General features: G+C 41.2%; 2 protein-coding genes across 2 annotated transcripts; both read right to left on the bottom strand.

The window, feature by feature from the left end:
* Positions 1 to 15,873: 15,873 nt before the first annotated feature.
* LOC119652805 (GILT-like protein 3) lies at positions 15,874 to 41,789 on the bottom strand. The gene is made up of 5 exons (XM_038057129.1): positions 41,305 to 41,789; positions 41,085 to 41,231; positions 24,685 to 24,852; positions 23,878 to 24,018; positions 15,874 to 16,237 (listed from the first exon to the last, which is right to left on the bottom strand). The coding sequence occupies exons 1-5, from the start codon at positions 41,392 to 41,394 to the stop codon at positions 16,133 to 16,135; spliced, it is 651 nt and encodes a 216-aa protein (XP_037913057.1). The 5' UTR covers positions 41,395 to 41,789; the 3' UTR covers positions 15,874 to 16,132.
* A 5,959-nt stretch (positions 41,790 to 47,748) lies between these two features.
* On the bottom strand, positions 47,749 to 60,616 carry LOC119652784. Its single transcript, XM_038057099.1, has 4 exons — positions 60,456 to 60,616; positions 51,534 to 51,659; positions 51,327 to 51,466; positions 47,749 to 47,773 (listed from the first exon to the last, which is right to left on the bottom strand). The coding sequence occupies exons 1-3, from the start codon at positions 60,543 to 60,545 to the stop codon at positions 51,368 to 51,370; spliced, it is 315 nt and encodes a 104-aa protein (XP_037913027.1). The 5' UTR covers positions 60,546 to 60,616; the 3' UTR covers positions 47,749 to 47,773; positions 51,327 to 51,367.
* Positions 60,617 to 63,299: the final 2,683 nt, after the last annotated feature.

A 63,299-nucleotide genomic window follows, 5' to 3' on the forward strand; every position in this document is an offset into this window, starting at 1 on the left:
TGTAGGGACATCATTTACGAAAAAACTGAAACCGCATTCTTAAACTCCGGACATCTATTTGTTGGTCCCACGTATTTTTCTCCAAAGCGGCTACACCGATGCAAATGAAATTTGGTGGACACATGGAAACACTGAAATCCTACGCATACAGTGAGGAACATAAACTTACGTCAAGTTTAAAGGCGGGTTCGTCGTACATGCAAAGGGGGATGTAAATTTTTTTCATCGAATATAGTCACATGGGGTATGAAAAGATACGTTTCGATTATTGCTCTCTGAAATTGGTATTAGTTGTGAAGTAAATTACAAAACACGCGAGTAGGGACTGTGTACACTTAAAGTGAGACAGGACTCATTTTTGGAAATTACTCAACCCAAAAATTTAAAGAAAAACAGCGTGATTATATGAAAGCTGAGCCTCAAAACATTTGCTCAGATAAACTTACTAATAGTGTGTTGCCAACTTTTTGAAATTGCCTGGAAAACCTTCTTAAGTTCATTTTAGGACCACAGCAGCATAGGGGATAGTATCGGGCATAATACTATAAAGTTTTATGGAAACTCGGGTACTAATATCAAAGTTATAGAAGTTGAAACATATCAATTGCACGCGAATTTGTGAAATGTTAAGATTTCATCCAGGAAGAATCTACTACCCCATCCACTACCCAGTCCTTTTTAAGGTTTTGTGTGAAACCAAATCTTATTAAAATCCGTTCAATCTCTGTCTGTCCGTCTGTCGCACGAGGTTTACTCCGAAACGGCCGGAACAATCATCACGAAATCTGATGGGAATATGTGGACTATGAACTGCTACACATGCAACAAGTTGCACCATTTTCTCTTGGGTTTAAGGTAGGATATATGCGAAAGTGGGGTCTAAATTTTTTTTTTCACAGAATATGATCATGTGGGATATCAAATGAAAGATCTCGATTAGTACTTTTCGAAAATGATCCTTTTCTTATATTGGGTGAGGGTAGTGAGGACTTAAAAGGTGTGCGCAAAAAATGAAACACGTCTCATTCTCAGAGCCTATTCAACCGGAAAATCCGAAAAAAATCGCAGTGATGCATCTATACAAAATGTAGGCCCCCACCCCGTTCCGATATATGCGCAAATAAAGTTGATAGTAGCATTTTACCGCATTTTAGAAATTTAACCACAAACCCCCCTTAAGTTGATTCTATAAGTACGTCGTCAGTACAAATGCTTATATTAGACATAATTTTGAAATGCTTGAAGGCAGGACATAATAAAGAATAGTTAGAATTTTTAGCTGTATACAAGTGGAAAAAAATGCTCAGAAAAGCTTTTATACCCGAAGCGCCGAGCTTCTGGTATTCCGACTTGTTTTTATCTGTTACAGGTGAACCTCTTCCCATTTTCTAATAATGTTGAACTCCCAGTGTGAAGCATATGAAGTTGGCTATTAACAATGGAGTGCTCTCGAGATCAAATTATTTGCGTAAATAGCTCTTTAAAAAATATAGTTCAATTGAAGAACTTATCAAAGAAAGAAATGAAAACATTCAAAAATTCGTTCTTGGACTAAGCCATTTAGCAGACACAAATTACGCAGTATGGAAAACAACAAGAAGAATTAAAAAGTCAATACAAGCGGAAACTCCAATCCAAAGTCAGCAAGGCGCCTGGATCATATCTAACCAGCAAAAAGCTGAGGCCTTTGCTAAATATTTTGAAAAAGTATTCAAAACGGAAGGTGGTGATAGCACCCCACCTGATATCCCTAACCACCATACAACTAACCCATTAACACCCCTAAAATTCAATTTTTCAGATTTGCTCAAAAAACTTAAAGTAACTAACCCTAAGAAAACCCCAGGCCATGATTGCATATCAGGGAAAATGCTAAAGGAACTTCCGCTCTCAGGAAAATCTGCAATACTATTTATCTTCAATGCAATTCTTCGTCTTAACTACTATCCTGACACCTGGAAACACGCCAGGATTACAGTCATCCCTAAGCCAGGAAAAGACATGAAAAAAATTGAATCATACCGACCAATAAGTCTGCTCCCAACCCTATCTAAACTAATCGAAAAGCTTCTATCTGACAAAATTCTAAAGGTAATAGAAAAGAAAGATATCATACCCTCTCACCAATTCGGATTTAGACAAAAACACGGAACGATCGAGCAAATCCACAAAATCGTTAACAATATTAAACAAGCCCTAGAAAGAAAAGAATATTGTGTAGGTATATTCCTAGATATTGCACAAGCCTTTGATCAAGTCTGGCATAAAGGCCTCAAGATAAAAATAACTGCCCTCCTCCCTAAAGAATTTCACGCTATACTATTTAGCTACCTAGATAGCACAAACTTCAAAGTAAAATATAAGGATGCGCTCAGCTCAACCCACTACATAGAAGCAGGTGTACCCCAAGGTAGTGTACTTGGACCACTTCTCTATCTATTTTACACTTCAGATCTCCCTACAAATAACAAAATGCTGACCACCACCTTTGCTGATGACACCGCCATCCTATATAGCCATCCTAATCCATTAACAGCCGTCAGAGAAATCCAAGGACACATCAACACGATAATGAACTGGGCCAAAACCTGGAAAATCAGTGTAAATGTTAACAAAACACAGCAGATAACCTTCACGCTGAGAAAAAGAACATGCAGACCTGTCACCATAAACGGAAATAAAGTCAATCTTTCTAACGTAGTTAAATATCTTGGGCTGTACTTAGACAGACGGCTCACCTGGAAATCTCACATTGAACATAAACGCAACCAAATCAAAATTCAATTCCGCAAGCTATATTGGCTAATGGTGTATAAATCTATATTAAAACCAATCTGGACCTATGGCTTGCAACTTTGGGGCACAGCCAAAAAGTCGAACATCAACATAATCGAGCGCGTACAAACAAAAATTATTAGGTCAATTTTAGGTGCACCCAGGTACGTTAAGAACGAAATAATTCTTCGCGACACCAATACTTTAAAGGTTGCAAAAGAAGCGAAAAAGTATAGCAAAAAATATATCAAAAGATTAGCCAACCATCCAAACACTACAGCTAAAGACATTCTTCTTTCCAACAATTACGCAAGACTAAAAAGAACTGACCCACTGCAACTAGCCAACTTGCAATAACATCTACCTTACAACATCATATAAATAATAACAAATCCACTACAAATTGCAAATAAAAAACCCGCCACACTCATCAATTTTCTTATAGTACTCTTTTCCGTTTAACCAAACCAGTAATATGGGAAATACTCAAGATAAGCACGTTGATAATACCGGGGAGGTGACGAACACAATCATAGTAGACACGGTCGACGTACAATCAGAAAGAATTGAAACTATTCTCATCATCCTCACTGCAACAGTAGGGTGCTCCTTTGCGTACCAACTGTATAATGACTACAGACGCAGCATCAAAAAAAAAAAGATACACCGAAAAAGTCTGACTATAGACATAAACTACATAGCAATCCTTTCCTGAACCCTTCAACCTTAAGAAATTCCCTACGAATTGGTCCCAAATCTAAATCTGAGATTAGAATAAAAAGGCTAATTATATTAGTTATTAAAAAGATTAATTGTATTAGTTATAAGCGCTTAGCTATAAATTTATAATAAGACTTGAACAAAATAACTCTTTTCAAACACTGGCTTGATAGAGTGAGAATATTCTATTTTAGTATTAAGATTCGCCACACTACAGGCTAGAGACCAAAAGGTCTAATTCTTGTTGTAAAAATGTTTCTCTGTAAAAAAAAAAAAAAAAAAAAAAAAAAAAAAATTGAATTTGTGACAATGCACCCACGGGGCTGTCATGCGCTCATGGTTCCTCACATAGGGAAAAATAGAACCTTTTATACCTGAAGCATCTAACGGCCGGTTCCCGATTTGTTTTTGTGAAAGTCTTCCTATTGCCCTTGAAAATCCATTGATCTAAGTGAATTCTACCCTTAGTAACTTGTCACCCTTCATAAAGCCCGGCTTAACCGTTTTCAATTAACCACTCCATTAATGACATGATAAAGTAAAATGAAATTTCCTATATTTCACATTGCCGACAATATTATTTCCGACATTCAACTCATTTCCAAACTATCCTGAGCATTTAGCGGCTTTTAGCTCATGGGAATTATGTTAATCACATAATGGATTCAAACTATTTCAATTTCCTCATGCTGTACAGTAATTAATTCAAATCGATTTGTAATCCGGAACGAGGGTATCGCTCCAAGTGTCAGGACATGGGCTGATGCTGATGATGGGACCGCAATGTGGCGGCAACATGCCATTGTATAACTCTAGACTGTCTATAAATATTTTTCATTAATTTCCATTTGGTCCTGGTAAGCTTCACAGTACAGTGATGGAAAGCTCTATTGTTTTAGGGATGGAGTCCTTCGCGCTACGATTCTAGCTCGGCTGCATCTGGAGCTAAAGGCTTTACGGTACATACATATAATCGACAGTTCATTATTGTTTCTAGAGTTTAATCGCTTAATGGAATACACAAGCTGCAATTTATTGAAGTTGATTTAAGCTTTTAGTGGATTATAAATTTCAGTACAAAGCAAGGTTCTCATATGTTGGAAAATGCATTCAAATGAGTGTTATTTTTGCCTGCAATGAACGCAAATTATATCAACTTATTTATGTTACGCATGCGGTTAACGTATTTGGATATATATTCAATCATGAAGGCTTTGCCCAATGTAATAGAATGCAAATTGCTTGCAACCATAATTATGTAATACAATCTGAGGTAAATGATATCACGTGTGTACATATATAGATTCCTCCTGTGAGCCGGTTTGATCGTATACAGCATTTTAGCGAAGTCTATGCGTCATCACTGTTGGTTCCTTGCTGAAATTTTGCATGAGGTACTCTTGAAATTTATGTTTTTACTTAACACCCAGAATCCTTAGCAAGGTGCTGCTACTGCCCCCATCTTCCAGCCAAGTTATGTACAAAAATTACTTGCCGATGCTTTTTCAAATTATATGGAAAATAAAACTTCTTTTAAAATTGGTTTACTACCTCTCTCTTTTTAAATCCTCTCCCCCCCATTCCGCTGTGTGGGATTTCTATCCACTAAACCTACTTGCACTCCCTCCTTCCCCGTAGAACCATCCTGAGATATTATTATATTATACATCATGAGGCACAGCTAGCTCCCCCCAAGCTGAGTCTTTTTTGTTCTATAGGCAGCATGGGTATGTATTAGGTGGGGGAGGGGCACAACCTCTGAACACTCGGACCGTAGTGACCCATTATATTCGATACCCCAATCTGACGGAAGATCCCGGATTCGTTTATGTATCGTAGAGTTTCCGCCAGCGGATGTGATGCTACCGTCTGCAGCTAGAGCACATCAGCATAAAAAGATCTGTTGTCTGATGCATCCATAGGTGGGGAACTCACATGAGAAATACTTCGTGGATTCCTCATTACAGAATGGACACGCTTCATCTTGGATAATTCCTATTCTGAACATGTGCCCAGCTAGTGAACTATGGCCACTCAGAATGCCCACAATATTTCCGTAAGTCATCCAGCTTTTCGAAAAGATAAACTTTGCAGTATGTTTCTCTGGTTCCGACCGGAACAGTTTGGTGTATCCAGCAGCATTAAGGCTCTGTTACCTGTCTTGTTTCCATCCTCATTATTTAGCAATAGCCAACGCTACTGACACCCTAATTGTTATTTCCAGTGGAGGCATGGTAGAAATTGAATCCACTTTTTCTAAGGCATTCGAAATTATATTTCCCTCTACACCACAGTCACCAGTTACCCAGAGTAGTTCCACGATATGGAGTTTAGAAATAGGACTTAATCGGTGTCCGCATTCTTCAGCTGTTGTTAAAGTGATCAAAGGACAACTCACTGCACTGAGGCCGCGGTTTAACAATTGCTGTAGATTACCATTCGCCTGTCGTTTAAGCATTCATCAATCACCCAGGATTCTGCCCTTAGGATCACATAAACTTCATCTTGGAAAATCGTTGCACATATATTGTCTAAGAGAAAAAGTTCACTTCTCGCTTTTATTCGAAAGACTACTGCTCCAGAACCCTGTTCCGTTTCTAAGCCATGGGTGTAGAATGTTCTTCCCAGTTTTCTTTACGTTTGAGCATAACTGTATATTCTACTAAACAGATATATCTGGATCCGACAATAGAAAGGCATTACAAAAACTGAATTCAGTTCTCCCAACAAATCTTCCAATGTTATATTGCCCTCATCTCCGTTCTTTCCCTACAGACCTCCAAGGGTAATATCCAGTTTGCAGTGAAAACTATTTTACCTCACCAACATATGTATATCCATATTAACATATAAGATCTTTTTTTTTTTTTTTATGGATGGAGGTGGAAATCTTAGAAAGACGCTGCTGCGCCAGGTTGCAGCAGTGTGTGGAATTCACACCCACTAAAACCACCCCCACTCTTCCGCCCCTCCCCGCGGGATTACCGTAAAGTATTACTTCGCGGGGGAGGCTCTGGTTCGCTATACCAGCTCGTCCATGTCACGTCTCCGTCGCGCCGCCTACCGAGCTCGATCCAACTCCAGGAGTTTTGTCTGCACCACGGCTACTGCCTCATTTACCGCCATCCAGTTTTCCTCCGACTTCAACATCTCTTCCACCAGGTTGGAGGGCGCGATGCCCCTAAGATGCTGTTCAACCTCCTTTTCTGCTGCAGAAATCTGGGACAATGGAACATAACGTGCTCCGGGTCCTCGAGTGTAGCACCGCATTCAGGACAGTTGGGAGACTCGTCCAACTCGAAGCGATGCAAGTACTTCCTATAGCCACCGTGTCCCGTAAGGAACTGTGTCAGGTGGTAATTCGATTCTCCGTACTTTCGGTTGACCCATTTCTCGATGCACGGGATCAATGTATGGGTCCACCTGCCCTTGTCGGAGTTATCCCATCGTTGTTGCCACTTGCCACACAACTCTCTCCTGATGGCTTTTCGGAAATCCGCATTCACCTCGGCTGGATTTGCCTTCCGTTTTTCGTAGAGTCAGTGTGCCTCGCTCGCTAGAAGATCAATAGGGATCATTCCTGCGATAACACACACTGCCTCCGTCGACGCCGTCCTAAATGCGCTGCACACCCTTAGTGCAATTGGCCGGTATGCCGAACATATCTTCCTCCGGTTGACAGCGTGGTTCAACGCTCCCGCCCAGACAGGGGCCGCGTATAGCAGGATCGACCTCACCACTCCCGCGATGAGTAGCCTGCAACTATACTTCGGCCCTCCCACGTTAGGCATCATCCTGGCAAGGGATGAGCTGGCATTTGCTGCCTTCTCTCGCGCATAATCCAAGTGTCCCTTGAAACTCAGCTTGGCATCGATCATCACCCCCAGGTATTTGACAACCGATTTTGAGACGACCTCACGATTACCAACCTGGATGGTAACCGTATTGTACTTCCTACGGTTGGTAATGAGGACCGCCTCCGTCTTTTCGTCCGCCAGGTCCAGCTTGGCCATTCGTAACCATAACTTGATGGTATGAATGGCTTCATTTGCATAAAGCTCCACGTCCTCGGGATGCTTTGCAATTGCAACTACCGCCAAGTCGTCCGCAAAACCAATCAGCGTTGTCTCCTCCGGCACGCGAAGGCCAAGCACTCCGTCGTACATTATGTTCCACAGCAGCGGTCCCAATACAGAACCTTGAGGCACACCTGCTGTCACAATGTACTCCTTCGGCCCGTCGTCCGTCTCGTACCAGAGAAGTCTGTCCGAAAAGTAACTCTCGATGAGCCGAGCCAAGTAGCTAGGAACACCCAGTTTGGCCAAAGCGCCCTTAATCCAGCCCCAGTTGGCTGAGTTAAAAGCATTTTTGACATCCAGCGTCACCAGAGCACAGCATTTGCCCATGGCCATTGCATTTCGAGCCAATTCCACGACCTTTGCTACTGCATCGACCGTAGAACGGGCTCGCCGAAACCCATATTGCCGCTCTGAAAGGCCACCCGCAAGCTCGATGAACGGGAGCAGCCTTTTGTATATCACCCTCTCCAACATCTTCCCCATGGTGTCTGAGAGACAAATAGGGCGATATGAAGAGGGCACGCCGGGTGGTTTTCGGGGCTATAAGATCTAAGTTCCCATGTCAGGACAACGGTCTATATACATAGACCATGAGGGCTCGGTTATTTTTAGCGCTTGATGTTCCGAAGCAGCTTCTTATCTAGATTAACTTCCACATATTTTACTTTTTCAGAAAGATCATCTCTTGAAAGCAAAGATCATTCAGTTTACTTCTTTTTGTAAATAATACCTACTCAAATAAAGCGAGTTTATTGAAAGTCACTCAATGGCGCGTTGTGTATTTTTACACACTATCAAGAACTCGACCAGCAGCTAGCGCAGGCACGTCATCCCAACAAACTTGGAGTTGTATTGGCAGGTTTTGCACGGAAACGGGTATACCACCCCTTCGTGAAGATTTCTATTCCCTCCACTTCAGCACACATCAATACTTGCGTTAGCATAAGATTAAAAAAATATCCACACCCTTCTCTCTGGGGCATTACAAAGCTTTTGGAAGACGCACAAACAAATGCCTCTTCAATATTCACGACTTTCATCTTTGAAACCAAGAAGCGAATCGCAGACTCACAAGACTTCCCCCGGTAGTAAGCATGTTGGTTTTCATTCAGTGGGTACGACTTTAACGCCTTTTTCCGAATGAGATGCTTAATCAGTCTCTCCAGATACTCCAGCGAAAATGATGATAAGCTAACCTGTTGGAAGTTCTTCGAATTTAAATACTCATTTTCCTTAGGTTTCGGTATGAAAATTACCTTAACTTTTTGTCAAGGGGTAGGCACCTAGTTCAGAACCAGACTTGCTAGAAAAATATTTTCTAGAAGTTGTTCTGGGTGCTCTATAGCTTCTTTTAACATTGAGGGATAAATGCCATCCATGCCTTTTGCCGTGAAGTACGAAAAGGACAGTAAAGCAGCTGTCGCCTTTTAGTTGCTCAATAATACTCTGGCAGTGTTCCAACTTTCCTAGCAAACTTTTATATTGAAAGGTTTGCAAAAATCGCTAATTCTCTCTCTTTCAATTTTGTCATCTGTTCGCCAAAGGAGTCATCAGCCATTTAGGGAGCTGCACTTTGTTGTCAAGAAGTTCATTGGTCTTCCTCCACTTCGTTTCGGAGGATTTCGTATTTGTATTATAGTCTGTTCGCCTGCAATAGTCAGACTAAATTTTGTATAACGGTGATTTCACAGCGAAACCTCATCTAGCACCCGAAAGCCTCTAATTAACAACTTTGTACTCGTAGTTGAAATTTTTAAGTCAATTACTTTACTTCTTCTTGGACCCACGAAAGTAGGGACGCACCTGAAGTGATAAAATTAAACACCTTCCCTCCTCTAGGATTGCATTTGCTACTACCCTAAAAAATGTGCTGAGCGTTCGCATCACACCCTATTAGGAATCCAAAGCCATTTGATTCTCCATACACAACAACATCCCTTAGCTCTTGCATCGGTGGAGGACGTTTATCCTGTGGCCATTAAGCTAGTAATATAAGTTGACCGCAACTAGGTCCTGGGAACAAGATTGTCTCAGTACGGCTGCCTCTAATAATTTTGACATCGGGGCACAGGCTCTTGGCCTTGAAGATCTCCCCTAAAATCAGACTTTAGCTCCCCTCACTGGTGCAATACCGTAGATTTTATTAAAACGGCTCTTGTACCAGAAATACATATATAAGGGCAATCCTGCAATTTTGCCAACCTTCCTGCCAGTAGATAGGAGGCTTTAGGTTAATTTGGTTACCCCTTCCTATCCCCTATTCTCTTCTTTGAGCATGTTTGTAGATATAATCTGAGAACCGTCAATAACTTAAGAGTCAGCTGCCTCCAGTGTGGATCTCACTAGGATTGTCAGCTTGTCTCGCCTTCCGCCAAAACTTTCAATTCGTTGCATCCAAATTCTCTGGATATTGGTTGGTGTAACAGTGCACATGTCTTCATTCCCAAGAAGCTTCGCTTTCCTTCGCAGTACTTTTTGTTGTGGTCAGAAACAATGTTCTTAACAAAATGCTTCTATTATCAAAATCACTCACTCAGATTCAGATTCAGAGCCTTCCCAGGCCTACGGTGTCGGCGCTGCGTCCAAGTCATCAGCTTCCCTCTTCCCGCTTTTTCTGATAGAGGCGGAAAGAAGTTTCTGACATGGAAGACTTAGCCTGTAGCCCATTTCTTTGGTAGCTGAAGTTGAAGAAGAATTATGCAAAAGTGTCACCGACATTCCGGCCGTAGTCAGGCTTCCAGTTCCTCTCATTAAGGGACTCGCTGTACTTTCGTCTTGGCTGGAATTTGGGTGGATCGCCGAAAGTACCCGCGGCCACTTTCGGCGATCCCCCCAAATTCCAGCCAGGGCGAGAGTACAGCGACTCCGTTAACGAGACAGAAGTTAATTAGTGGATTTATTCGGGATTGTGTTCTTAACGGTAGGAAGACCACGTGATTATTAGTTAATTAAAATATTTTGTCTTGCGAGTGCACCTTTTTGTCCGATTAAGGCAGTAATAAATGTTAAGATGCTGTTTATTAAGAAGTAGATGGATAATAAATGCTTTCAAAAGTGCAGATGCTTCTCGACAATTAATAGCAATTCTTGAGTTGAAGGAAACTGATATGCTTTTGACCCTGTTAGTGCTGCAAGGAAAATAAACAATGGACGTCACCTTCTGTTAACACTAAGGGCTGTAAGATCCATATATTCAATTCGCTTTGAATTGCGGGAGGAAAACGGCTGTCTCAGGTTATCGTAAGTTAACAAGTGCATTTGTTACTATCCCTGGACAAGAAGGGTTTTGAGAACTTTATTATTGAGTATAGTGTAATGTGCATATTCTATTTATATGTTTATATTCTGTTTTTATTATAACCCTACAGGCATCCTTATATGATTGGACACTCGATCTTGAGGATTATGATCCTATTGCTTTCCAACGGCAGCACTCAGCCCCTGGAAGTCGCGTCGAGAGTTATTTTGTTTTCGGATGAGTTTCTTAAGATGGTTCCCAAGATGCTCTATAGGATTGAAATCCGAGATGCGAGCTGCCCTCTCCAAGGTTCGGATACGGACTTCATCAGGGTAGCCACTGGCAACATTGCCGACCTATGGTCCGAAATTGCCGTGCCCAAAAAAAATATGCCCTATAAACGATGTAAAAGGGACTACATTCTCGCAATTCTACACTCATCTAAGAAGAAAACCGAGGCCTATTTGGCCTCAGTTCAGAAAGAATATTTTTGAGCAAAACGGAGTCGAACCGCTCTATGTACTGCAGTTAGGAAAGAACAAAGAGCTGCCATATTAGAGTGCCGAATGAGTTCAGCCAATCTTCTACGGACTGTATGCGCGTTGACATACACACCTTGGACAACACGAAGCCGGTGATTCGTCATTACGGATCTCTGGAAGTAGTTCCTTAGAGCTGCAATCCATTATCAGGCCGACCTGCCAGTTACGTTTCAATAGTCAGCAGCCGGGAATCGATTGAAAAACGATTCGTCCATCCCGTCGGCCACAAAGGAGATACCGCCTATTTAGACAGTGAGCAAGAATTTCATGTGTTTTTATAAATGCTCAAACACAAAAATATCTCTGACTTGTGTCTCAACGCCTTTCACAGCCAGAGTTGAATACACACAAACAACACGTTCGGCCTGTCAGTATGTCCAGCAGGCGTTTGGAATAACTGTTCAGGTATGACTGACAGGCCTGCCTGACTATAGGTGTGGGGCTTAAGAATCAACATTGCAATAAATCGGTGGTCAGCTTAGTTTGTTGCTTTCGACGAACGACGACGATCCCGGCCTCTGGATCGCCCACTGAATCATGAATCGCCGGTTAAGGCACTCCGGGACTCCTAGCTAGGAAGGAATTTCTACACATACAGGAGATATTGCACTCTTCTAAACAACTGAAAAGTTAAAACGGTATAAACTCACATAATAGATAGAATTCGAAAAAAAAATCATTTCAGAAACCCTCACACTTATTGACACAAAATTTGGCAGAAAGGTTGGATGTGGGAGCCAGATTACTTCATGTTGAACTTAAGGGGGTTTCCTATACACGTTAAAGAGGGATGCACAAAGTAGTCATGTGGGGTGTCATATGAAAGGTTTCGATAAGTACTTTTCGCGACTGACCTGATTTTTGACATTGATTCTAAAAGTGAGTAGTGTGCGGCGTTTAAAGGTGTCAATTATTTCAAGGACTCGTCCCTGCCAAATCGAAAAATCTGAAAGAATTATAGTAGTCTACGCAGATGGTACCCAAGTCTCAAATACACTAAGTTACGGTATCTGCTCAAATAAAGTTAATGATATTATATTATCATATTTTGAAAATTTACTGCGAACCCCCTTAAGTCCATCCTAGGTTCTTCCAATTTTACAGTAAGATAGACTTTAAGAGGAAGTATCATACCGGATAGTTTGTAGAAAATCCTATTATTATTCACAAAGTACTTTTCCCGCATCCTTCGCGTCAAATTAGATATAAGGCCTACAAATAAATTCTGTCGGTTTTTTCTTTAAATTTGAAGCTTTATTGTGAAAAATTGGTTATACATTCATTGTTCAAAGTATTGCCCATCGCTAGCCACAACTTTCTTCCATCTTTCAGACAATTCATAGATACCATCGCGCCAAAAATTGGCCTGCTTGGCCGCTATCCACTCATCAAGCCATTTTTTGAGTTCGTCGTAATTGGAGAAGTGCTGGTCAGCCAAGACATGCTGCATCGACCGGAACAAATGGTAATCAGAAGGAGCAATGTCTGGAGAGTACAGCGGGTGGGGTAGGACTTCCCATTTCAACGTTTCTAGATATGTTTTAAAGGGCTGTACAACATGTGGACGAGCATTGTCATGTTGCAAAATAACTTTATCATGCCTTTGCTGGTATTGCAGCCGTTTTTTCTTGAGTTCGCTGCTCAAACGCATCATTTGACGTCGGTAGAGCTTGCCCATGACCGTTTCGTTCGGTTTTAGCAGCTCATAGTATACCACACCCAGCTGGTCCCACCATATACACAGCATGATCTTCTCACCATGAATATTCGCTTTGGCCGTCGATGATGAGGCATGGCCGGGGTATCCCCACGTTGCCCGACGCTAGGGATTATCGTAATGGATCCACTTTTCATCGCCAGTAACTATTCGATGCAGAAAACCCTTCCTTTCTTGTCGTTGGAGCAGATGTTCGGACGTGAAAAAATGGCGTTCGACGTCTCTTGGCTTCAGTTCATACGGAACCCAATTTCCGACCTTTAGGATCATTCCCGTTGCTTTTAAACGGTTAGAAATGGCTTGCTAAGTGACTCCAAGTGTTTTTCCAAGTTCTTCTTCAATTTGCGATGGATCTTGGTCCAGCAATGCCTCTAATTTTTCATCTTCAAAAATTGTTGGCCGTCCGGCGCGCTCTTCGTCTTCCAAGTCAAAATTGCCCCTTTTAAACCGTTCAAACCACCTCTGACACGTTCGCTCAGATAGAGCATGGTCACCATAAACTTTCACCAAAATACGATGACTTTCGGTTGCTTTTTTCTTCATATTGAAATAATGAAGTAGAACTCCCCGCAAAAACACATTATTTGGTACAAAATTGGCCATTTTCGTTGATGAAAAAAGTATTGTTGTTTACACTTCAATTAAATAATTTATACTGACGTTTGTGCCTATTGACAGTAGCTTTCCGATGAATGTTTGGAAATGTGGATCAATGGAATAAAAAACAAGCTACGCCATCTATTGTGAAAACCGACAGAACTTATTTGTATGCCTTATATTATAGTTAGATAGATAGAGGTCAGTATCACATCGAATTAGATATTCTGTATAGTCAGCGTACATGCGCTACGAGCAATGTATAAATGGAACCATCGTGTACCCAAATGTATTTCAATGAAAAAGCAGCAAAACCTCTCAGACTTGAAGCGCTGAGTTTCCGGTTTCTGACTTGTGTTTAGGCATTATTAGTTTTTTTTTTTTTGTTTGAGCTTTTCCTATTCTTGTTTCTGGTCCCTCCACGCATGAATACATTATAATGAAATGAAGAGAAACTAAATTTTTGATTTGAGAACTGTTTCTTCCTCTCTAAAACCCACAAAAACTCACAATAAAGAGGGATCCTCCAATTTTCTGGGCTGAGGATGTCAATGCCGATAGGGAACACCGGAGGTTGCGCATCATTGTACATTTGAGGCAGGACAAGAGTCGGTTAAGAGTACGATTCATCATGGGTCTTCCTTCTAGATCACGGCGCTCGACTTTCATGTCTTAAGTAGTCGACCGGTTATTCTTTTGTTTTTCTTCTTTTAACTTTGCAGATTTAGCTCACGTATTGATCTTTCTTTGGGTTCGCGCGATAACCCGTTGTTTATTTGATTTCTCAGCAGGGTTCATCGGTTTAAGGGCACGTGACGGATTGTTAAATGACACGTAAGGGACTGGACTGTTTCATCTCTTAGGGAGTACCAGTTTGACACAAAAGGGCAACTTACTGTAGCTTTGCTAATAATGGTGCGATTTACACCACAATTTCCAGTTGGATGCTCTATAGGATGGGGGGTTCGCAGCAAATTTTAAAAATACGTTAATATACTATTAATTACTTTATTTGAGCAGATATCGATTTGGAGTATATTTCGGAGGCTAGATGTCAGGTAGAGGCATCTTCAAGGTTTTGTCAGATTTTTCTGATTGGTTGTTTCTGAGAATTACCCATTTATTTAAGTGAACCTTTTATGACCTCATTACTCCCCCGCTTCGTAATCGGCTTCAAAACTAAAACTTCATTTGAAAAGTAGTTATCGTGACCTTCCTAAACCCACAGCTTAAGGATAGCTTAAAGATACAGTAAATTTGTACGAAATTGATAATTTTTAACAATTATAACTTTGAAATTTTGCAGTATTGTGCGCGATCATCTATTTTGCTGTGAAATTTGGTTCACTAGGACGAATACAAGGGGGTTTCCGGGGTTAACTTCAAATAGTCGGTAATATACTATTAGTAAGTTTATTTAAACAGATATGGCAAAGGGACACATTATTTGGAATAGATTTCATATATCGTACATGTCCCTGCATTTTCTGAGATTTTTTGGTTGGGTAGTTTCTGGAAAAAAGTCCTGTCTCACTTTATGTTTGCACATTTGTACCTCTCACTGACTCATTTGACTGAGTAGCTGATGGAGACCTTTCATTTAGTATCCCACCCCAATACACTAGGTAAAAACAATTTTACATTGCCTTTTAGCATGTATGCATGGGTGGTTCCCCTTTAAACTCCACTGAAATCTATGCCACTCTATGCGCGGGATTTTATGGTTCCCATATGTCCATGAAATCTCAAATTATCTCATTTTCAATCCTAACATATAGATCGGTGCTAACCGGGTGTTCTCGATTGAATTTCTCGTTTCATTTTGCTAACGCTAGGAATATTAGACTTACTGAGCTGCTGAGCCAATTGACTATAAACTGAACCTATTTACGAGTAAGATTGGCAACTAGTTTGCGTATTTCCTTGGTCAGCGGTCAATCCACAGCCTTCTGTAATGGTTGACTTGTTTTGAACGGTAGGAGGATCAGAAGGAATCTGAATCAGTTAAGCAGTTATTTTCTTTCAAATCACTAGGAAAATCTACATATTGAAATGTCAATAATTTTCCCAGCAGTAGGAGGAGGCATTATGGTATAAAGAGTAACGAAAATGACGTTATCATTTAATGGAACAAGAGGTTGAATCCTAATTTCATATTCGCAAACTTAATTTTCAATAATTTTTTCAATAATAAAACAAATTGTCTCTATAATTAATGCTTTTTGAATTTGATGATTTGAGTTTTAAAACAGAAAAATTTAGTTTTGGTACGGAAAGGCATCTTTTACTGAAAAACGCCTACAATATTTTACATATTGCACGACTGTCACCTTCTAAAACAATGAAGGCCAACTTGAAATACTTTGAAAATTTAAATAGCGAAAAAGTTAATGTTCCACACTATAGCGATGTATCCATATATAGCAAACTTGGCTCCAGCATTTTTTAATTTATTGTCCTTTCGTCAGTGACAGTTTTCCAATTTCTTTCCATGTTTTATCTCGTAAGCGTTACAAAATTTGGCATCGAATCTATATAGCAAGTGGTTTTGCTCGGAGTAGTCGAATTTCTAAAAATAAAAGAAAATTAAAAGGTTACATTTTATCACACTCAATATTAATAAATTTAAAGTAAAACGATTTAAGGCAAATTGAAGATTGTGAAGTCGATAAAAAATTGTGGGTGTTTCAATTTACTGAAATAATCTTTCGGGTGTATGGTTTTATAATTCAATTCACTACTAACGTTTCGGGCAAACAGAGACACAACAGAAGAGCTTTTTTAAACAAATTCATTAATTAATCCACTGTGTAAATTGTAAATAGAACAAAGCTAGATATTTACGAGCAGATAAATTCCTAAATATACCCTACGATCCAAAAGTACCGCGAATTTCTAAATGTATCTCGGTTTGTTTTTTTTTCTCGGAGTTGGTCCCACCTTAATTGACATATATGCCAATATTTTAATCGAACAGACTTTAGAGTTGAACAGTCCTTTTCATCGATATGAACTCTCTGAAAAAATCAGGCTGTTATCTCTGCATCGTTAGTATCTGCCTGGCATCTGCTTACATCAGTCAACTTTTGTGTCTTCAGTCAACCTTGTGTCCCATTTTAATATGAATAGTTTAGTTGACTACAGAGTTTGTTTGAAATTTTATGCTGCTTGGATAGTCTGCTCTGTGGAAAAGTCGGGCGTATACGTGGTATAAAGACTTTAAAAGTGACCGTACTTTGTTAGACGATTTTTTTCGTTTCGGACGCCTATCCACGTCAAACGTGGACAAAAATATAAAAAAAAATTAAAGAAATGGTGCTAGAAAATCACCTTGCCAGTCTAAGAGAGATTGCTTTGCATATGGAACGTACAGCACATCGTGGTGAAAATTTTGCGTATAAGATGTGCTTCGTACAAGCAAACCTGAATTTCATGCAAAAACTACATCGACAGTTGGTTGCTGAGGACATGCTTCCTAAAGCGAATAATGGCCAGACTTTCATGAAACAAATAATTACTTATGATGAGAGGTGGTTTACAAGTTTGGCATGGGGACAAGTCAACAATTGTCCGAGTAGCGTTTTGAAGACGAGCCCAAGAAAATATAATACGACGAGAGAACTGAAGGCCATCCCCTTAGCGGCCTACCAGCGGTGCATGCACAAGTGGGTGAATCGCTGCGCTGCTTCAAATGGATGTTATTTTGAAGAAGATAAAATAAGTTAGTTCAGAAAATAATAAATTGCCGGTACTATTGATTATAGAGGATGGTGGGTTCTTCTGTATTTCCCCTTTCCCACAATAAAATCCAATGGCTAAAAACGAGGGATTTGACTCATCTGAATTGCTGCAGACGTTTGGATAAGTGTACAGAAGTAAGGTGATTAATCGATGGAGCTCCCAGCTAAAGGCCCGTATTAGAAAGTATTTTTTTTTTTGATAATTTACTCATTCATGATAGGTAAATTAATGTAATAAACACAAAATTCTCCTTGTAGGTGTCAAAATATCTATCTACCTAAATTCTCTGTGGCGTGCAGTGTTGTCAGAATACGGAGGCCCAAATATTGGACAGTAAAGCCCTAAGGTCATAGTAACATTCTAGGCGAAGTACGTCAGGAACTCTGCGCTTCCCCTTGGATTACGCCACAAGTAAGCTAAACTTCACGAGAAACGTCGCTGTATACTGTGCAACCAAGGGGGATTAGAAGACCGGCGACGTGTTGCAAGGCTACGACATGGAGTCGGTGCGGGGGTTTTCTACGCACAGTGCATTGAAGTCGAACGGTTTCCCAGGATTCGCCAGTGTATTCCAGTGTACTGGCGATATTAGAAGCCTGTCGATGGCTGGGGCATGTTATAAGCCCCAAACGTAACATAGCCATTCTGACCGACAGCCAAGCGGTAATTAATTCCTTGTACTCAGTGGCGACATCCCCTAAGCTGGCGGGGGAGTACAAAACCGCGCTGAAGAATCTGGGCGGCGCTCTCAAAGTCACCTTCATCTGGGCTCCCGGTCATAGGAGCGTAGAGGGGAATGCGTGGGCTGACGGACTGGGAAGGCAGTAGTTTGCTCTTAGAAATTCTTCGGTGGACTGTCCCATTGACGACTCTCAACCGTGGAATCTACTCCCACTACTTAGCAGCCGCGGACCTCAGATGGCGAAGGCTCACCACCTGCGCCAAGTCAAGGAGGATTTGGCCCACCTACAACAAAACCCGATCGCGAAACCTCTTGTGCCAGACACGAGCAAATGCAAACAAATTATGACGACTTGAATGAAGCACTGGCTGAGCGTTACATTTGCCAGGAGGCATTATGATTGTACCCGGTAAATGTCCTGTGAATCTGCTCTTCTTTTTTTGGTTTCCAAGATAGATTACATAACTTTGAAAGACGAGTACGCGATGGAAGTTTTCATGGACATTGACTGAGTTTTTTCTTCCAAAAACTTTGTGATGCCGCCGGAGAGCGTTATATCAATGATACTTTAGTTAGTTGGATTAATGCAGAGATTACTGGTGCCTAAGTTGACCGGCTTTCAACAACTTCAAATAAAACCACAAAGGTGTCATTTATAATATAACAAATCGGGAAACCGGAAGCTGGACGTTTCAAGTATGAATGGTTTTGTGTATTTTTTTCTACATATAAAAATATTTGTACCTTGCTCGATATGCATATGCATATATTATGTCAGAATTCCACGATTCAATTACGAAAAATTAAAGTAATATACTATTATTAACATTATTTGAGTAGATATGGGCATTGGTATTTCAGAGCATAGACACTGTGTAATGATATTTTCGTGATTTTTTCTATACTTTTGTAAATGGCTCCATGAAAAAAAGACTACTTTTTAGGACCCGGAGGTGCACGTGGCGGAATAGCAGTATGGCTACTGCTGAAGCTGAAAGAGACGCGTTCTCATAACTGGGATCGATGATCTAGAATCTAATGGAGCATGTGTCATCACACGATTATAAAGCAGTGAAACCTATCAGGGTAATTTACTTCAAAACTAAAGAGGACACGAAAGCATATGAAGATCGATGGTTGCAGAAACAACACAAACGATACTGAAGACATCTCTTCTTAAAAAGTTCTTTGGCAAAGAAGTCTTTCAAAATGATAAGGAAATAAGAAATGTACAATGACTGGCAAAGAAATCCAAATGAAGAAGTGCAATTTCCCCAAGGAACAGCAAAAAGGAGAAACCGATGCCAGCGAACCTAGGAAGTTAGAAAACGGAAATTTATCTGGCCATCTGGAAAAAACGACTAACCGCACCGAAGACTCTACTTGGACGAAAGTAGAATGTAAGAAATGGTTACAAAAGAGATTCAGGTCGGAATAATAAAAATAAGCGACCTGACATCGGCGGAAATCTCACGCAAAGTCAAAGTATAATAGTTACCCATTTGACTATGTGAGTAGAAATGTCATACAGATAAGACGTACTTGAAAACCACCTGCTGCTAGAGCTGCAGCTAAAGCTGGTGAAGATGGAAATGAAGGAAAAAAATCAAAGTTTCACTAGGTAATATTGTGGTGGTCAAAACGATGGTGATGGTGATGGATGTAAGGACCTAGATTAGGTCACCTCAAAGTTTGAAATCTGTGAAGCCTGGCAGTCCCAAATAGGGCTACAACCAATGAGTGAGGCTAATGTGCTACGAGTTAAGAGGGCGTATAGTAACACACAGACAAAATACGGATCCGTCATCAGAGTCCAGTGATGCCATTTTGCAAAGGACTGCAACGGAAAGCCCAAATGCATGTTTTCCGTGGAAACGAAAAATAACGACAGCACCACATTGCAGGATGCAATAAATGCCCAATGTCCAGAAAGGTGTTCACAAATAAGTTCAAATGAGGTTCATGCAACTAAATCTGAATCACTGTCAAGCGGCCCAAGACCAACTTTCCCAGAGCGCGTTTGAAAGCAATGTCGATATTCCTTTCGTGATACAATACGAGGATCTGTCAGCGGAGTATGGATTGCGAACAAAAACAGCAAGGCAGCCATATGGAGCTGCGTAAATCGAGCTATAGGGGATGCAGAAAAACATCTAGAGGATGAATCTATCCATGCTAAGATAGGAGGTGTATAGATCTATAGCTGGTACGCAACACCCTCACATTAGAGGAATTCACGTCATTGCTAGTGAAACTATCCATTGATGCTAGCCGTTACAATTCCAAATTAATTGCCGGTGACTTTAAATCATGGGCAAAAGAATAGGATAGCACAGAAAAAATCCCAGAGGACGAATACTGTTGGAGACATTCTGAGTAGTGTAGTAAATATCAACTTCGCCAGTGATCCTCTAATCAAGGGCTTGCAGTGGCGTGTCAGCCAAGAGAATACAACGATCATTAAGTTATCATCTTTCAAACCTCACAAAGGAATCATATAAAACCATGAACGAATATTCCCAATAATGCAATAGGATCCTTTTCTAGGTCCACTTATGTGATTAATTATGTATGATGGCCGCTACGGCTTCCTAACAGTGTGACAACAATAGGCTTCGCGGATGATATCAGGATAACAATTGTTGCAAAACGCCTCAACAACATTAACATCTACGCAAATGAAGCGATATGAGAGATGAAAAACTACAGGGAATTACTAGTTTAATTAATTGAATTTAAGCTGGCACAGTTCGTAAGTGGAAATGGAGATTATCGTGCTTACGTACATCGATTTAGTTGCGACCAGTCAGCATGTGGTAAAGTGGCCGAGAATGTGAAGCACGTTGTATTTGTATTTGGTTTACTGCTCATCGAACTTGATTGAAGGCTGTCATAGACAGGCGCTTTATACCCGAAAATATTACGGAGTTCATGCTGGACGCTGGCTTCAACCAAGTTGTAAGGGAACTGACAGGAAGAATTGCGAAGAAAACAATAAAGGGAAAGTGCTACAACGAGCCTCAGTGAAAAACTGATACAGCCTCGCGATACGATACTTTATGGCAGCCCCGTGGGTTTTAGTGAGTAAGGGTCTCTGCATATCAGAAGTTAGCAACCAGTTTTGATCCTTTTCACCTTCCAAGGATGAAAAGAAGGACAGGTAGACAGAGTTTCCCATAAAACCAACTGTTATGGGAAAAATAACTCTCGGAAGACCTGAAATATCCAATAGTTATTCTAGAGAAGAAACTTTGGAGCAACATGTAAAGGCAGAGATAAAACTAGCTTTTACAATTTGTGAGCTATGCAGGCGAAACTTTTGCCACGACATGCCAGAAAATGAGCTTCTTCGAGCAAATCAAAGCAGTAGTGAGCCAGAGTGTAGGTGGAGCGGCCCTAAGTCGACTAATGGCGATGTTCGAGTACTTATATCTACCAGGGCACTATGTTCAGCTCTACGGCGGGAAGGTATGGGCTGGTGCTCTTAACAAGAAGGTGCAGCGTAAATGCCTTAACCAAGCACAGAAGAGCTTTGTGAGTGGCGTTCGCCTATCAGAACCGGCTGTGGTGGTGATCGCAGTAGTGATCCCCGTTGTCCTTCTCACTAAAGAAGATAAGCTATCTATAAGTGCAAGTGAAAAGACTTAAAAGAGATGGCTGTCCGTGAAGAAGGACAGGGCAATGTACTGTGCCGCTCATTAGTAATTTAGATCCGTGGTTCAATGGAAAGTCTGGTAAGATTGATTTTGTTCTAACCCAACTTCTAAATGGGCATGGAGGTTTTCTGTTTTACCTGTACGATATTGGGAAGGCACGATCTCCTAATAATTTGGCGAGATTGCCGTGACATACTAATCAAGTATTGACCCAGAAAGAGGGAGGCGTTGAATTGCGCCCTCTTAAACGTTTAATTATAATAAAAACGCAGGAGGCGAAGTACCGATTTAATCTGCCAAATCAGAGAAAGAAGTAAAAAGGATATCGGGGAAAACCCAGTAAATTCACTTCTTTGCTTTCAGGATGATTCTTCATTCTTTTCAGAAATACCTATTTTAGAAGATTTTAGATTAAGGGATTTTAGTTCGTATTCGCATTTGCCATAACTATCCATTTCATTAATGAGAAAGGAACTTGAAGAGACGAAATATGTCTTACCAGTAATTCTCTAGTAACATCTACCGTCATTTCGCGATGGAAGCAATTTTGTGATTTAGACGGTTAAACAATATTCTTTAGTCAGCTACTCAAGGTTTTGTCTTCTGCGCCTCAAACTGATCCTTTCGTTGCTAAACCGACAAGTCTGGTTGCCAAATGCCTCAATTGTATTATTATCACCATATGATATCATAATATATGATCTTATTCAATTTTTTCCCTAGAGAAATCCGCCGCCAATAAAGGCATCCTATTTTCAGTGACCAAAAACCTTCCTTAACTCTACTCAGGTCGGTCGATGAATTTCCTTGGATTCATAATCTCAAATTGAAATCTGAATTTCGCTGTTGGTGCTTTGTTAGAAGATGATAGGTCCATCAGAGTGGAAATGTAAGACAGTTCAACGGCTATGCATTAGAGGATATCCTATCTGAAATGGTGGAATCTGCCGCAAAATCGTAGAAAATAGGTATTTTGATACTGGGCGGCACCATGCATTATAGACGATGGCCAAACGGCTATGAATTTGGAAATAGAGACGAGTAGAGTTGGACTAATTGGACAATTCGCAGTCTGATATCGAAGGTGTCGATTAATCTTCATATCTAACAAGTTTCTGCCTATGGTGGCACCAAACTGAATGACGCTCGATGCATGTCAAAAATCTGGAAATGCAGCTATCTCATCCACAAGATCAAGTTGGGACCTTTGTGTGTTAGTGTTCTTTCTGTGTTGCTATGTTAGAATAGCACCTAGAACGCGACTCCCATTGTCACTCAAAAGTTTCAAGCCCTTGTGAACACCTGTTTGTGTCGTATCATTAGAGTATACTGGTCTGATATCCTTCTCTTCAGAAACCATGATCATCGCACGATCCTGTCACCGGTAGGCGATGTGATCGAAATACGGAAGTGACAGTGGATAGGTCATAAATTAGGGAAGGGACGACAACTCCATCGTTGGCTACGCCATAAACTGGAACCCACTCTCCTAAGTTATCCGACGAACGAGCCACCCCAAGAGTACTTGCCGCAGATCAGTAGACGAGGTGTGCAGGCCTCTCAGAAAGTTCTGGGGGGAGTTAAGGCGCATTTTAGAAAAATGCAAACGATAGCCTATAGGTGTAGGTGACGCGCTACACCAAGTAAGGAGTGAAGAGCAACCATGTACAATTAGATGTTCAGCTCCTTATTTCTCAGCCAAACAGACAGAGAGTCCCAGTTTTTCGGGATATTCAATGACCAACGAATTCTTCTTGAAGAAAATTGAAGATATCAAAGGTTCCCTCTTTTCTGCTTTAAATAGATAGTTACTGATTACATTTGACATGCTCATTTCTTTATAGTTTAAAGCTAACGTACGCTCTGTGCTGCCAGGGGGTAGAACATTTTTAGAGCTTTTGCAGGGACAGGGGCATCAAGCCGTCTATAAAATTCGCAGGGGCTCAAGAGTACGGTTCCTGAGTTAAAGGTAGTATTGATCTGAACCATTTGTTCAACTTAGAAGGCTGCCAAATATATATTTATATATAGTATTTTTATTCATTATTCGAGAGGAGTAATATCCCTTCTGTGATTATTTCAATCTGCCAAGAATCTTTGAAACGATTTTATAAAAATGATTATACTTACTCCATTAAGAGCTATAGATGGCACAAAAGTGAGATCGATTTCTGCTGTTTGACGTCCATACTTTTCGAGTATTTCGGCGGTACTACGATTTGCAACACATTCGTTAACTGGGTCCAAATTCAAATTGTATTTTTCTGAACACTAAAATATATAAAAAAAAAGTAATAATTCAATAAATGCATGATATTGGATACATGAACATATGAACATAATTTGATAAATGCTATTATGGTTCATTGCCTATTTCGGTTTAAATTTCTCCTACCTGAATGTATGATCTTATGAGGAGCTATATTCTAGGCTCCTGTAAAACTAAGCAACTCTTTAGAAGAGGAGCAGGGAGGTTTAAGTATATTCAAATCACGGCTAGTGATGGGTTCCAAGACCAGTTTTAGATTCAATATTTTATGAATGCATTCAACATTTTGTAGTTATTCCTGTACTGTCTGTACGCGAATATTTATATGTTAATCAGCTGATTTTTCCATATATTGATTGCGAACCGGACAAACCAAGGCTAACTACGAAGCAGATTAGTCACCATTCGGCCAAACAACTTATAGGCATTGAACAACGTGACTGAGTTGATAGTTGGCATATATATTGTGTCATCAACTAACGACTATTATTAACAATGTAAACTTATCGCTGAGTCGATGGTTGTATTAAACGTAATTTGAAGTAAGATGAAAAAATAGAAAAGTTATTTATTGATTGATTACCAATTAATTATTATTACTGCATCGTGCTCCTAGTATAGTTTAACTCAGATTTTAATATTTAAGGAAAATTGGATGTATATCATACCTTTTGAAGTTCAGTAGTGTAGCTTCCCATTAAACAAACAATAACATCAAAAGCTACTTCGAAGTCAGATGTTTCTAAGATGCAAGCATGCAAAGCGTTGTCCACACATTCAGGTTCCCCATGCTGACATTGGACATGTAATTTCTTTGTAGTCGCATCTCTCCAAACCTGGAATAGATAATAGATAATAAAAAGAATTCAAACGGATTAGTCCTTCCTCTGGAGTTTAGAGCTCCACATTGGATAAATGCCAAATTTTTTAAAAATTTTGCAGGACAAAAAGAAAAAGGTGAAGATGAATCACACTTATAATGAAATTATATGAAAACAAGTGGGAATACCAGGAGCTGGACCCTTCGAATAGAAAGGTTTTGTGTTCATTTTATGTAAGAAATTTCCTATGCACGTTTTCCTATCCGTACACACCCAAAAATGCAAAACATTTCTTGAAATATGTATTTTCAAACTCCAACTCCGCCGTTCATAGGAGTTCACTTTATATGATTATGACGCTATACGCCATGTCTTAAAGTGCAATAAATTCAAGTGAAATGCCACATTTTGACCATCTATAACTTTGCTAATAATAGTTAGATTTCATTCAAACTAAAACATGGTAATATCATATGATGAACTTTATTTAAGCAGATATCGGGTTGTTATATGTTTTGAGGCATAGATTTCGTATGTATGCACCATTGTTATTTTATTCAGATTTTTCGTTTGGATAAGTTCTGAGAACGATACATGTTACCTGTTTTTCTGGCACATAGTCCTCTACATTTAACTTAATATCAAAGATGGGATTAGTATCGAATAATACTAGTCAAGCCCTCTCATTTGATTCCTCACATGACTATATCCTCTATAAAAAAAATTACAAACCTCTCTATGCAAAGGGAATCATAGACCACACATTCTCACCAAATTGGTCCAGCCGTTTGTTTCACGCAAAACCTTATTGTGGCGACCAAAGGGTACTATCGATTCTAGCGTGACAACGATGGAGCATAAAATGTAGACAAAGTCTGCTGAACCAACAATAGTCAGATTAGAATATTGTAGTTCCTGCGCTTGAAAGTGGGACAAATTTTACAAACTTGTCCTCCAGGCTCGAAGTTGGCGTAAAGTTTTCAACCCTAACCAGGAAATTTACTAATCGCAAAGCTACCAAACGACCCTTAACCCCTTCATACTAAGCAACTAGCCGATATTCTGATGCAATACAGTAGAATCCTGATAATTGCTATGGTCGAGGAACAGACGGTTTGGTACGTAATATCGGTATTACCAATTATTGGGGGTGAAAAAATAAAGAAAATCTACTCCGGGAGTCGGCAAATTTGTACGAATTAATCGAAAACATGAATAATCTATGTAAGAATCATGAGGATTCCACTTTATAAGGCTCATATCACTGCATTGCAAAAAATGCGCTGGAGAGTAAACTGTTTGCTCAGGCAGCAAAAGAATGAAAACAGTTGTGATCGATTTTGAAAACATCAGCAGACGATTAGGCACACTGTGTTTACAGGGTGAGTTTGGCAACATCAACCTCATTAATGTTCATGTCCTTCAGTAGAAACTCCAGTCCGAAGTTACAAACTGTCTTCATCCAGATGGAACGGGCTGTTCAAGGTCTTGGGTTGCATATTACGTACGTATAAAGGCGTATATACATGGTGATAACGTCAGCACTAAAAACGAAGACAACAACATCAAAAGGCACTAGTCAACTGAAAATAATGAAAACGGCAGACTACAATTTTGAAACCGTCAAAAATTTCTCCTATGATGACGAAATCCAAGCACAATTCTTGGCACCCAACAAAGCCTATATTGGGTTTGAAAAACTGTACCGCTCAAAATACCTTACTATTATCGTTAATGGTTTCATTGGGTAAGACAATGGTTATGCTCCTTAGAGATCTTGGGTTTTACTAACATCTTGCTAGGAAAAATTGCAAACTTTTTGTCGCGTAGGAGAGGAGAATCCTTCGAAGAGTTTTTGGTAGAAAAAGAATGCATGGTACACCATGACTCAGAAAAACCTATAACGAATGCGAGAATGCCAGATGGCTGCAAGGGATATCGACGTCGATATATGATAAAATCGGGGGATTTGGGGTTCCGATGTCAATAATAATAATAATAATAATCGTTGGCGCAACAATCCATATTGGATCAGGGCCTTGAAGTGTGTTAGAGCACTTCATTCAAGACCGAAACGGTACACCACAGTACAATGTGGGAGGCAATGTGGTCAGCATTGCGCTCGCCCGAGATTATTACCCTGATTTGACTCAGGTACTCATTTACAGCTGAGTCGACTGGTGTCCGACATCCAGTCACGATAACAAATTCCTCTGCCCCCAGCGAGATTTGAACCGCGACCTTCCGTTACGACAGCCCAGCGCTCTAACCACTTGAGCCATCCGGACATCCGATGTCAAGCCTGGGTAAAAGAGGTCCTTTCGCCGATGTTAATGATCTTGCCTGTACGGTCTATCTAAAAGAGATTTTCCTCAAAATTTCTAAAATATATTAATATATCAAGATGAAATTTTTTAGTGGTGTATAATCATGATTTTTCAGATTTTTTAGTAGGTAAGGTTCTGAGAACAGCGAGGAAGAAGGAAAGTGCGCTGTTCCGTTTACTGGCCCATTTTGAGTCCTAACTATATTATTTTTTAGCCGCTACAAACGATTGCGTCAATATCGAAAAGTATTAATTTAGTGACTACTCTGCTTTGGCATGCTTCCGAAGCCCCCTTTAAAGTCAAATCTTTTGCGCAAAATGAATGTGGTGAATGTATAGTCGATTTTGCGGACAGTCATTACAAAAATCTTTATGATATACTGGAATTTCGGGATGATGAGAGATATGTATCGATTTGTCAAAAGACACCAACGCACATACGATATCGAACACTTCTGTTGGGTTAATGACAAGAACGGTACTTTGCTTACCAACGGATAGGTTACGGGAATGTTTCGAGCAGATTTAAACGAAAGAATTCCTCCTCTTCCACAAGCACTGCCGACATGTATACCAATCCGACCTATCAACGATACTGAATTCGAGGAAGCAATAAAACGAATGAAATACCGAAAGCCGGACGCTTAGGGTATAAAGGTTTTTAAATAAACACACACTGTCTGGGCATACAAAATAGATCTAACGCAACTTCACGCATTTCCGCTTTACTCCGTGCATGAAAGCATACAGATATGTATATGCTACGTATATAAATTTAAAACCGCTGGTAACCAGGAACACACATGCCTATTATATTGGTTACTATCCATAAGCATTATTAGCATATAGATCAGATCAGATCAGTTTCGAAAAGTACTAATTGAACCCTTTTATTTGGTACTCCACATGACTATCTAAAACAAAAATTTACACCGTCCTTTGGCATGTATGGGGAGCCCTCCTTAAAATTCAACACAAAATGGCGCCACTCGCCGCAAGTAAAGAGACACACAGACCATAGGTTCGCACCAAATTTCGTAAGAATCGGCTCAGCCGTTTCCGTGTAAATTGTTTATGACAGGCAAACAGACAGACGTTGAACCGATTTTAAAAAATTTTTGTTTTAAAAAAAAACCCTTAAAAATACGTTGATTGACTCCAGAAAGAGCCCATATCGTACGCGTATATGTCATCAAATAAATTCATATTTCCATGAAGTCTCAGATGAATCCATCAACGACAGTTGGATAAAAATTAAAGATGCAGTCAGTCACTGAACAATAAGTAGGAGCAGGCGAAAACAAAATGATTGGTTTGCTGATTTAAAGTGGGGATAATACTTAAAGATGGTTTTCAAGCAGAAGGTAGCCTCTGTAAAGACATTACGAGCATAATCAACGAGGAGACGTGATTTGGTAAACGGAATATGGGCGTCCTATTTTTCGGATCTTTTGAATGGAGGATAGCTGGATGGCGACAATGCCATCAAAAGCCTATGATCAAACACAGCACCGAGCATTGACAAGATACTTTCGGAACTCCAGAAAGGTTGAGGATAGTTGTGCGGTAAAGTCCATCCACATGCTAATCCAAAAAAATAAGGAAGGAAAAGAGATGACCAGATGACTAGCGTAAAAGCATTACACATCTCATCCACAAGTAAGGTGACAAACTGGTTTTGCGAAAACTATAGAGGCATGTGGTTACAATGCATTTTCTACAAAATATTCACCAACATGCAGCGCAAACAAGGTTGAATCAAGGAGCGGGCTATCCCTGTGCTCCCCAGTTTAGCGTTCTAGCACGGTGCAAGAAAGCTTCCAATTGGAACCATAGGTACACTACTATTTAAGTCCAACTAAATTGTAGCATACGCTGACGTTATTAACATTTTTTGACAAGAATCCAGCTTGTGGAAAAAACAAACTAGTAGTGATCGAGAAATCTCAACCAAAAAAAATGCAAAAACTCCACTGGGGTGGTCATCTACAGCGTTTGCTTTACGTGAGAATAGCTAAAAAGATATTCGTGGGAAAATTGACGAAGGAGGCCAACTGTAAAATCAAGGAAAAGATGTGAAGGTGCAGTCGACGACGGTGTAAGAAATTAAAGAATGCGGTCATTCGAACGAGACAGATGAATGTTGAAATGTTGAAAAAATGCAATACTCAAAACAGAGTGTAGCGATACGAAGAAGAGGAAGCTATGTCTTTCAATTAGTGCACGTAAGTGACGACCACAGTTGCTATGGACTATGCAGATGAATGTTATAAAACTATCACCCTTCCCCAAAAACTACAAGGAAGACCACCATTGCAGCGATGAACACGCGAAAAGATGAAGTGGTTTATAAGGAAGCTAAGCAGAGAACGAAAAATTCAATGATGGGCTGAACTAAATTTACGAATTGGTGGGGTAACAATTTATCTAAGAATTACTCGCCAACGTACCAACGAAACAAGTCGGGAAACCGGAAGCTAGACGCATCAGGTATGAAAGGTTTTGTGTATTTCTTTTATAAAGAGATTTGAGTATGCATTTGCCCCATTAGCATGTAGCACGTAAAATATGCATATATTATGTGAAAATAACCACTTTCAAGTGATACTGGCATTCATAATCTTGAATTTGCAGATTAACGACAGTTTTGACCTAGTATAACTTTGTTAGTAATAGTGCGATTTTCACCAAATTTGGTAAGATGCTCTATACCGTAGCCTACATTGCTGCAAAATTCTGTGATTCTAGGGTGAACTTAAGGGGGGTTTTCCTGTCAATTACTGAAAATTATAGTAATGTTCTATTATTAACTTTATTTGAACAGGTATCGGTATGGAGGGTATTTTGGAGCCTAGGGACCATATAGTGGCAGCCCCCTAATTTTTTTCAGCTTTTCGGTTGGGCGGTTTCTAAGAATGGGTTCGTGAAAAAAATGACCACTTTCAACCCCCCACACTCCCCACCTTTTCAACAAAAGTCAAAACTACGACCGGCTTCGAAAAATACTAACCGAGACCTTTAATTTGATACCCCACATGACTATATTTGATGAAAAACAAATTTACACCCTCCTTTTGCATGTATGGGGACCCGCCCTTAAATTCATCGTAAAAGGATGTAACTCACTATATGCGTGAGCGTTCACAGTTCCCACCCTTTTACCAAATTTGGTGTCAATCGCTGTAACCGTCTCCGAGAAAAATGCGTGTGACGGACAGACAAACAGACAGACAGACAGACAGTAAACCGATTTTAATAAGGTTTTGTGTTTACACAAAACCTTAAAAAGCAGTAAATTTTTTTGAAGAGTGGACAAAAAAATCATCAGAAATCTGCCAATCAAAGGAAAAAACCAACACCACACAAGGAACTGACCACGAAATGCAGAAGTACAGCGTATTTCAAATTTTGAATCCAATTCTGCCGAGGAACAACTGGAGCAGCAGTGAGTCATCGACTCTCGCTGCTTCTTTCACTTAACAAAGAGTAACGCAGAATTAGGCACACTACTGGAATTTGAAATTGGGGTATTTCTCAGGAAGTGACACCCCGATCCCCCTGGATCGTTAGACTGGTGAGTTAGGTATGTACCATTTTTTCGGCTGTGATCCCAACTCGATGAATTCCATTTGTGAAAAGTAAGGTCAGTACGCTCCTGAATTCATCTTTAGTATTAGGTTAAAAATCAGCATATAATAAGCAAATACCCCATTTTTCGTAACTAGGATCAGGCAGAGTATGTCGGACCACAAAATAATCAGACTTGAGATTAAGCGCATTTCTATAACAGAACAAGCAGTAAGGAATCCCAGAAGAACTATTTGAAATATCTATTTTAGGCGCTCATTTAGAGATGATCAGTGATATACCGAAGGAACTAGAACTTGAACAATGGTGGAAGAGTTTAACAAAGTCATTAATAACATATATCAGGCCAACTGTCTGTTTAAAACAGTCACGTCATCAAGGGAACAAGCACAAATCGGCGTTAATTAAGGAACAAAAATTCAATGTCAACGTACAGCAACGCGAAGAGGAAAACAAATTGGTATAATTTCAGGAAACTTTATGAAGGGATTGAGCAAACTCCAGAAGTATCTATGCAAAGTTTTAGCCAAGGATAGAGCAATATCGTCGTTCTGATCGAAATTGAAGATTTACCGAAAATTGGCACGACAAGGTATACCTAACTCTCACAACTTACTTTCAGGTTGCTTAACTGCAGTGGCTGATAGTAACACTCTGCATTGTATATAACACTCCAATAATAGAAAGATTGAAAGAAAATAAAGCCAGCGAATAACTAAAGAGTTTTTGCTTGGTAGCTGGAGGAAGATTGGCAATGGAAAATGTTAAATTAATGGAATCATCTTGTGCGGCGGAAATCTTACCAGCGCTACTCCGAAAAGGTAAAAAAAAACATTTTCGCTTTAATAATAATAATGATCGTTAGCGCGACAATCTAACTTGAAGAGGGCCTGGAAGTGTATTAGAGCGGTTCCTTTAAGACGGTAAGAGTACACTGCGGGATTACAGAACGCTGTAGGAGGCTATGTGGTCAGCGGTGTGCTATGAGTCGACTGATATCCGGTATCTCTCAGACAAATTTGCCTAACGACTTTCATACTAAAAAAATGGAGATCCTGGATATAGTTGATACCGGCTCAAAGCTATGCTAGTAATATATTAATAAGGTAAATATGGGGATACCTTATGTGATAGAATCCAATTTGGATGGAAAATTACTCGTAGCTGGTGGTGAAGCTCAGCACAGTAGTCCAGCCATCACTTGAACACCGGTATTGAAGTTAAACAGGGAAGAGAGGTCGAATATTTGAAAATTACGCAAGAGCAAAGGCTACTCTGAAATATGCACGTAAAAACTATATTTGAAGGAGAGTTTCATGAGCTCTGATGATTTATTGATCTATAGCTGGGAGAACATGGGGGTGCACAAAAACACACAAAGCAGATATTTACTGCGATAGAAAGGCCAATTATTACCAATGATCCAGAAATCTGGGCAGGCAGGTATAAACTTGGTACAACAGTCAGGGAGTTATACAAAGAGCAAAGGATGCCTTCGATATGTGCCACTGAGGCTATGAGAAAATGTCCAACAACATCCCTAGATTAACACTCCTTTTACTTTCACATGCTGATATATCTGCAAGGCAGAAAGTTGCTTAAACGAAATGTGTTGTTTGCTGATATCAAATGATAGCATGGCAATAAAGTTCATTTCGATAAGGAATTCGTGTCGAAATGCTCAGAACCAACGGTCGAATTCTAGATGAATATAGGGAGTGCCTTCATAAATTAAATACGCCTGGTTAGTATAACAGGGTCTAAATAATCCGGGTTACAGGGTATATTGGGTTAGAAGGCAATAAGGTAGGTCAACTAGCCAGGAAGGTAGCACTTAGGCAGGGATCATCGCAGTCGGAAATATGCCGAACTTACCATTGTGCTTATCGAATTTCGTGAACCAAAGCGCTAGGAAAATGGTGCTTTAGGATCATAGTGGAAATAGTCAAACACCTAGAAGAAGGGAGCATAAAAAATGCCCTCGGTTTAGTCCAATATATATAGTATGATATACTAAAGACAATAAATACACTATAACCATTAAAGGGGTTCAATAGTTCTTCAGGACGTAATGCAATTTCCCTTGATACCAATATTATTATTATTCAATGGACTGAATGATCTCATCGCCAATTATCGGCTTTGGTTGATCAGTAGATTTGATGCCGGCGATTTGACCTGATTAAAATCTGCCACCACTTGATCCCATTTAAGAAAAAAACAAAAACAGACAAATCCTGGACTCATTTTGATAACTTATGGTTTTTCCACAAGAGACTAATAAGATAGGAGTAATCATCGTCTTAAATTATTACCTTTTTTGCTTGATTGTGGATATATTTATAGTTTGAAATATGACCCCAGACATTTAATGCGGTATTGAATATTCACCAGCTGTCAACATTTTTATAGTGTTATCATTATCAGAGTCTGAGTATTTATCACGGCAAATAGTCATATATCACTCTTAAATGGATTAAAAATTACGGATTTTGATATTTGAATAATGTAGTTAATCCTACCATATGACAGGTTCAAAAGTGGTTTGAAATATTGTACCTTTTTTATAGCGAACAGTAAAATACTGTTAAGCAGTCATCCTAATTACTGCCTTGAAGCATACGTAAGTCTTGAACGAACTTGTGGAACAAGTACCAGTTTTGAATAAGCGCGGCTATATATGGGTCAAGTTATTCCAAACATTTTATCATGTCGAACAGTAGCTACAGTTTGTTTAAAAAACAATCAACAATTATCAATGAATAAACTTGTTTAAATGTTCGTTATGTTTTGCATCTTTGGTAATAAACTGCCATTTACGGCTAATTTTCCGCATAGTCCAGTGTGAATTATTGTCATATCCTTTACTGTCGACAAATAAGCCAGTTTGTTATCATTGTTAACATTTTTTCAGATATTTAGTTCGCTAAAATCCTAATATAATGAGTTTTGCTGATACTTTATGACCCCGAGAGCCATAGCCCTACTGACTCTGTTTTCCTCTTTTAATTTCACTCAGAATCAGTTCTGAAGTTTAGGATCATCGCTTTGTTAAAAAAAAAAACAACTTTTTATTGATTTAACCATGCAGCCTTTCAGCACACTTCAGGCAACCAAAGTCGTATAACTAGGTACACTAACGGCTGTATCAACAATTTTTTTCAAGCAAATACCCCCCATAAAACAGAAAATCTTCGACTACTTAGGTCGGAGATTGAGCGATGAGCTGATAACTCATCCCCGTCACAAACAACGTTTGTTCCCTAGATAGAAATGGAACTCTGCGAAAATATCTCAATAAATTTTCATGTGGAATGACTCGCTTCAACCAAAGACAAAAAGACATTTAGAAGAGCGAATTTTATAATACCCTGAAAAGAATCTAAGACTCATTGCCTTCCGATGACAGAAAACTATCTTTAGGAGATTTTAATGCCAAACTCGGAGGAAATGAAGTAGATCAAAGATCAATTCTAACTCCTTATAAATTTCGACGAGAATTAAAAATATGACAACAAGCTGTCCAAACTGTCCACATAACAACATCCAAAAAGAAACATATGCATCCCTAGAAGATCGTACCTCCAAACAAACGGACCATCTTTTTATATAACAATCAGGTTATAAAATAAATACGAATGATACAATCCATTTTACTGAATAAGTGGTGTTTAACAGAGCAAGCAAGGACGAAGGAGTGGTTTTTCAACCAAAGCCAAGGTGTTCGAAGACAATTATTCTGCCAAAACTCCAGACAAGCCGGTTGAGGAACGCACGACAAGAGGCTGATATTGCATTTCCTACACTCCTGCCAAAATGTATGGAAGCACTATATCTAGATTACTACTATCACTTCTGGGAAACTACCTAGTTTGAGTACTCTTATAATAAGATGAGATCATGTGCGTTATCTTACGCCCGCAGGGGGAGTTCTGTCACCACTAGCGTCGGTCTTTGTATGCTAGTAGACGAATTTTTAATTTTACTAACCAGGGCGGGGTATAACGTCAAGCCCTTCCAGAGTTTACTCACTGAATTCTGTGTTTAGTGGAAAGCTGGTTTGATCTGTGGCAGAAATTTCATACACGAAAATATAAATCCAACCCTGGAAATGGACATGAAGGTCCTGGGGGTTTAACGCAGACACGGATTTATATAGAGACCACAATCAGAGCCCCGCTGTGACTGGCACAGCGGTACTAGTTTATACCATGTACAGGTTCAGCATTTATACAAATGGATGCGTGGTCTATGTAAGACCGATTCCGCAACTTAGAAGTACGGCGCCAGAGTTTTACAGCGCAACTCCACATTGAAAGCCCCAAGGAACTCTGCTCGTCATATAGGCAACGATAACCTGAAACTTCCACAACGGAAGCAATCATAAACAACCGAACTAAGAACACATCCCCCGGAATTCTTCAGGACCATGTGTTCTTGGATGGCCATCCCGGTTATCATGATATCAGCATTTCGGCATTTCAGATTAGTCCCATTCCAGACTCGGCGGTAACTCCAGCGGTTTAAATTTGGAAATGAACAGCGATTCATGTGTCCAAAGTTATAAAGGGCTTTCAAATGCAGAACCTCAATAGTTAGGGGAAGACACCACCTGAGAAACCAATTAACATGGTACAAAGATGGGTTCAAAATAGATGATCTAAGAATACATAAAATGAATTCAATACACCACTTCATTTTAGACAGAAGTTTATACCATAAAGTCACAAAAGTACCAAATTCAACTAAAAACAAAATAACGTTGCAGTGGGGAGCAACAGAAAAACGTGAAAAATTTGATATATTTACAGAAAATGCTTTGGAAAGAAGACGGTCTCTCTTTTCAATTTAGATTGTCCAGCATCTTTGCAGTCCAGGAATATGCTAGGGGAATAACAAACGCTAACAAGAGGCTTGACTAGGTGGACCTAGTTGAATATCTTTTAAGCCAAACTCTGGCAGGACATGCAGTAAACCAATAGGTTACAGTATAGCCCCACAAAACTCGACCCTATACAAATTATCTTATCCATCCATTCATCCATTCAAATAGCGTCATCCTCTCGAAAATGGGATCAGATTTTTTTTTATTAATTTTTTTATTTTTATACCTGGGTTTATATGGTACTAAAGCACAGTGTGACAGGCGGTTGAGAGAGAGTTCACTATCTCACTTCGCTTAAGATCAGCAATTCGTCATTCTGGGAGCCCTCGATAGCATTATCAGGAAGCATGCTCACATTCCAGAAACCAACCATAAACCGTCTCCGATTAACTGGTAGTAATAGAATGAGTTCCTACCCTAACTGAAGTTCACGTTTTGGTAGCAGTAAAGTTTCGGAATTTGCACAGTGTTAGTCCATACCTTTCTATCACTTTTATACACTCTTTAGATGAGCAGGAATTACATTGAATTCTTATACCCCGCTGATAGGGTGTAAATTTTTGGAATTGTAGAAAACCTTAATAACCGACGAATTCGACACACCAAGGAGTTGCATAATCTAGCTCCGCCACGCTATTAACATAGCATACTGGTCCCAAACTCAGGTAAAGGAGGAGGGTTTGAGGCAACATACTTTTTGCTATCCTCAGTAAAACAAAAATAAAATGTTAAGATCAGGAAAAGAGAGAAATAGAGTTTAGTTGGAGTTATTCTACTATGGTAAATCCTACCTGATCTCTCTTGGGGATAGGTCCCGCGGCAGGCCCACCAAGAAAATGCATACAATGTCGTTAGAAACCAGATGATCGAATCGAGTAATAAGCCAGTCGGCACGGCAGGACGAGCCCGTTCCTGTCGGGAAATGGGCAAGGATTCTTGACGCATGGACGGCGTCAGGACGTAAGCAAGTTAGTCCGAACAAAACAAATACGTATGTGCACGCTAAATGTTGACACCCTAAAAGGAAAGACCGAGCACTTCGGAAAATGTGCATTATGCTCTGCAAGAAACGGGAACATCTGGTGCCAAAAGCTGCGACTTAGAACTTGAACGCAGTATAAATGAAAATAGCCTTCTCCATTTTGGTAGCTCACAGACTCAATGCGGTGTTGACATTGCCATCTCTGACGGTTTTCAAGATGCCATTAAATATCTCCAACGATTTGATGATCGGCTGAAAAAAGTCACCATCTTCTTCCTATATTTTATGGTTTGAATATTGAAACGCAAATCGACTATATTCTCACAAGACTCCGATATTTCACCACCGTCACTGATTGCGTTCCCTAAGAGACCATCGCACCTCAACATCGGCCGTTGATTGCCGTCCTACGAATTAAGCCACCGATAAAACAGCCTGAGGAACGCACTGGCCCACCGCGCATTAAATGGCGGTGATTTCGTGGGAAGAAAGAAGAAATGATTTCACTTATACGGTTATCCAGCAAAGCAAAGAAAGCGACCGTTGTCACTTGAGCGGTTCACACAAAGATTTTTACGATAAACTGGACAGTTGGGATGGCGAGAGAGATCTGTATCGACTTGCCAAAAGCTGACACGAATGCACACAGATATCGAACACTTATGTTGCAGTAATGACAAGAACGGTACTTTGCTTACCGACCGTCGAGCCGCGATGGATAGATGGGGAGAAAATTTCGAGCAGATTTCAACTGAAGAATTTGTTCATCCTCTACTTTCATAATCATTGCTGACCTTTGGAGTAGTTCCACCTGTCAGCGCAACTGATGCTCAGAGGTGGCGGTGAGGAAGACGCCGGCCTAACCAAAAACAAGTGGCAGAGGAGAACCTGCATAGTGATGGCACCGAGAGACGCTATATCACATTGGTTTGCCGGCCATGATGCAGTAGGCGAATGCTCCAAATGCCCAATTAACGCGATCAGAACCAAGTCTACACGGGGACGTGACGGGAAGTGGCAATAGTTCAAGAAACCTTACCAGAGGTATACTGGTACCATAGGAACCGGGATAGCCCCTGGATTCACATACTTCGGCGGAATTTCTGCTGTATGTGAGTTCAGCTCGGTTATTACGGTTGACCCCCTAGTGCGATTTTCAAGCGGGTTGTGATTGCGTTCAAGCGAATAGAGACATTCGATCCTCGAAAGCAGTATTGCTTTCGACTGGTACCGTTGTTGCTTGTCACAGCAGGGCTCTGATTGAGGTCATAAAATCAATCCGTGTCTTAAGAAGACCGTGGGATTAAGTCCACCAAGCAGGTACTCACGTAAAACACCCAGGAGTAAGGTAGTCCAGCAGAATGTTTAAATTATCGTCCGATCCGGTTACTTTCCTATACCATGACGATTTTTGAACGTTTGAACATTCTTGACAACCGTATTCGCGAAATCGTTGAAATAACCGTGAATCAAGCCGGATTTATCAAAAACTACGGAACTACTGATGCAATACACGCTGCGCGGTTACTCATGGAGAAACACCGTGAAACACCCTCTTTTCATTGCATTCCTGGATCTAGAGAAAGCGTTTGACAGTGTGCTACATGAACTCATCTAGTATGCTCTACGACAATATCTAGTGCCAGAAGAACGCTGGGTTCAATTGCTCTACGACGATCCGAAAAGTAAAGTTCGAAGTATGGTGGGTGTATAAAAACCGCCTCGTGTCCCTATTGGTGTTCATCAAGAAAGGGTCCTCTCACCACTCCTCTTTGTTCTTGTTATGGACACCGTGTTTTCCTAGCGTCTAACAGCAAAAATTATTTCGAGCAACTTGTCTAAAAATGGAATGATCGCCTCATGCAACACGGTTTCAAATTGAATCTAAATAAAACTGATTTTCGACCACCGATGCCTATGAAACAGGCAAAATTACTGTCAGCGGCAGTGACTTGCCCAGAACTGAGCGATTTTAAGATATTTAAATGCTATCAGTCAAAGGAGAACTGCGTTATGAAGTTGCTTCACGCATTGACCCAACCTAGATGAAGTGGCGATCCACATATCAACGAACATCTCAAATCTAAAATTTACCGCAATGTCGTCCATCCTATGGTTCTAAGTATTGGCCGACTAAGAAAGACAATGAACGGCGTCTTTCGGTAATGAAGACGAAGATTTTGCGTTGGACTAGTAGCGTGGCACGTTTTGATCACATCCAAAATGAGGTGCTCAGAGGTGGCAGTGAGGAAGACGGGGCAGCAACCCTGTCGGCCAAACCAAAACCAAGTGGGCGAGGAGAACCTCCATAGTGGTGGCACCGGAGGACGCTGTACTCACTTTGGCTTGCCGGCCGTGATGCAGTAGGCGAATGCTCCAAAGGCCTAATCAAGGCGATCAGACCCGAGTCTGCACGGGGACTCATCTGAAGTAGCAATTTGGTCACGAAACCTTAACAGGGGTATACTGGTACCATAGGAACCAGGATAGCCCCTGGACTCTCATACTTCGGGAGAACTCCCGTTGTATGTGAGTACAGCTCGGTTGTTTGCGGTTGGCCCCCTACTGGGAGTTTCATGGGGGTTGTGTTGTGTTTATGCTCAATCGAGAAGAGACCTTCGGGTTTCGGCGTGGTGTTGCGTTTCAACACGGGTACCGTACAGCTTAGTTCGGTAGAGATTTAGGTATGTCTTGCATCCACCAGTATGAATGCTAAGCCAAGCACTTGGTATAGACTGGTACCGTTGTTGCTTGTCTCGGCGGGGCTCTGATTGTGGTCACAAAATCAATCCGTGTCTTAAGAAGACCGTGGGATTAAGTCGTCTAGACAGGTGCTCACGTTAAACCCTGAAGGACTTAACATCCAAAATGAGGATATCAGCGATCGATATGGAGTTGCACTGGTCGTGGAAAATTGCGAGAGAGGCATTTTCGATGGTATGGTCACGTAATTCGTGCTAACGAAAGTTCACTTGCTAAGATTGATTTGAGCATCGAAATCGATGATATGCGACTAAAAGGTCTGCTGAAATAACGTTGGCTTGATACACAGGATGGGGTTTTGAAAGCTTTACGATTGCATCCAGATCAGGCATTTAATAGAACCAAAAGGCGAAAACGATCAAGACGAGCCGATTCCGTTTGTGAACGGAACAAAGGCTGAAGAAAAAGAAGAAGAAGGAGTGGTTGTCGTTGTTGTAATCTCTACGATAATTCAACTACAATGACCCATTGATAAAATTCGTTTGCCATTCAGACAATGAAGTAGTCCTTAAAGGAATATTTGAAATGGTAATTCAAAGAAATCGAAAAGCTATGCAAAGATTGGCAAAATTTAGTAATCGCACTGTAAAAGCTATTGTCGTATGAAGAGTGAAATATAAAATGTCATTCAATATACCCAGGTGAAATATGATCTTTCGATGGAGTTATCGAAATTAAATCGGGTTGACGTGATATTGGAAAGGAAAAAGTAGTCAACTAGTCAAAGTCGTGATCATGGACCTTCGCAGATTGCCCCAAGAAGATTTTTTTACCATTGTTACATCATACATGTTCCATTTCTATGGAATTCTACGTCTCATCCGATTCATTTAAAAATGATTGTAATCCTGAAACTCTTTCTATGCAGGGAGTAGCGTGGTTTGGTATTTAATTTCGGAGCGAGGAGATATTCGATTTTCCGAAACATGTTCATGTTGGGTATCTAATGAAAAGGCTTACTTATTGCTTTTTGATTAGATAATAGGAGAGTTAAGATCGAAATATGCATATCGCAGAAATTAATAAATCGCGCCCTCAGAAGAATCTCAAAAATTCAGAAATACTGTATATTACATCCCACAATCTGTTTAATTAAAACTGAAGCGATTATAGTATTTACGATTCTGGAAAGTTTGGCGAACATCTTACCATTGCTAACAAAGTTATAGTAGCTTAAAATCGAGTATTCTGAAGAGCCAACTCTTGAAAAGTTATGAACAACTCAACTTTAGGTATGAAAGGCCAAAGCTGCTCACATAAGAAAGTCACAAAACGTTTCATACCTGATGTGTTTAGCTTTTAATTTACGACTTGCTTTCATACCATAAAAGTAACATTATGAAAATATTTGCAGTCATTACCATTCAGATAGATAAAACTGACTGTAATATGGGTGGTTGTTAATTTCTGAACAGATTGTACCTACAGAATTACATATAAGTTACGACACTCTTCGCAGTTCCTAATGCAAAATATCACATATTTCAATTCACATTGACGCAATCGATTTAATGCAAGATTTCATTCATAATTTTGAATTCGCATTCAATGCCACTCTTCTGTGTTACGAGGTTTCGGCTAACAACTTGAGATATATTACGAAATTTTTCATTTCAATGTACGTATCTAGTGCAGTCTGATCATTTGGAATGATTTCGATTCAATCGAATATGACCAAGTAAGGAGAGAACTTCAACACTCACTATTGCCTTCCCAAATGGTATCAGCTCTAGGTCGGTGTACTGCATCCTATTCTTCTCCCTCATAGATGGTTGCAACTGATTTCGCAAAAAACTCATACTGTCCGGGCATTTGGTCTCATAATACACTTGAACTTGCAGCTTTTCCACCTGAGGAATAGATACCCAGAAAAAATCAAGTTTTCTATTGAATTTATTATCCACTTAGCAAAATTGACTTAACTGCATTCTGGCTTTCTTCGGGTACTTGCCCAGTGACCATTGCCAGTGGGAGCAACAGCACTAAAGAAACGGTCGAAACGCTGAACCCCATTTCAAACTTTATGAACGAATTTTTTGAATCGAAACTCAACCGACACTGGCACTCAAGTGATCACAAACCGAAAGCACAAGACGGAATGACTGAATTCTTCTTGCTTCAATCATAGATTGCTTTGGAAAACCAAAGATACATATGTTGACGAACAAATGGCTTTCCTACGCGTTTTATACGTAATTCAATTGCAGATTAAGCAAGAATCTATGTTAACCGCCCTTTAATGAATATACATACAGAAATATGCATATATGTATGTACCCGAGTTCGTTATCACGTTCACTGTTAAGAGCGCTCAACTTAGATAAGAACTCAATTCAGATAGACAATTTCAAGAAAGTAATATTTGTGAAAATGTAACTGGCACATGTTGAGCTCTAGGGAAGGCAAATGTCTGTTGCTGTCTGTTTCGTAGCTTACTGGATTATAATAAGCAAAAAGAAAATACGTAGCGGTGCAGCGGTTGAACGTACTCATTAATATACTAAATTTCCTATCTTTTACTGGAAAATTCATAAAAAGTATCTAGCGTCTTAGGAGCTTTGTGAATGAAACTTGAATAACAACCCAGCAAGCAGCTCAGCGACTGACCGAGCTCCGTCATTTGCATGGCATCATTTTGAGTAACTGGTTTCAAAAGATTCGCTCAGATACGGATATGTGATTAGCTGCAGGAAATAGATGTCCCATACTGTCTCTTATTTAAATTCCAAATCAGTGCAAAACTCATTTATTCGAGTTGAAGAATTTTCGCAAGTTTCCAAACGTGGAACTGCTCCACTTCTAAAAATAATTCCTATTGTGGCAACAAGGCACATAAATATTTATGTATTTGAACTCATAATATTCTCTCAGGAATTATAATATTACAATATAAAGCAATATAAGTTCACATGTATATTTTCATTCTGGACATGAGTGTTATGGTTGATGTTCGTATCTGAACGTGTTATAAAAATGTGTACGCAAACTACCTCTTGGATCAATGGCTCGTCTGTTGTGTTGTAACAAAACAAAATTCATCAGAAAATGATAAAATAAATCTAGAACCAGCAAAAAGCCATTGCTCTTTCACCTACCAAACTAATTCAAGTAGATATTTATATAAATCTATCTGAATTTCGACCAATAAGCTAAACGGATCGTCAGTAAAAGATATTTTTTTCATCATTATTTCCGCCTCAAATTAACGACATTACAGATTAAATTAACAATTTTCCAAAGCAAATTCCCCACTGTAAAAGGGAAATTTTAATTTTTCCAAATCAAATTAATAATTTTCCAAATGAGATTAACGTTAACATTCATTTTATGCAGAAAGATATGAATTTTGAGTGGAAGCCGTTAATTTGATTTAGAACATTCCGGTGGAAATTATTACAAATGGTTGAATATCCGCGTAATAACAAAATCATCATAATGAATATCCGCAGTCCACCAATCAACCCATAAGGAAACGTATCTTATTATCAACAGTGACTATTGATAGATGCACTAAATCTGATCCAGGGTCAGCAGACTGATGCGAAGTATAACTCTTTGGGAGCCAAACTATCCCTCTCTGTGATTGATATCTGGGTCTCCAGGAGCCAAGTTTCTTGTCCATTAGTGTGTCGTGAGAGCCACCTTCTGTATGAAATGACCCTACTTTTAACAAAATGCTACCGATTTAGACCGTGAAGTCGAAAAATTCCTCCTTCAATCCATGGCGTTATGCCAGCTATGCCCATTGGATTATTTTGCAGTCAGGGGTAACTGTCCGTATTCAGACTGAGCCTCACTGATATCTGGTCGCCTCAGTGAGTAAGCTTGGCCTTATCATGCTACGGGGGCTTTGTCATGGCGAACCTTCAAACTCCCATACACGATTCGATACCCATATACGATTCGAATGAGTACACCTGCCATAAAAAATATAGAAAATTCAAATAAAAAACAAGGGGAAGGCACATCTCCGCAACCCTGAGAGTCAGCCGACAACACCCAAAAATGGAGAAACTGGGAAATCAAGCAGCGGAGGAGTGGAGTTCAATATTAGTCTACGGTGAAGACCGCAACCAACGAAGGTCCCTACTCAAAAAGCAGGGACGAAGAAGGGTATGTCCGAGGTCAGCATATCCAACGTCAGGAAAGGGACAAGCTTCAAAGCAACAGCCGGTATCCGGTCTAGCCCTGCCTTAATAAGGAACTCCAGACCTCCCAGTTTTGCGCCGAGGTCCACCAACAAGATATCCCTAAAAGCTGTCTGGCGTTCTGACCTACGCCATCGCTCCATCTCAGGAAGGGTCTGCCTCGTCTTCTTTTTCTGCCATAGATATTGCCCTTATAGACTTTCCGAGCTAGATTATCTTCATCCATACGGATTACCACAACCTGTTGAGCCGTATTTTATCCACAACCAGCCGGTCGCAGTATCGCTCATAGGTTTCATCGTTATGTAGGCTGCGGCATCTTCTATCCTCATGTAGAAGACCAAAATTTTTTCGGAGGATTCTTCTCTCGCAGCTTTTTGCTAAGGACCCAGGTCTCCGAGGAATACATAAGGACTGACAAGATCATAGTCTTGTACAGTAAGAGCCTTGACCCTATGGTGAGAAATTTTGAGTGAAATAGATTTTGTAAGCTGAAATAGACTCTGTTGGCTGCAAACGATTGTGCACGGATTTCATCGTCGTAGCTGTTGTCGGTTGTGATTTTCGACACTAGATAGGAGAAATTTTCAACGGTCCCAAAGCTGTAGTTTCCTATCTTTATTGTTTTCGTTTGACCAGTGTGATTCGATGTCATTCGTTCTTTGGTTTTTGGCGCTGACGTTGCCACCATGTACTTTGTCTTGCCTTCATTGATGTGCAGCCCAAGATCTCGCGCCACCTGCTCGATCTGAATGAAAGTAGACTGTACATCTCGCGTTGTTCTTCCCATAATGTCGATATCGTCAGCGTAGGCCAGTAGTTCGATGGACTTGATGAGGATTGTGCCTCTTGCATTTACGTCTACATCGCAAATCAATTTCACCTGGGCCAGATTGAAGAGGACGCATGATAGGGCGTCCCCTAGTCGTAGACCGTTGTTGATGTTGAATGGTCTCGAGAGTGATCCTGCTGCTTTTATCTGGCCTCGCACATCAGGGTAAGCATAATCAATCTTATCAATTTCGCCAAGACACTGAGTTCTCTCATGGCTTTAATGTCAAAGAAAAAATGGGGCAACTGATATCCATATTCCAATATTCCATCGCTTGCCGCAGAGAGCAAATCTGATCTGTTAATAATTTGCCTGGAGTGAAACCTCTTTGGTATGGGCCTATGATGTTCTGGGCGTATAGGGCTATTCAGCCTAGCAAGATAGCGAAGAATATCTATATCTATATATCTAGATGGTACTCAGCAACGTGATATCTCTATAAGTGCTGCACTGTGCGATATCTCCCTTTTTATGTATGAGACAGATAATGCATCTTCGCCAATCGTCAGGGATTGATTCGCTGTCCTACACCTTGAGCACAAGTTGATGAACCACTTGGTGTAATTGGTCGGCTCCATATTTAGCCAATTCGGCTGTAATTCCATCGGCTCTTGGCGACTTATGATGTTTTCTAAACCGATGACTTGCGCTTACTGTTTCGTTTGTACTCGGTGGTGGCAGTATTTTTCCATCGTCTTCAGTTGGCGGGATCTCCAACTCGCCAACGACAGTTCATCAGAGTACTCAACCCATCACTCAAATATGCCCATTATGTCAGAAATCAGATTTCCCTCTTTGCCTCGACAGGATCAGCATCGCGGTGTATAAGGCTTCATCCTGCTGACTTGTTGGTAAAACTTGCGCGCCTGGTGTGGTTGCTTCCTGTACTTTTCGAGTTCACAGACCTATTGGTTCTCCCAGGCTTCCTTTTTCCGTCTGTGAAGTCACTTCTCCGCTCTTCCGCGTTCTTCGAGAATGCAGCATTACTCGATATGCAGGATCCTTCCGTTCCGTTGCTAGCTTACATTCATCATCAAAGCAGCCATTCCGACTCTTTTTGCGGCTGGGGCCAAGTAAGTTTGTGGCCGTATTTATGATAACGTTCTTCAGGCGATTGTGAAGATCAGTTGTTAATGCTTCATCTCCATGATCTCTGTTGACTGCGGTTATTGCGGCATCCATTTCCCCCCCTTATAGGTGTCGCGGAGGGCTGTGTTGTGGATGGCTTCAGTGTTAACTCTCACCTGATTATCAGAGGGATTTCTGGGTGCTATTGTTATTCGAGCTCGGAGCACCATGTCAACGAGATAGTGATCCGAGCCTATATTGGGCCCCCTAAATTTTCGGACATTCATCAAGGCTGAGAGGTGGCGGCGTTCGATCAACACGTGGACAATTTGGTTGAAAATGGTCCCATCTGGAGAGGCCCGCGTATGCTTGTGGACCGCTTTCCGCGCAACCCAGGTACTTCCAACAACCATTTCGTGTGACACTGCTAAATGAATAATCCGCAATACGCTATCATTTATATTTTGATATAAGCTATGGGAGCCAACGTATCGCCTGAATATGGGCTTCGTTCCTACTTGGTAATTAAAATCTCCGAGTATGATTTTGATATTATATCTGCGACAGGCTTCGAGGGTTCATTCTACTGCCTCGTAGAAGGTGTTCTTCTCCGACTATGCAGTCTCCTCTATAAGGACGTGAAAGTTAATGAGGCTTATATTGCTAAATTTGCCTCACAGAGCAGAGCAGAGTGCATAGCCGTTCGCTTATGTTTTCAAAACCGATAACATCAGGTTTCATTTTTTGGTTGACTAAGAAACCTACTCCGGGCAACATGGTTGACATATGGTGTAGCAACTCTTCTCCAGGAAACCGGTCCCTGTCCAACGCATCTCCTGCAACGCTGTTACATCAGCCCTATATTAGGACAGGGAAGCGGCTAGCAGCTTGGCAGCTTCATCTCTGTACAGGGAGCGCACGGTTCATGAGAAAATGCGCAAATCGTTATTTCGTTGTTGTTGCCAGGTTTGTTGTTGTGCTATAAGTCCAGTCCGAGGCTCCTGTTGTGGCTTCGTAACTTCGATTTTCCGTGTAGGGTTGTCAGCCCTACCCAACCCCAACCTGGAGGACCAGTTGGTACAATTTATCCCGTTTTTAGGGGCGGGAGACTCGCCTTCATCCTTCTCTCGTTAAGAAAGAGCTCCCAGTGGTCACCACGTGGAGGGTTTAGTAGTAGAGCTGTTGGTGTTGGTTCAGCAGGCGTTTCTCAGGTTTTATGCTCCATCGACCTATACTACCCTTTGACCAACAGTGAGTTGGTATGCTTGGACTAAATTCAGCGCTTCTTCTACATTGCGTCAGATAGGTGAATAAGGGTGACCTAATGTAACTTCTTACTTGGAGGTGTATCCACAAGATCATAAACGCAATAGATTGACAGGGACTTGTCTGCAAGCAGCGTGTTGTATCATTTGCCTAATCCGCCCTGTTTATACGGAGTGAGAATCCACGTGTGCAGCATATATCGGTAGAGCGCCCCTCGAACCGCTGAATAGATGTCCGAATTTGCGACCTACCGCTCACTTAATTTTTCGACCACAAATTTTCGAATTCGCATAAAAAGTCGAGACTACAAGCAGAGTCAGAGAGAGTCACGCACATAAACTATTATCTAATTTCGGGCAAAAAACTGAAATTCGCTCAGTTAAATTTGATAATGTTTAGTATATAAGTTTGGAATTTTTTTCACGGTAGAAACTACAAATCTCGCGGTTCAATCCGCACAATCACACAAGCCTCCAAAAGCTGCCAGCCACGTTCCAGACACGACAAAGAACGGTACCAAACTTACTCGACCATGCCATCCCAACCCTTACTTTACCCGCAATATCAGCCACTTTCGCAGCAATACTCGCATATATAAACTCTCTGCAAATTCCTGAGTCAAACATTAAAATGACATGGCATGTTCATGGAGAAAACAACAACAAGAAAGGGTTAATGATCATTTCTTAATATTGATAAATATTTTTAATTTTATTAATGGGTTTTAGAGTTTTAGAGTTTTCGAAAAATTTAAAATATGAAGGAACTTCAGGGGCAAATGGAAGTACTAAAAGATGCCAAATAGGAAGAAAAGAAAAATGCTGCAAAAAAGCAAATAAATCTTCTCATCGTAGGACAAAGACGAGCCAAGTGCGCGCACCCTGCGCAGCCGGGCGATAATACAAAGATGTCTTAAAAAATCAGTGTAAACGTTTATATTTTTATTGATGTTGGTTACAATACGTTAGGAATAATAGATGTTTAAGTTTTATGTCCTTCTCCATATTTTCCATGAAAAGTATTTCCATTTCTACGTTTTGTTGTATTCAGTTCGGTTCCCAATTGTTGCTTTCTATACCTTACAAAAGATACTGATGAAATTAGTCATAAAGTTATAATATAATAATAAGGTCACATTTCTGAATTTAGATAAAACAGTTTATTCAGTGCAGACAAGTGACGCAAATAGAAACCTAGCCTTTACCTTGACATTCATTACGTCAAAAATTGGGGAGAATCTCCATCGAGCAATATGGAGTCAAATTTCCCCGGAACGATTTCGATAAGCTAAATTGCAATTGTGATTTTACTACTGTAATTTAATCGATTTAATATCTATCAGCATTTCTATTGAAGGAAATTCAGATCATAGCAAATCTTCACACCGGAAGGATCTTAAAAGGAGGATGTGGAAGCCTGGAGAAAAGTTGCCCATCGGAAAATGAGAGATCGAACGAAGTTAAGACCGGAGGTTACCATCAGCTCCAAGCAACATGAAGCGTAATACGCTCACATTTTCAGGGGTATGAAGGCAGACCTAAGACTCACCAATTTGAGAGATAAAATTATTTGCATTATACATTCGCAGAAAGGAGACCTTATGTTGGAGCTCAAAAAATGGAAGGATGTAACCGTGAAAACATTGGAAAGACCTTAGGACAGAACATAAGGGCTAGCAATGGGGAGAGGACTATAGTGAGCAAGGATATAGAGAGATCACTACAAAGGCGGAGGTTCACGAGCCGGTAGAAAAGCAGTTCGACCTTATCGGACTATAAAAGTGGAGATTGGAACCGCTGAAGAAAGCTTTCCGTGGAATAAAAGCCGCAATTATCAGGTTACCAGTGGAAGCAGTTATCAAACTGTTGGCAGTAAGAATAAGTTCCGTCTCAATTTCCGGGGCTTTAGATGCTTTGGCTTCGGTCACATTAGGTAAGCATGCACCAGTTCGAATGGCAGACCTAAGACATACAGGAAACCCAAATTGCCTGCTTTGCAAAAAGGAGAGTTGGTGTGTACCAACGACACTTTGCAGACAACAGCAGTTGCCCGAAATGCAGAAGAGCCCTCAGCGCAAATCGCGTATAATGTTGATAAAAATCAATCTCAACCATTGGTAGAAAGGACCTACGTATCTACGATCGCAAGCTATCCGCGAGAAAATTATCGATGTGGCCATAATTAGTTAGTCATATCGAAATAACGTTGGTGGCAATTGTGTCAAATATCAGACGAACCAAGCAGCCTGGGGAAAATAAGCCTTCCAGGAAACAATGCAAAATTTTGAGGATGGATTGGATGCTATGCTCCAGACAGCGCTTCATTTGCCGGGTATGAACAGATGCTGAGTGCTCTGGTTTCGTATATGAAATGTTGGCCAAATAATTTTAACGCGCTGGCGCAGTCGAACAACGAATTTGGGAGGATGTGTTCTGTTCGAATCATTTGCATAAACTTTCAGAGGGAGGGGTCTAGGGTCTATAGTGGACCTAACATACGTAAGCGCCACTTTAGTCAAAAGAAATCCATGGCACGTTCGTGAGCACTATACTCACAGCGACCACAAAGCAATCTTCTTGGTAATCAAGAACGGATTGAGCTTGGAAAAGAGTTCTTGCAGAATTCTCGATGGCCTGCTCAGCTGGCAGACGAACACTTTTGGCGAGGACACGTTTTCTACGATGTTCAAGCTCGGTATATCCCTGTAGAGAAAAAATCACCCAACGAATGGCGGAACCATGCTACGATGCCCAGAAGGTGACTGCTCCCTAGTAGGTATTGAAACTGCTAATGGAATAACGAAATAGTAAAATCGCGAACCGCGTATTTCCGTCGAAGGAAACATTACCCTTCGGCTTACGGAAAGCTCGGCAACTACGATCACATTCGGGGGAGCAAAACAACCTACTTCAAGCATTTCTGCAACCATATCGATATAATCCCTTTGGTGGGGCTTACAGGGTGGTTATGAAAAAGCTGGAAAGATCACCTCAGGTGATTCACTCACGCGCTCTGAAAGATATTGTTGCCGCTCTATTTCCTCACCACCAAAACAACATCTTTGGTAACCGAGGGGGAGCCACGGGAAATATGTGGTAGAATCGACGGCAACAAGAAGCCAGGTTTAGATAGCATCCCTGATCTTTTAGCTTCGAGACGTGCCTAAAAGAAGGAATATTCCCTGCGCAGTTAAAAAAGGAGCTTCCCAAATGCAATAAGCCACCTGGGGATCCAGCATCATATCGACCGATCTTTCTATTGGATATAATGGGGATAATGTATGGGCGTTTCGGCGAGCCCACTCTACGATGGATGCAATAAACATGGTGGTGTATCTGGTAAAAGACGCGCGAAGTTCGGGTGATTGCTGTACCTTGATAACATTGGATGTCAAAAAGTCAGTCAACTTTGCTAACTGAAACCAAATTAAAGCGGCTTGGGCTTATATAAGTCTTCCTGAATATTTTCCGAGTCTTGCCCCTGTTGTACGAAACGGATAAGGGCCCTAAAGAGAATGTATCTCGTCATAGCGGAGGTACCACAGAGTTAGATGTTGAAAGAGAGAAAAGGTTACGATTGCCGGCTTTGCTGATGACTTGGTTGTAGTCGTCGCAGCAAAAAACCCGTAAGACGTGGAGGTGTTCGTGGTGAAGATGGTGAGAGCGGTGAAGTCCCCCAGATGACTTCTAGCCGGTGTGGTTCGATCCATGCGTCACTTGTTTAGCCGGAGACGTTTGAAAACTCTCAGAGACGGAAGAAGATGAATTCGGTTTACCGGCTGATGGCTCTGAGGGTTCACAGCGCTTCTATAATAGAACCACATCAGATGAGGCGGTACGTATAGTGGCATGATCCTGGTCAACATTCTGTCGAAAACAAAGAGTGTGCTATATAAAGCATGACGTCAAGAGGGCAATACAAAAGACAGAATGCGGCCAAAGCCGTAAGATCTCGAGCAACTGAAATGAGACGAGCTGACAAAGGTTTCCTGGACGCACAGGATCAGTTTTAACATTAGGGTATGGCTTGATCAGAAACTATCACATTACCTATAATAGTTTCACACGGGACACGGTGTTTGCTACAGGCAGTATCTACATCCCTTTGGTTTGGATGATTCGCCGAACTGTCTTCGATACGGTGGCGTAGTGGCGGAGTCGAAGCATATTTTGCCCCGCAATGTTCGTGATGTAGAGAAGCAGTCTGAACCGAGCGCTGGGAAAGAGCATGAGCCCGGAGAATATTAGTTGAAGAGATACTAAGATCGAAAGAGCACTGGCTTACAATTTCTTCCGCAATAGTAAAAATACAGACCGAGTTACTGAAGAAAGTTAGAAGGAGGAAAGCAGAAAACAGCAGAAGGACAAGTGCCTTTGGACAAACCCACCCTTCGAAGTAACACTTAAATGGTAATCCGAAGGAGCTGGACCAAAAGCAAGATACAGAAATATTACAAACTCTAATAGATTTGAACTGCACCCAATATTTTGCTGGGTTCAATCTATTATACTTCGCTGCACGGTAATAACCTTATGAAACAAAATGGTGACAACAATTGAGGAGATACTCTTTATCATTCGAGATATGCATGCACTGTTTGTTGGATTAATCGATAAAAGATTCATACTTACTCTATCTATCTCTTTGATTTGGAAAGTTAGTCGGTCCTTTTTTATAATCCCTTACAATGTTTGAACGGATTAGATTCCTGAGAAATCTTGGTAACGCATTGAAAGATCCTCCTAATACGAGATACCCGTTCCATTATGCACTACAAAATTCAGTGGTAAAATGAGAATTTTTGAATTTGTTTGCTTCTAATTTTTATATTAACATACCACCGGTAAATACCCAAAGCCTCTCTCTTCTACGCATGCAACGACAGCTTTCGCTGCCTTCCATTCCTCAGTGTCCCTAACGCAACCCACAATTGTCATCGAAAAGCATTCAACTACTTTGACCATCTAAAAAACCAAATATTCCACATTTAGTAAAATCTAATATAAAAAGCATTTTTTCTATATCTATTGACAAAACTTATAAAAACCGTTTGAATAAAGTAATGATAATCAATATTAAAATCCGGAGTCAGAAATGGGGTGGAAAAAGGATGGAAAAACTTCAATCGGAAGCAGCAACGCAAATCGTCTTGTCGACTGCAGGATAGACTGAAGCGAAACTCAGTCTTTTGGGAGGTAACTTATTTGTCACTCCAGGAGCCAAGCCCCTCGTCTACTAAGAATATTAGTGGGTAATGATAGCCACAACCAAGGAGTCGAAAAACGCCTCCCTCAATTCAGGATGTTATGCGAACCCTGCCCATTGGGTTGTTTGTAGTCGGGGGTAAACAACTATATTCGGAAGAAGCCCCAGTGATATCTGGTTAGCTCAGTGGGTGGACTTCACCTTACCATGCTACGGGGGCCAGGGCACGACGGACCTTCTAACTCCCATACTCGTGGCACTCGTGAGAACTATATGAATATTACAGTCAAAGAAAATCAAGAAATCAATCAACAAACAGACCCGCCAGGCGAAGACACACCTTTGCTATATTGAAGACTAGGTGACTACACACAGGGAAGGAGAAGCTGGGAAATCAAGCATTGGAAGCAAGATCAACATTGGCCTGATGCGAAGAACGCAACCAACCAAAGCCCATTCTCAATAAGTGGAGACCAGTGAGAATACGTATGAGGTCAACATATCAAACGGCGGGTAGGAAAGAGACCTTAGTGGCGTAGATGCTAAATGGTATCTCCGCTATCTTAAAAAAAAAAACTTGAAACCAGAAGAGGTCTTCAAGAAGGTTCGGGACAGGCTAAGGCTCCTAGCATCGGTAGACTGCACGACGGAAGGCACTACCGGCCGGCTTAACAATATAGTCCCAAAATTGCTAGGGTGAAAGCGTACGGAACTCTCGACATATTCTCGGCATATTCTGGGGATGATATATCAGCGGCATACATGTTGGCGGTCTACCTTTCCTAAGCTGCAGCGATTGAGAAGGGGATTAGTTGTTAGACTGGCAAAGTTCTGCAAGAGGGAGGTACTATAATTTATTTTCGGCTGTGATGGCAACGCCCACCATGGGCTTTGCAGAAGCAACGAGAGCAAGAGATGAGTACCTTCTAGAACTTACCCTCAGTAATGTTAAAAATTTGTGTCCGCATAGCTGAGTTATTAGAGCACAAAGCTGTTGTACGGAAGGTCGCGGTTCAAATCTCACTGTTGTGGCGGTTCAAATCTCACAGTGGCAGATACCAGTCGACTCAGCTGTGAATGAGTACCTAAGTCTAATCAGGGTAATAACCTCGGGCGAGCGCAATGCTGACCACATTGCCTCCTATAGGCTATTAGCCTTCTATCTCCGATCACAGAATAATCAGATTCGGCATTGGGAGCAACTCGAAAGTATATATATGATTGCCATTCACCCCTTGGCGGAGTATAGCGCGTCAACCACACCTAGGCGCCATCGCTTGCGGTTGCCCGAAATGCGGTCCGGCTCTCCCACGACTTCCCTACACGCTCACATTCTCCCTCTACTGTACTACGCCAAGTGCCCTTGAGGCGACCCACTCGTCTGCCATATTGGGAGAGTGGATTCCGCAGCATGGCATAGCCCGCATTGCAATTGCCGCCCCTGCTTAATGTGTGACCTATCCACCGCCACATCCGTCTTCCTATCACATCGCATACTTATGCCAAGTCTGTGCGCCGACAAAGTTCTTGGTTTGAGATAGTGTCAGGCCAGCGTACTCCGATGATACAATGCAGACAGATATTGACGAAAGCTTGGAGCTTTTGAGTAACAGTGGAGTTCACTTTCTATGTGATACTCCCATATAGCAACACTGAAAGAACACTAGCATAGAACAATCTCAACTTGATCTTAGTGTTGAAATAACTGCATTTTTAGATTTAAAACAGTGGGCACCGAAAGCGGACCCAGCGCGGTTAATGTGTCGGACCACATTCAGTTCAGTGCCACCATCGGCAGAAAACACACTTCCCAGGTATACAAATTGATCGGCCCATTAATGCAGATAGTGAAAGTGCGATGACACATCAAACTGAGAATCTTGGCTTTGTTGGTGGTTATCCTCAGTCTAACTCTACTTGCCACTCTTTCCAAAGCCAGAGCCATTTGACCAAGGTCCATGACCTGATGAGAACGATGTCCGTGGTATTTGAGAAAAGATGTCATTGTCCATTGAACTGCTCCACGTCCACCGGACAAGGCATCATGAAGAACGTCACCGTTAACAAAAAAGATTAATATCGGTGCCAGGATGCAACCCTGAGGGACTCCGCTTTGGACTACGAAATCCTGCGAGATTTGACCTCGATGCAGCACGTGACATTGTGCCCTTCCCCGAAATGTCCCCCCTATAGAGAGCACTCTCTTTCAGCTTTCTCGAAATCAATGAACAACAGGAGCAAAAGATCTAAATTCCGCGTACTGTTCCAAAAAGATCCACAGGGTGTTGATGTGGTAAAATCATAAGCATCCAGAGTGGAACCTAGCCTCCTCTCTGTCGATCAAGCTTTCGAGATGTTCTTTGATGCCTTCCAGGGTTATTTTAGCTATTATCTTTGCGACGGCAGGGAGCCGCATCTACCCCTCCAATTGTCACACTCAAAACAGGTCCCCTTCTCTGGGATCTTTGACGACTCCCTCCTTCTACGCTCTGGGAAAAGTCTCGGATTGCCAAGATTTCCGTACGAGTGGAAGTAGCAGATCTATAGCAACTGCAGGTGTAGCGATATAGCGGGGAGACCGTCAAGCCCAGCGGTTTTACCCCGTTTGAGTGATGGTTTGAAATGATTTCTCTTCTGCTTGGAGTCCGTATCCACATGTTACGGTGACTAGCCATTTCCTCGACAAGGAAAGCCAGGTGAGTACGACGGATTGCAGGCTCTGTACTCGGATAATGTACCATCAATAACGAGGCGATGCAAGCTGCCGAAGTCCCACAATTACCGTTGTGTTTTCCCATCACATGTCTGAGCAAGGTGTCGTCAGATCCAGCCGTGGCACCCATCTTGATCTCAAAGTCATCTTTAGCATCCTTCTCCAGTATATCAGAAAGGTAGTCCTTACGTATGGCCTTACGCATAGTACAATTGTGATGTTTAACCTGGACCGAAATCTAGCAGTTAGAAGTATGTCAGAAACCGGCTACCACATCAAGAGAACGCGCCTTAAGGTAGTCGGCATAAACAACACAACACCGGATCCACGTCTGCTACCACTTGGCTTTCCAGAGTATAAAAGTACATTGCCGCAAGAGGGAAGGGAGTGCTCTCCAGAGCTCCCACTTTCTTAGATACCAAGGAATAACATGACAGCGTGGTTTCACTTCCAAGTTTGAAACATGGTGGAGCAACAGGCCAAACTAAGGAAGCATGGCATTGACATATGGTTTGAATCAGCAATTGGCTGCTTGTCATTGGTTGAAGGATATACCAGCATATACGAAGCGGAAGTATACGTCACAGATTTGACTCTTCTAACCTCTAAAGGAATTATCGGATTGTTATTCTAACCGATAGTCAAACTCAGGCACTCAGCTCCTAACCAGTGAATTCCAAACCAGTATGGAAATGCTTTAACAGACTGAACACGCTCGTCTTGCTCAAAAATGTATACCTCGAGTTCCAGGCAACATTGGGTTAGATGGCATTGAAGCGGCAGACGAGCTGGCAGGGAAAGAGGCAACGATGCCGCTATATGAGGCAAAGGCATTCTATGAGATCAGAAATGGGTTCATGGTTATAACATTAAAAATGAGGGGAGGGCTGAGGGAACTGTACTGGGCAAACTTAGCAGGAATGGAACAGTCCAGGGTGTTCTTGGGAGGAAACGAACCCAAGCGCTTGAAAGATTGTTTAAACTTCACAAGAACAGCCTCCGGTATTTTGTTTAAGGATTGAGGGATCCTACGTGCGTATTCACTTGACGCCGCCCTTCCTAAGGATTTGAGGCAACATCGAATGAGGATGCAGTCCATTGTGAACCTTTTCTCTCGATCGCGGTACTCAGATATCGAATTCCTCAGGTTTCCCCGCGCGAGCCGGTATTTTCTATTTTAACTTCCGTTCGGATGGCTCAAGTGGTTAGAGCGCTGGGCTATCGTACTGGAAGGTTGCGATTCAAATCTCACTGGTGGTGTAGTGCACCGTTACGGCCTTAAATGAAGTGTTCTAACCGACTTCAAGGCTCTGATCCAATGTGGATTGTTGCGCCTATGATTATTACTTTAACTTCAGTCTGTTTCGGACCTAATTTTACTCGATATCCCATTGAGTATTTCAGATTCTATCGCGTCAAGCCAACCATTGATACCATTAAACTGGTTACCAGCTTGACCAAAAGTGATGTGAAGAAATAGTAGTTCCAGCATATATCGCTTATCAGTTACCCTGGGTGTGCGGAATATATTCAATTCTGTCAATTAGAACCAAATAAGCGTGGATTGGTGTTCACAACCTACTTTGTTTCACTACAGTTCGACAGTTATTTGAGGAAAAGAAACGATGGGCTACAGGTTAAGGTTGCATCATTCGGCAAGTCCTCATACGACTTCCGCAAGGTGGCCGCTGGAACTGCATGTCCGCAAAGAGTGTACATGGCGATGCCGGAAGTAGGATCTGGTGCCTGCTGATCATATTTAAGGCACAAGCGGATCTGACGGGGGATAAACCTGGCACTGGAAAAGAGTTGGACATTTTTCCCGAATCGTAGTGGGCGTAGCGAGTAGGATGCCAATTTAACGGGGAAGCACCAACAGCTGGCCAAAAAGGGAACAGTGCGAAATCTTTCAGCGATGTGGTCACAAATCGGGTGATGCTGGCGGATGGTACTTCCACTTCCGGCAAAATGGTACCAGAGGTATCAACCAGTGTTGAGGTCACGCAGTCGGGGGTGGTCATCAAGTATCGCCTTAACGACAAGAGGGAAAAGGGGCATGTATGTTTTGGTTCCACCCAGTGTCTGTAGGCACCACCCCGTAGTTTGTGAAGAACAATTCTATATGACGAGATTCTCAGGAGACCGGTGGCTCGCATCTGGCTGCTGTATACGGACAAAGTATTCAAACTCCGTGTCTTCTACACTACAGGATTCCTATGGATGACTGAATGGTAATGAAGGAAGAGGATCCCCAGGACAACAACCTACCTTTTCTAATCCATTCCTCCAGAAATGGAGAGTGCTTAAAGGTACTGGAAAATATGGTCTACAAATCGTGATTCGGAGTCAGGGACCCAAAAGAGAAAACATTCTACTCCACGACACCGGCCATAACCTGGGCCCAGTCGCTGCCACCAACGAACTTTTTGGGGAAATGAAGATCGACGGTCCGACGAAGAGCGACGAATACCCTACGCGACCAGAGCAACTAATCAGCTTGCGTTCCTCCGAGAGGAAGTCACTGATGCATTAATACAAGAGCCCGAAATAGGAAGATGTCGAACCATCAAAGGGCTGCAAAAATAAAATTATAATTTATTTCATTGCAAAGCTGATCGGGATGGACTTAGAACATACACCAGTCAGAATGAGCCTGGACGTACCTGGCTGGCTGTGTCTGGACCTGAATTCCAGCACCCTATCCGTGATGAAACTGAAACAGGCGGGAGAGGAAAACGTATATATCCCTCGGTCTACATGACTCATGAATGATCAGGTCCACCAGAAGAACTACAATATCTGGCATCCACCAATGCAATAAGGAACTGGCAATGAATTAAAGAAGGAACTGGAGGCTATTTAATCAAACATATTTCTCGGATCACAGTTTTTATTCTAAATATAACTGCAGAGGTATGTTAATCTTTCAGAGTCCCCAGGGGGTGGAATGGCGGAAACTTGATCAAGTTATAAAGAACAGACTATCCGTTGCTCGTAATGGTAACATTAGCATAAGAGAGAAACTAGAGTGAAAGATATGGGCTCAGAAAAAGGCATTGGAAACCGCCTTTAAAATCTCATGGCCTGCAAAATATAGCAAAAAGACATTGCCATCGTGGTAGAATGAAGATCTATTCGACGAAGCTGGTGATCAACATCTGTGCAAGGCACAAATACTGGCAGCCAAACAAAGACAGCCTGGAGAGGTACCAAGTAACCATCAAAAGTACCATGAAACCGTCCTGTTTGGACTATTGCCAGAAAATCGAAAGCACCAGTAAGTCTGCATGACTTTTGAAGACCCTATCCAAGGAATAGAGGAGCGTATTCTTTCTTAAAAACTAGGAAGGCTTTTGAACGAATTTTTTAGTCAGACACTAAAGCTACTAGTCTATATTCACTTCCCCACCAGTGATTGCGAGTCAGAGCCTTGCTAGGAGGGTATGCAGCCCCAGCCGTGTGATGTTATCAAGTCGACAATTGCCGAGGATAAAATCATCTGAACTGTCAAAAGCTTTCCTACATTTAAATCTCCGAGCCCAGGAGGCATAATGTCACTCAAACTTTAGAAACAGTAAAAGAAGTTTGTGTCCTGGGTTTTGAAGATTCATTATATTTCCTTCAGATACGTACCGCACTCCTGGAGAAGCGAGCATGTGGTGTTCATACCGAAAGCAGGCGCCCGTGGCCGTGAATCAGAAAAGTACTTTCAGCCAATCTGCCTCACTTCTTTCGCATTGAGGACTTTAGCAAGCGTCCTCTATATCCACTTTAAAACAATAATGGAGAGGACTCGCTTTTCCAAATCTTAGCACGGTTGGGCGGTCGTTACACTATAAGCACATCATCCTATCTGCCTTCTAGGATATAGAGGAGTTATTCAATGACGTTAATACCAAAACCATCAAGGAAGCTCTAACGATAGTTGGATTGGAGAAGTGTCTTATACACTAGACAGTATCCATGCTAAGAACCAAAATAATGCTATCTAATCTAGGAAGTAGCTACTTGACTAGAACTGTGAGCTGAGGAAGGCTCCAGAGTGGCGCTACCGCTGCGGTACTCTAGTTGACAGTAATGGCTGAAAATTAAGATATGGGACAGGATCGGGATAAATGTGCTGGCGTATACGCGTCGATTTGGAGATACTAGTGTCAGAGAAGCTTTCCTTCCGTTATCAGTGAAATTATCATGGACGCGTTGGGAAATGTGTGCGTGGAAGCTGCAAAATATAGACTCGGCATAAATTTAACCAGGACGGACCTGATGCTATTTATCATCAGAACAAGGGTACGCAGATTTCGCCACCTGTGGCTAAATGGTAGAAAATCGGCACTTTCCTCCAAAGTAAAATATCTGGATATGATCACCGATTCCAAATCAAATTGGATACTGAGCACTGAGACTTAAAAGGGCCAAACCTTTTATTTACCGTTGTAAGGAAATAGTATCTTCGCCCAAAGATGGTTCCCTGGAGATACACAACTGTGGTTGGCCTCATTCTAACGTATGGTTCAGTTGTGTAGTGGGCGGTGAGCAAGAAATATAATAGAACCAAGCTTAACAGGATTCAAAGAATCGCTCGATGTACTGATACACCCCTCCCATTGAACCTCCACATTGGATACGTTGTAGCGTGCAGTGCCGGACAGCAAAGCTATACGGCTCTAGTAACATCCTAGGTGAAGTATCTCAAGAACTCTCGGCATTTCGAATGGATTATGCCGCATACTAGGAGAGCTTCAAAAGAAACTTTAAAGTGGGCTTTTTAACCAGGATAGAAAGACCGGTCACCTATTGCAAGGCTGTGACACAATATTCATTACCAAGAGATCAAAGATGGTCTGCCGCGTTGTCGCAGGGATCTTGCGGGATTCGCCAGCGTATTCCAAGAGCAAGTGCTAGCAGCACTGGAGGCCTGTCGATAACTGGGGTATGATCTGAGCTCCAAGCCTAATATAGTTATTTTGACTGACAGTCAAGTGCCATTAAGGTTTTGTACTCAGTAGAGGCATCGTCAAGGCTGGCGGAGCAGTGCAGGGATGCACTGAATAGACTCAATGGTCCTCTAGGTTTCTGGTCATAGGAATATAGAGGAGAAAGGGTGAGCTGACGGACTGGTAAGGTGGGGCTCTGCTGTTGACCATACCTCGTTGAGCGCAGTCGGCGTCTCTCTGGCGACTGTCAGACTAAAACACACTAAGGAAGAGAATATCTAGTCCTCCTGCATGGAAAAAATCTTTTTCCGGATCCTAGGAAATTTCTTTTTATTTTCCGACAGTCAAGAATGGAATCTACTCGGAATACTTAACAGACCTTGACTTCAGACGGAGAAGGCTCACCACCTGCGCCAAGACAAGGAGAATTTGACTCCACTAAAACAAGCCCGATCGCGAAAGCTTCTAGACTAGACACACGCAAATCCGTACAAGATTACGTCAGTGCGGGGGGAGAGGGGGGGGGGGGCAAGGGACACTAGCCTATATGGAATGTCAGACTTTGGATAGCCGAAATAGCAGAGAGGAACCCTCAAGCACTCAAGCGATTGCCCAGCTCTATCTGCGGGAACCTCGAAGGGATCTCTGGATGTAGGGTGAGGTAGTTACTATCTTTCGTAAATGCTACGGCTACGGGCTGAAAATTTTAGCCGGTTGGATGCTGCTCCCATTACCCTTCCCACAGGAACGATGGTCTTAGAAGTTTGCGATACCAAAACAGTCCAACACGGCGCTTATTGGGCTTACTATTGTATCACCTCTATGACTTCCAAACTAATTTCTAAATCCGGATCTTCTTTATACCTAATGCACAAAAACATTTATTTTATAATAATAAACCTCACTCTCTCATCTTGCTTCGCTGCCGCTGGAGAATACGAAGCCACCCATAGTAGAAATACACTTAAAAGTAACTTGGATGATGTGGTCTCCATTTGCGGTATTCACAAAACCTTTCAAATACTTCTTAGTTTTCGAAGTAATCCCGGTGTTCAGTCTTCGAAATGATGTCAGATACTAATGGAATGTACTGCCTATGAGCTATTTTTATGCCGTTGCGGATTTTTTTAATGAATTTCAGCAGAAACAAACGCAAGTAGCGGAGCGAAAAATCTGTAAATCGATTAGTACCAGATTTCATACAGACCTGACTAAATCTAGACTCTCTTCTTAAACTATTTCTATTCAATTATTAAAGAAGTTCTACTTGACGGCCAAGTTTTTCAATTATCTGGAACCGGTTGGTGGCATACCTTTACAAATGTTAAGTCTCCTCTTCCGTGGTCTATTTTGATTGGGTTCTAATATTTTATTTATTATCCCATAGAAGAATTCCAGGCTTTAACTTACAAATATTAAAGTGAAGATATATGCAGATCAAAGTATACTAAAGGGTTCAAAATGGAACCTGGGCTCAAACCCAGAAAACTCGAACTCATTTACCTACCCTAATAAAAACAAGTATCTCCAAGGCTCTTGAGATAAAATAATTCAATTCCGCAGAAAAACTGCCCCAAGCCAGTTCAAGAAGGAAACAAGTCGGGAAACCGGAAGCTTGACGCTTCAGGTATAAAAGGTTTTGTGTTTCCCTATGTGAGGAGCATAACGTAGTTCTCCATTGGCTTATAGCATTGACCCGAGATATTTAAATCGCTCAGTTCTGGGAAGGTTACCACCATTGCCAGAACTCAGCGATTTAAATATCTGGAGGAGCAGATTACTGCCATTGAAAGAACTGAGCGATTTAAATATCTCGAGTCAATGCTACCAGCCAATGGAGAACTGCGTAATGAAATTTTTCAAGCATTAACGCCATCTGGATGAAGTGACATTCCGCAACTAGTGCTTTGTGATCGACGTATCAGCGCACGTGCCAAATCTAAAATTTACTGCAATGTCGTCCGTCTGTCGCTCTCTATAGTTTGAGTGTTGACTATAAAGGACAATGAACGGCGTCTTGCGGTAATGGGGACGAAAATGTTGCATTGCACTGGTGGCGTGACACGTTTTGATCACGTCTGAAATGAGAATATCCGCGATCGATATGGGGACAGTTAGATACTAGACAGCTACCTCACTCCCCCTTGCCCCTCAAGGGGGGAAATCAGTGCTAGTACATACGATTTCAAATTGTTTTGCCCTTGAGCATGAGCGAGATGTACCGAAAACCCGATCAGCTGTGTTTGACATACCGCCCGGACTTGCCAATGTATTGGTGAGATTGGCAAGTTTTTGCTTATGGATAAGTGAATACGTGAAACAACTTTTTGATATGTGGGTGAGCACGCCGTAGTACCAGAATAGCAAAAGCTCACCGATCTCTCTCTTACCAATACGATTTGACGAAGATTATGCCTTTTCCTTGTTTAGCGTCTCTGATGTGTACAGATAAGCTTCTGCAAACACCTTTGCAAGTGGGGTAATTTTTGTAAGGGTACTGCCTATAGTAAATCTACTGTGGATATGGGTTTGCACCGATCGTGGGAAAACTGCAAGAGAGGCGTTTTCGATGGTGTGGTCACGTAATTCACGCTAACGAGAATTCAGCAACCAGTATTGGTCAGAACATCGAAGTCAATGGTAAGCAACCAAAAAACCGGCCAAAACAATGGTCGCATGATACACTGGATGGGGATTTGAAGGTCCCGCGATTACATCCTGATCAGGCATTTGATAATCATAAAATAAAATGACGAAACCGATCACGACGAGCCGAACTGAAGGCTGAAGAAAAAGAAAAAGATATGAGGAGCGATGAGCCTGACAGTTCCGCATCACATAGTTAAAAATTCTATTGGCATCTATTTTTTAGAAAGTAATTTAAATGATGGAAAGCCCTGTATTCAAATAGTCGACCTCATACGCTCCACACTCTGAGTTTAATATTATTAGCAAATGCCAACAATTTAACCAACATCAAATATAAATAAAAAAGGGCTAGGGAGAATTAGATTCTTCTTGAATGGAATTTTAATATTTCACTCGAATTTCAATTATTCTCGTTAATTATGACGTCAGCATCTTATTTGTATGGCTTAGGATGCTGTTAATTAGCACGAAATTGATAAGTTTGAACTGCTATAACTTTGACACTAATAGTTCGATTTTCATGGAACTTGGCATGTGTATGCACGAGGCTGTCCTCTATGTCGGTGCAAAATTTAGTACACTTAGGATGAACTTAAGGGGAGTTTTTTAGCCAATTTCTAAAAGTTGATAATATACTATTAGTAAATTTTTTGAGCAGATACCGGAATAGGACATCTCTCGAAGATTAGATTTCACATAAGTGTTTTACACAAAATCTTAAAAAGTGCTGCAGATAAGTAGATTCTTCATAAATGCGACTTTAATATTTCACGCGAATGTCAATTATTCCGGGTAATTATGACGTCAGCATCTGATTTGCATGGCTTTGGAAGCGGTAAATTCGCGCGAAATTGCTAAGTTTGAACTGCTATAACTTTGGCGTTAATTGCCAGATTTCTACGAAATTTTGCATGTTTATACGAAATATTGTCCTCTATGCTGGTACGAAATTCGGAAGTCCTAGGAGGAACTTAAGGGGGCTTTTCAGTAAATTTCTAAAAAGTAGTAATATACTATTAGTAAGTTTATTTGAGCAGATATCGGAATGGGACATATTTTGAGGCCTAGATTTCATCTAGGCGCACCACCCTGATTTTTTC

This window comes from Hermetia illucens, chromosome 3, assembly GCF_905115235.1.
Source record: "Hermetia illucens chromosome 3, iHerIll2.2.curated.20191125, whole genome shotgun sequence".
NCBI lineage: Eukaryota > Metazoa > Arthropoda > Insecta > Diptera > Stratiomyidae > Hermetia > Hermetia illucens.

Bases quoted from the DNA above. Each gene is read 5' to 3' on its own strand.
- LOC119652784 (XM_038057099.1), bottom strand. From the start codon at position 60,545: ATGGAGACCACATCATCCAAGTTACTTTTAAGTGTATTTCTACTATGG. The intron at 51,660-60,455 runs GTGAGGTTTATT...TTGGTTTTTTAG, and splicing joins CAGCGAAGCAAGATGAGAGA to ATGGTCAAAGTAGTTGAATG. The intron at 51,467-51,533 runs GTATGTTAATAT...TGAATTTTGTAG, and splicing joins GCTTTGGGTATTTACCGGTG to TGCATAATGGAACGGGTATC.
- LOC119652805 (XM_038057129.1), bottom strand. From the start codon at position 41,394: ATGGGGTTCAGCGTTTCGACCGTTTCTTTAGTGCTGTTGCTCCCACTG. The intron at 24,853-41,084 runs GTGAGTGTTGAA...TATCTATTCCAG, and splicing joins TACCATTTGGGAAGGCAATA to GTTTGGAGAGATGCGACTAC. The intron at 16,238-23,877 runs GTAAGTATAATC...TTTTATTTTTAG, and splicing joins CATCTATAGCTCTTAATGGA to AAATTCGACTACTCCGAGCA.